We start from the raw sequence: 72,089 nt of genomic DNA, 5'->3' as shown, positions 1-72,089 counted from the left end.
CGATTGTGGCAACCACGTTACAAGGGTTAGTCAACCCAAATGCTAATCAACCACCGCCACCACCTCCAGCTCAGAATGGGACTAAACAGCATTATGAGTCCCTCCGAAGAGCAAGAGTTCCTAACTTCGATGGGAGCACCGATCCAGAGGTCGGACAGAATTGGATGAAGGAGGTGGAAAATCATCTTCGACTACTTGAGGTTCCCCAAAGGATCAGAGTAGAGGTGATTACACCCTTTCTTGTCGATCAAGCTGCCAAATGGTGGGAAGGAGTCTCACCAGCTATGATAGAGGCGGGACCTATCACTTGGCAAAGGTTCCGAGAGGCATTCCTGAGGCAGTATTTTCCGACAGCAGTTCGAGTGCAGAAGCTGTCAGAATTCGAAAGCTTGGTTCAAGAACCAAACATGACAGTGGTGGAGTATTCGTCCAAGTTCCACTCGTTGGGAACTTACTCCCCAACCATCATGGGAGACGAAGCTTTGAAGATGCATCGCTTCAAGAAGGGATTGAACAGCCGTATTCAATCTGCCCTTGCCGTTATCGAGCCCAACAGCTTTGAGGAATTGATGGGAGCCGCCATTAGGGCTGAAAATGACATTAAGAGGCGTGAAGGAGAAAACAAATTCAAACGTCCTCAGCAAGGCCAGTACCAATCGGGCCAACAATTCAAAAGGCCTAGGTTTTCAAGCAACAAATTCACCAGTGATCCAGCCAAAGGAACCACTTCTTCCCCATCAAGCAAAGAGGGAGTCAAGTGACAAAATTGTGGATTCACTCACACTGGTGAATGCCGTAAGAATTCGGGAGCTTGTTTCCGTTGTGGAAAGATGGGTCATCTCATTGCTCAATGCCCTTTTCCAGATCCGAGGAATGGTCCAGTAGGCGGAGCAACTCCAAATAAGCCTAAGGAGAACAAGCCCAATGCGCGAGTCTATGCCATCACTCAAGAAGAGGCTGACAACTCAAATGATGTCGTAGCTGGTACCATTCTAATCAATAATATACCTGCTTATGTGTTATTTGATTGTGGTGCTACGCATTCATTCATATCTAAGAGATTTGCCAAGAAGTTAGGAGCTAAGCCTGATAACTTAGAAGAACCATATAGAGTAGCAACTCCCGCTAATCGAATTTTAGAAACTCGCACTCTATATCGGGATATTGGTGTTCTCATAGATAATCAGAGTTTCAAGGCAGACTTAATACAACTAAACATGGTGGAATTCGACGCAATCCTTGGAATGGATTGGTTAGCCAAGAATCATGCTTTAGTAGACTGTCACGGAAAGACGGTAACTATCCAAGCTCCACACCAAGAGAAACTTTTATTTCATGGCAAGACCAAAGAACGAAAGACTCTTCTTTCTGCTTCTCAAACTTGGAAAGCCATGAAAAGTGGAGAAGAAGTTTACCTAGCTATGTTAAGCGAGGTAAAGAGAGAGACCACACTTACACTAGAAGAGATTTCAGTAGTACAAGAATTCCCTGATGTCTTTCCGGAAGAACTCCCCGGCAAACTTCCCGACCGCGAAGTGGAATTTGAGATTAATTTAGTGCCCAATGCTGCACCAATCTCAAAAGCACCGTATCGAATGGCTCCAGCAGAATTGAAAGAACTCAAAGAGCAACTTCAAGAGTTGTTGGACAAGAAGCAGATCCGACCAAGCGCATCTCCGTGGGGAGCTCCTGTCCTATTTGTAAAGAAGAAGGACGGAAGCATGAGGATGTGTATCGACTACCGAGAGCTGAACAAGATCACAATAAAAAACAAGTATCCGCTTCCAAGGATAGATGACTTGTTTGACCAACTCAAAGGAGCTTCAGTCTTTTCCAAGCTCGACTTAAGGTCAGGATACCACCAACTGAAGGTCAAATCAGACGATATCCCAAAGACAGCCTTCAGGACAAGGTACGGACACTATGAGTTCACAGTGATGCCGTTCGGATTAACAAACGCTCCGGCAGTATTCATGGATCTCATGAACAGAGTGTTTAAAACATTTCTTGACAAATTTGTTGTGGTATTCATCGACGACATTCTAGTATATTCGTCAAGTGAAGAAGACCACAAAGAACATCTTCGTCTCACCCTCCAGAAGCTGAGAGAAAAAGAACTATACGCCAAGTTCAAGAAATGCGAATTCTGGCTAGAGAGCGTTGCATTCTTGGGACACATAATATCAGCAGCAGGAGTATCTGTGGACCCTAAGAAAGTAGAGGCAATCACGGATTGGCCTAGACCAAAGAGTGTGACAGAAATTCGAAGCTTCTTGGGATTATCAGGCTATTATCGAAAATTTGTTGAAGGATTCTCTTCAATAGCCATACCCCTCACCAAGCTCACACAGAAGAACTCTAAATTTCAATGGAGTGAAAAATGTGAGCAAAGCTTCGAGACTTTGAAGAAGAAGCTTACATCCACACCAGTGCTAGTATTACCTATGGAAGGTAAGGACTACACCGTCTATAGTGATGCATCCAAAGAAGGTTTAGGATGTGTACTCATGCAAGAGGGAAGGGTGATCGCATACGCGTCAAGACAGTTGAAGCCGTATGAACAGAATTACCCAACACATGACCTTGAATTAGCTGCAGTGGTGTTCGCACTAAAGATTTGGAGACATTACCTTTATGGAGCCAAGTGTGAGGTGTTCACCGATCATCAGAGTCTCAAGTATTTGTTCACTCAAAAGGAACTAAATATGAGACAAAGGCGGTGGATTGAACTCATAAAGGATTACGACTTGACAATAAACTACCATCCAGGCAAGGCCAACAAGGTAGCAGATGCTTTAAGTCGAAAGAATATGAGGAAGGTAATCCTGACATCACTTTCCGCAAAACCATGTCTTCGAGAGACAATCAAGATAAGCCAAGATAAAGATTCCGCTTTGGTAAAACTGAAAGAGCAAGCCAAGGAAGGGAAATCACAAGATTTCGAGATAGACAACAAAGGAATCTTGTGGATAAAAGGACGATTGTGCGTACCAGACGTTGATAACCTTCGACAAGAAGTAATGTCTGAAGCACATAAGTCAAAATTTTCAGTACATCCTGGCAGTACCAAAATGTACAGAGATTTGAAGAGAAATTTTTGGTGGAGTGGAATGAAGAAAGACGTGGCAATGTATGTTTCCAAGTGTCACGTGTGCCAGCAAGTCAAGGCAGAACACCAAAGGCCTGGAGGACTTCTGCAACCGCTAGAAATTCCAGAATGGAAATGGGAGCATATTTCTATGGATTTCGTTGTGGGTTTACCAAAGACGAGACAAGGTCATGACGGAATATGGGTAATCGTAGATAGACTCACAAAATCTGCGCATTTCTTACCTGTCCGCATGAACTATAATTTGGATAAGCTAGCCACATTGTACATGAATGAGATCGTACGATTGCATGGAGTTCCAGCTAGCACACTGTCAGACCGAGATCCTAGATTTACGTCTCGATTTTGGAAGAGCTTTCAACAAGCTATGGGGACTAAGGTTACTCTTAGTACGGCCTATCATCCTCAGACCGATGGCCAAACAGAAAGAACAATTCAAACTCTTGAGGATATGCTGAGAGCTTGTGCTCTAGACTTCAGTGGTAATTGGAGCGAACATCTGCCCTTGATCGAATTCGCATACAATAATAGTTACCACAGTAGTATTGAGATGGCACCATACGAAGCTTTGTATGGACGAAAATGTCGATCACCACTGTATTGGGATGAGGTAGGGGAAAAACCCATTGTTGGACCCGAACTGATCCAAGAAACAGTGGAGAAAGTTGCCTTGATCAAAGAAAGATTAAAAGCTGCACAAAATCGACAGAAAAGTTGGGCTGACTTGAAGAGACGACCCGTGGAATTTGAAGTTGGAGAGAGGGCATATGTAAAAGTGTCACCCATGAAGGGTGTAATCCGATTCAATAAGGCTGGGAAACTGAATCCCAGATACGTCGGGCCATTTGAAATTCTTGATAAAGTGGGAACACTTGCTTATAGATTAGCACTTCCAACCGAAATGTCAAGAATTCACAATGTATTCCACGTTTCGCAGCTAAGGAGATATATTTCTGATCCAAGTCACATCCTGGAAGCTGGACCACTTCTGGTTGGGAGCAATCTAAATGAAGAACTGAAGTATGAAGAAATTCCGATTCGAATTGTGGATTTCAAAGACCAAGTACTGAGACGTCGAACTATTTCATATGTCAAAGTACAATGGTCCAATCACACCGAAAGAGAAGCTACTTGGGAGTTGGAAGAAAAGATGCGAGAACAATACCCTTATCTCTTTAAAGATCATGCTTAGCCAAGTTTCGAGGACGAAACTTCTTATAAGGAGGGAGGGATGTGAGAACCTGAAACTCCAGCAGTAGCAGCAGCTGGCCAATTTCAGCAGAAGCCAACAATTCCAGCAGCAACTCATATTTTCAGAAGATGGCATTTTCCAGCAGACCAGAATCCAGCAGATCAAAATCCAGCAGACCGAATCCGGCAGCAGAAGAGCGAATTCCAGCAGACAGTTACTGATTCAGTTATTGAGTTGTAACTGAAGCATTTATCACGGAATAAAGGTGGTTAATGGCAGATTATGGCCATTTAATGGGAAGCTAACATTCAGAATAATTGCCTATAAATAACACTCTCAAAGCTCTGAATTGGGTTACACAAATCTTGAGAGTATCACCTGAAATTAGAGCTAAGAGAGTGCATTTTCGAAGCTGTAAAATCCAGTAGCAAGGCAAGCAGATTTCCAGACCTCAACCGAAATTCTTTTAGCAAATTACGTAAGTGGGCTTATGTATAATTAGCTTGAAAACTGTTTGATGATTTCTGATTTAAAGCAAAATATATTCTTGAATCCTGTTATCTGATTTCGAAGCACTGAAACTTAGTGAACTAATGGTAGGAATATATATTCTGAACATTACTGATTACTGATTACTGGCCTCACCCCTTAGAGGATAGAACATATAGGGGACTGATATCAGTTTAGCCATGAAATTCACGAATGTGCTCAGTGCTTATTTGATAAACTTCTGATTTCCGACTATTGAATACCGATTACTGATTTCTGAACACTGAACACTGATTTCTGTTATGAAAATAAGAATTTCTGTATATTTTCGTATTACTGTTCTGTATAAAATGATTTCGAAAACTGGGAGTTATTCCCGCCCCCGCTTACTGAGTGACAATCATATCACTCACCCACCAAACCCATCTCAGATAAGAGTACTGAAGAAATGTTAGAAGAAGAGGAGCAGATCCAGTTCTGGGGCTGGTGATGAAGACTGTTGTTCTCAGTTTATGTTTATTTTATTTCCGCTGCATCTGTTAAGATACTGTAATATTTGGTTTTACATTTCTGCTGTAAAACATCAGTATTCGAGTTGCAACAGACAATTGATTGATTTCGTATTATGAATAAAAGACTGGTTTTTGAGATTCTGTACTTCTAAGGCTTGTTGTTTTCGAATATAATATTTGAGAGCAACGCCGGTGTCAACCAACCCCCGTCCCGGGGCGTGACAAAACATACATTCTTTTCCTAGATATATGAAATACGACGTAAGTGTGGTAATTATGATCATGTTTCTACTTAACCAACCTAATCATAACATTTGACACAGCCCGCACTAACCGAGGACATTGTGCTGCATCCATATAATTTTGGAAAAGCCTTCCTCAGAGCTAATTCTTTGGCACTAATCTCGTGTTATCACAACAAATACACGGATTATTTCATGCTAGCATTAGGGTAGTACCCTAATGCTAGATCCAAGGGCTCAAAATTGATTTGGACATGTGGGGTCCATAAATTTATGGACCCCACATGTCCAAATCAATTTTGAGCCCTTGGATCTAGCATTAGGGTACTACCCTAATGCTAGCATCTCATCAACCCAAATACACATAAAACATCGAAATATCATCCATATTGTTTTCTTTCAAATAAATTTTTTTCGATTCAAATTCGTTATTTCCCTTTAAAATTATTCTTAGAATCGAAATTTCTATTTATGGAAACTATCCTTATTCGGATTGCCTCTATTCCCTTAACCAGTGTCATATCTCATACTCGACCAAAATAAAAATATTTTAACATAAAAATTATCTCATACATTAAATGCACAGAAAATTTAATTAATTAACATCACAACACATGAATTTAAATTAATTTATTTACTAGTGAATTGTTGGACCTTACAATACCAACAATGATATTTTTCAGCGTGTTTATGTCCTCGTTCACACACACACACATACACACACACACACAAATGTTTTTTTTAAAAAAGAAAAACTATGTAAATACATATATATGTGTGGGCAAAAACTTGTGTGAGACAGTCTCACGAGTCGTATTTGTGAGACGGATCTCTTATTTGGTCACCCATGAAAAAGTATTACTTTTGATACTAAGAGTATTACTTTTTATTGTAAATATAGGTAGGGTTGACTCATCTCACATATTATGATCCGTGAGACGGTCTCACATGAGACTTATTCATATGTGTGTGTGAACGTGTTTGGGGTGGATCTGCACACCACTACATGTAACACATATATACATATGATATAGCATGGCGTGCATAGATGGTAGATTTGAGACTATGATAAAAAAAAAAAAAAAAAAGGTGTGGCTATAAATTAGAAATAAAATCTGAAAGACAAAAACACAACACACGATTAACATAAAATATTGTGAGAGAGACGACTATGCTTAAATTTAATCATTTTAAATGATGAATTAGTACTTGAGGTTTTTCACTAAAATTTTGAAAAATCTTCTCATGTTAAAGTTAGTGTATGTTTTATTCGTTATGAAAATTGTGCTTGCTGAGCTATTAGGTTCACTATATTCTGTTGGTGCAGATGGTGAAAACTGAGAAGGTAGTGACGTTTGGGCATGTGGGTGAGGTCTGGAAGGCGGTTAGAACCCTAACCTGAATGTATCTGCTTGTAAAATTTTGATTTCAGTATTTTTTTTACCATAATTAATGCATAAAAACTTTACAGTTTGCTTTTAAATTTGTCACAAATTTTGAAGAAAAAATTTCGCAATTTTATTCTACGTTTTTTATTTTATGGATGGTTTGTTAGAAATTAATACTTCTTAATTTAACCTAAATTATAAATACACTTAATTTTTTACAAATGATTTTATTCCTACTTCACCTTAATTGTTATTTGGACAAGTCAAAGTTCTGTCTTGGTCCAACTAGAGATAGCATTCCCTTCTCGATGAATCTTGAAATGAGATATACCTCAAAGGAAGTTTGAGCTTAATGCAAATGGCTAAATTATAAAAAACAGGAATTTTATCTTTCATATCTTCCACAATAGAATCTGATATGTGAGATTTCGAGTAAACATGTAATCTTCTTCTATCTGAAGAAATGATTCACCGAAATAACGAGTCACGATTGATTTCGAAACATCTGAGATCGTCAAATATTTGAGAGTTCATCTATTCAATCATTTTCCTTCTTCTTGTTGCTTGCAAATCTTCATTTACTTATGCATGAACATAATAAATCTCAAAATGTTAAATAAAATTTCATTAAATATAGCCAAAATATTTTGGACTTTGGTAATAAGGTCTTTAATTAGAAGAAAAAAAATTGATGGACAAATTTTAGGAACGCAATTTTTTTTGGCTGTATTTTTCATTGAAGATTTATTTGGTGGATATATATTGTATTTAGATAATCTGTAGCAGGGCTGCTTGTATTTTGCTCAAGATTGGGCTTGGAATTTGATTGAAAGTGCTGTTAATGGGCCGAAATTCGTCATATTTAAGTTTTTCGGATCTTGAATAAACATATATCATAATCGAATCTGAAAATACTAAATGGATACACGATTCTGCCGACAAATTATTACAATAAATCCGTGTTTTTATTATTATTATAAACTAGTGTTCTTTTGCGTGAGGTATATTATTATAGAAGTGAAATATTTATCTGATGATTTTTGTTATTTTCATATTAAAGATTTTTTATATATATTTTTTTTAATTAAAAATGACAGGCTATCCAAAAATATAAAAGGAATAGATAAATATAAGATTGGAGATTTAAAATAATGGCCTATTTTAGGAAAATAAAAAAATTTCTTCTTCAATAAAGTTAAATAATAAGGGTGTCAGAATCAAAATATTGCTAAGAGAGTAGTGAATAAACTCTTTTAAAATATTTTGAAAAACTTGAGCTGAATTTAATGGTTATCAGCCGTTCAAATTTTTTTTTGAACGACTAGATTTAACTGGACCACTAAAAGAGTTCAAGTGCGAAATGGCCCAACTAGACTAGTGATAAAATATATTCAATGCAAGAAATCAATCAACACATCGGCTATAGATGAATAAAGATAGTGTGTAACTAAAATGGACAAGATATTCTGAATGTTTGAAGATAACAACTCTTACGTCACATTTTCTTCCACTTAGGAATAAATTACTAAAAGACTTAGATTTATACAATCATTGTACAAACACACCTTGACTATGACTTATCACGATGTCTAAGTCAAAACTCTTAGCTATAACTCAACACAATAAGTTATGTCTTATTTAAGAACTCTTGGTTCATCAGATACAACAAACTTTCCACATGCAGCTTTGAACGATTAGAGTTGGCATGATAACATAAGTTGATCCTTGGTGATCTGATATCAACAAATAAGCATGTGCTAGATGAGCAGCTTGATATTTTAGAAATAATAAGTGTACTCAAGATATATTATATTGCAGATTGTGAACGTTTGAATTATGTATTCGTTCCTTCTTGTTGATATATCTTTGAAGTTCCGAATCTGCATATTTATACCCAAAGTATTCTAAAGGTCGGAAAACATTTTCAACGATCATCTGTACTATTTCCTGAAATATTGGTATTGTCAACCTCTCTTCATTGTATACAACATTAAATGCTCATTTAATTCTTTTTTTTTAAAAAAAAAAACTTCAGATCTTTTAGTTTCCAAAAATTTGATTGACTCTTGACATTTAATAAACATTTATCAATCAGAAGTTGTTAAGATAAAATTTTTAAGAAACATTCCTATCAATTAGGAGGAAGATTCTATCTTTAACTGATCGAAGTCAAATTGAGACATTGGCTTGACCACTTTATCAACAGAGACTAATGACATATCTGGAAGCTCTCCAGTTTGGTTTTCTGAATTTGGGGGAGGAGATGAAGCGAGTGGATCAACATTTGGTCCAGAGGTGGGAACTATAGATTCTGCCTAAATAGGAGGTGGAGCGGCTTGAGTCTTTTTGGAACAAAACATTTAAGTTTTGGTGTAAGCAAATAACTAAAGCAAAACGAATCTAAACAAAACTGAACTCCAAATCAAACAGAACTGACTATGTCCATAAGCTAAACTGGTTTACATAAACTGGACTAGTCAAGCAGAACTAACTCGGACATAAACTAAAATATTTCTCAACACTCTTAGGGCCAGTTTGGTTGCTGTGATAGATAAATGATGGATTGATAAATTAATGATAAATTGAATGATAATTAAAATACCAAAGTTTTTATCATTGTGTTTGGTGTAAATGATTACGAAAATGTGATAAATTATATGATATTTGGTGTGTTTGATAAATAATTGTATAGATATTGAATATCTGCTGAATTACCTAATTTGCCCTTAATTAAATCTACATTTGTACAAAAAAAATTTCTATCTTCAAGTTGGAATCCCGAAAGGGTAATAAAGTAATTTTTTTTATTTTGTCATATAAACTGTACAGATTGAGATTATTAATACTTGGGCTTGTAAGGGATGAATTGTCCCCAATCCACAGAGTTTTGTAACGGGCCCATTGTTATCTTTCTCTCTATCAAAAGCCATCCAAACATGTGATTAAACTATAATCTTACTTCAATCCTTCGTACCAAACAGGCCCTTATCAGTTTATCAATTATCATCATTTAGTCTCAAAAAAGTCAGTTTACACCAGAGAGCTAAACTGGTTTTTGAATAAGTTTTTTTGTACCTTGCTGACACGACCAGAATCAACCGCATTACATTTTGTATGGATGTCAGGAATGATGACCTGGACAAAAGGCGAGCAACAACTACATTATTTGAAACGGATCTTTTTTGAATTTTGTAATCATCATAGTTTGGAATCTATAAATAGAGATGCATATAAGTAGAGCAGGTTTTACCAAGTTACAAGAACAAAAGTTATACACTTACAACAACCAAGTTTCAAGTTTTCAAGTTCAAGCAAAACTGCTCATACACTAAGGCACAATTTACAAAATATTGTATCTGATCATTGATGATCACTAATTGCTAGGAATTCTTTGTAGTTCATTGTATATGAGAATATTTCTTATATTGTTTCTTCGTTCAGTTGAGTAGACTCGGAGTTTCAATTTTGACAGTGTTAAGTCCAAACCAAACTAGTTTTTTGCAAATTACTTGTAAGGATTAAAGTCTTCTACTATGAGCCTTCCCAAAAGAAAAAATGAGTGACGTAGGATCTTAAGTTCTCCGAAATTTAGAAACAAACTTGCGTATATTTTACTTTCAGTTTACCATTCAATTTACATAGTCAATCAATTATTAGAATTGTTCTAATATATTATTTTGGCTTCTTCCCGCATATATTTGGTTAGTCATATGACATTGACAATCAGAATACAAAGTTCAGTTTTTAACCAGATTGAATTATTTTCTAGTAAAGAAATTTTAAGGAGTCTTTATTCAACCCTTCTATTCTAAATACATCAACCGATCCTATAGATGGTATCAGAGTAAGATTTATTCTCTTCTCTGAACATTTTCTAAAATGGATTCATTCAACAATATCCCAATGTTTTCCAGATAAGAAGTTGATGTTTAGAAAATAAGGATATATGCTCATTTAGCAATACAAGAAGATGATATGTGGTACATCATTACTAATGGATCAATGACAATTATGAAAGAAAATATTGTTGTACCTATAACTGATGGAGAACCTCAGAAAAGTGAAAAGCTTAGAGATGAATGGAAAAACGATGATAAGAAGAAATCCAACCTCGATAATGTGGCTAGAAACATATTGTATAAAACTCTTTACAAGAACAAATTCAGCAAAATCAGAATGTGTAAAACTGCCATAGAAATTTGTGAAAAATTAATTCAGTTGTACGAGGGTGATGAACAAACAAAAAAAAAAACAAACTTTATGTTGCTACACATAATTTTTACAGCATCAAGATGAAGTAAGGAGAATCAATGTTTGAATTTGATGAATGAGTAAGCAACATTATCATTGAATTGAGTGCACTTGGAAAAATGTACAGTAACCGAGAAGTTATTTTGAAAGTAATGTGTGGATTACCCAAGGAGTGGGATTTAAAGACAACGAAAATAATAGAAACAAAATATTTAAACAATTTGGAACTACATGATCTGTTCGCAGATCTAAAAGCTTATGAATTTGAGTTGCAAACCAGAGAGGATGATCACTCTACATTTCATTTGATCGAGGCCTTAACTTCATTGAAACTTGACAATCAGTTTTGAGTGAGAATTCAGCCGAGCGGTTGAGCAGTGATGCCATGTCACTATTTTTGAAGAAGTTTGGAAAGTTTCTAAGGATGACTCAAGGTAATTTTCAAGGCTCTAGAAAATCTTATCAGAAGAGGGAATCAACTCATGATTTTAATGTTTTTTTCAACTGTGTGAAAATGGATATTTTATAGCTGACTATACCAAACCAAAGAAGGATGACAAGAGATCAATTGAGAAAGGAAGAAGTCCTTTGACAAAAGTCGATCAAAATATGAAAAGAAGTCCTTCAAGAAGAAGCACAAGGTCTTGGTGACAGAGGAAAGCAAGTCAAAGTGGGCTAATTCTGACAGTGATAAATCTGAACCAGAAATCTCAAGCAGTTCGAGTGAAGATAAGGAAGTGAAATGCTTAATGACCAATGATGATGAGCTGGAATATACCATCGAATATATATTTGATTTTAGTTCGACTGATTTTACAAGAAATGATCTTGTCACTCCAACATGAGATGATAAATGAGTACCAGAGACTTTATCTTTTATTCGAAGAAGCTAAAAATCTAAGCATACTGATCTGCTAGACAACAAAATTGAACGTTATTGGGAACAATATAGTGAAATGTTGAATCTAAAGGTAGAAATTGTTGTATTTAAAATTGAGAATAAAAGAATACATGATGAAAATCAGAAGTTAAAATATGGGAATATGAAGCTAACTGAACTAGTTTAATCCTGGAACAAGTATTCGGTTTCCTTAAGTGAAATGTGAGAGTTGCATTAAACCATTTGAACACAAAACTGGTATCAGTTTCAACAACAATGAAAGCATTGTTGAGACAAGTACTCAACAAAAACTGTAAATATGAAAAGGAAAGTATATTCACTTTGTTAGATCCAATTTGGTATATGAACACAAAGAATACATCCCTCAAGTTGCAAAGCCTGTTGAAAATATGAGTAAATACATAAAGTTTGGTGTTGAAAATGTGTCAGAGAGTTCCAATGCTAAGCCAAACTGGAAGCCTAAATAAACCAGTTTTACAAGCATAATTCAATTAAAGGCAAGCTTAACCGATAATTTAACAATAAGCATGTTCGAAAAATATACAAGAAAATCGATGAAGTTGGAATGGCTAAACAATATTTTGTAACTATTGCAAACCACACACATGAATATGTTAGAGCACTTCAAGTGGTCTGTCAGTTAAACTGATCCAAGTTTGGGATCCAAAAATACTAGTCCAGTCTGAGCCCAAGTAGGAATGAGGACCACAAGTTATTTTTGATTTGTGACAGGTTTAACTAATCAAGAACTCAGTACTTGGATAGTGGATGTTCAAGGAACATGACTGGATTGGAACCAAGATCACATTTTGAGATGCTTCTCAAGTTAGAAATGTGGGTAATAATAAGCTCATGGTAACATTATCATTGAAAACATACTACTTGCTGAAAATCTTAAATAAAATTTCATTAGCATAAGTCAGTTGTGTGATCATGGATATTCAGTTAAGTTCCATAAGCATTCGTGTACTGTCAAAAATACTTTTAGATGCATTATAATGAAAAGTGAGAGATGTGGAAATATATACAAAATCAGTTAGACTACTCAACCTAGTGTACTAGTGTGCTTCATTTCTTTTGACTTATTAATAAACTGGTTGTGACACAAGAGGTTAAATCATTTAAATTTGAAAGACAATGAAAATATGAGAAAAAATGATTTGATCACTGATCTGCCCAAAATTGAAATTTTTGAAGACAAATTCTATTCAGGTTTTCAGTTTGGGAAGCAATTTAGGTCATATTTTAAAAACAAAGGACGTAACTCATCAACTCGAAGCTTAGAATTTTTGTATATAGACTTGTTTGATACTAACTCAGTCATGAACTTAGGGAGAATGAAATACACTCTAGTTATTATTGATGATTTATCAATGTTTACTTGGGTAATTTTCTTAAAATCAAAAGGCCAAACTACTGATCAACTGATCAAAATTTTCAAAAGAATTTTAAAAATCAAAAGAGATTAACAAAATCAGTTTCGATAGTGATACTGAATTTAACCGAACTTTGTATATTTTTTTAGAATGACATGAAATCAGGCATGAGTTCTCTGCAGCTAGAACACCTCAATAAAATGGAGTTGATGAGAAGAAGAATAGAACTCTTAAGAAACTACTAAAATAATGCTTGCTGATTATGATATTTCTCAATATTTTTGGGCAGACGCAGTGAACACTACATGATATGCTCAGAACATATCAATGATTAACAAGAAACATGACAAGACACCATATGAGATCTGACATGGCAAGAAACTTGTGGTATCCTATTTCAAAATATTTGGCTGCAAATGTTTCATTAACAATAATGGTAAAAATCATCTGACTGCTTTTGATGCTAAGTCATATGAGGGTATATTTCTTATTTATTCTTCAGTTAGCAAATATTATAGAGTATTTAACAAATGAACTTTAAATGTTGATGAATTTGTGCAAATAGTTTTTGATGAAACCGTGTCAACTGACCAGTCAATTGATCCAACTGAACTGACCAATTGATTTGAAGATATTGATATGGAGTGTGAGAGTGAGGATGAGGTCTATATCAACGAAAGGACACCTCAATCTCCAGAGCCTGAGCTAGTTGATCTAGAAGTTGAACAAGATGGTGTTTCAGTTGACCAGTCTACTGATGCACAAAAAACAATTGACAATCAAATGGAATTCAACTAAATTGATGCCAAATATGTTCAATTTTTTTTACATATTATATATCATTTAGAATAGAGCATGATATTATGACATATATCTTGTGTCGTATCGTGTTTGTTAGCCGTTATTGTTGTTCATTTTTGTTCATCAGTTGTTTTATATCTCGAGATCATGGTATGGTTGATAGGCCTATAATGATATACCTAAAACCGTAGATACAATTGAACAATCTCGTTTGTTAGAGTAGCCCAAGGGATGAATGCTGAGATCATGATATCCAATTCTGTTTCGTTGTACCAATCTTGTTATATCGTTTATATCTGTATAGAGGCCGAGTCGTGGGTGTTTATATCAGCCCATCACGGCATACCTCACGGCATGACAGTTTAGTTTGCATGAAGATTTAGCTCTCATGTGTGGTTGCTCGAGCATTATTGTTGTTGTTATCATAATTTTTATTGGCTTCAATTACCCATTGTTATCGAGTCCTATACATGAATCGCATATCTCATTTTATTATATGTGTATGCATGATTTATATTTATAGTTATTGTTGTTTAACTGTTTCATACTGTAATTCTAACCTGGTAGTTTTTTACTGAGGGGCTGTTGCGGCTGCTATTGGGCATCATTGTAGGTCACCTAGGTAGTTTTGCAATGGAGGGTCTACCAGTGGAGCTCATGAGTGAGGTTGGATTGTGTTTATCTAGTCGTTTGGAGTCTCTCAGCTTGTCTATCTATATATTTTGAATCTTGTATGTGTATATGTCAAATTGTATTTGCCAATGAGATGTCATGTGTATCTGTGCAGTTATTTGGATCGTTATTTCTTGTTTGGAGTTAGTTTTTTGTTGTTTTGAAACATTGTCGGCTTATTTGAACTATTTTTTGTGGATTGTTGGATTGTGTTTGGCCATCACTTGTACGTGACTATTTATGAATTCAATATCTTCTTCCTCGAGTCATTTTTATTTTACAGGTATTTTAAATTTTTATTTGTCCTATTTAAAAAGAGTTCGTGCCGAAATTTTTTTTATGTCCTGAGGTCAATTTTAAAGTATTTTAAAACTATTTTTCTTGCATAATTAATCTAGTAATATTATTCGATAATAAAATTTTAATTATAATAACTGAGCCCCACAATAAAATAAACGTAACAATATATGCCAATTTTCCATTTTAAAATATATGTGGTGATTGTTTGAGAAGAAATTTAATATTTGGAACAATAAAATTTTTAGAAATTATGAAAAATTATGTTATCTTATAAATTTCACATAAAATATTATAATAATTTTATTATTAGATTAAACCAAATTATTTTATGGAAAATAATAATCGCCCCTTAATAGGAGAGCGATCAAATTATTCTGCTTGGGCTACGTAATATACTGTTTAAAATATTTGAGATTCATCTTTATAAATAACTATAACTTTTGATGAAACAATAAAAAATTGATCCTACACTTATCTTATATGATTTGTAAATAATTTATTGTTTTTCACATCCTAAGTTTGAAATATAATTTTTAAAAGGTTTGAACGAGAAAAGTCTTGGGAGAAAGAAAAAGAATCAGTTCGAAGAAGAACAAATTTAGTGAGCAAAGAGAGACAAAAGAAAACATATAAAGTGGAGAGAAAATGAATTGAATCATAATTTGGGATATGGAATAGTATATTGCCGTTAATTTAAATTTTTTTAACAAAAGTTAACTCGATGATATTTAATAAATTGTAATGACAAAATTACATTTGCATAATCTTATTATTTTTTAAATATTATAGATATTTTTTTACAAGACTAACAAATTCATTTAATTTTTTTTTATAAATTCCTAAATATATTTCAATATATAATACATTTGATAATGAAAAAATAAATATACTCTTAAATTAGTTTACATATTGCTGTGCTTAGGTCATTCAATTGGGTTTTCTCTTTTGAATTTTGTAATGACAATAATTCCATGAAAAGACAATTCACCAAAAAAGATTACATATATCAATGAAATAAATTTAAAATTCCCTACCACTATAACTAGCACTATCTCACACTATGATATATATTGCCCGTCAATTTAATATCTTATCATTTGCAAAAAAAAAAAAATCATTTTCAAAACTTATCCATTCAAAAAACATGAATAATTAACTATTCATAAATTAGTAGGTCTCTTGTGAGACGATCTCACGAATCTTTATTTATGGGACGGGTCAACCCTACCGATATTCACAATAAAAAGTAATAATCTTAGCATAAAAAATAATATATTTTCATGGATAACCCAAATGAGAGACCCGTCTCACAAAATATTACTGTGAGACCGTCTCACATAAATTTTGCCTTCCTTAAATAGGTTGGAGATACAAGACTTTTTCGTACATCTTTTATTTTTCAAAGAATTATTATTCAAGAATTAAATTTTAAATGTTGAATTGGTGAGTAGCATGTGTGCAATACTAAACGACATAAATTTAAACGAAAATGCAAAGCTATTCATTGGAGAAATGGACCAATATTTACATCTCGAGCTAGACACAACTCGACGCGTTCCCAAAAGTCCGCTCAGTTACAAGAGGTATATCCTTAACATGGACCGCGGCTCGACGGAAGAAACATGTGCTGACAATAAAATTTAGTTTTAAACGTCAATAACACCATGAGACGAAAACAACATATAACATCTAACACAAATACTTATTGTATATTACCTGATCACGATATGTGGCACGTGTTAGTCAAATTGTTAATAACAAAAATATAGAAGTAGGGAACGAAAGCAATCTCGTAGAGATACAGACAGAGCAACATCTTCAGGAGCCATCTTTATCTAATTACACTCAATATAGCAATCTATAAATGAAAAGTTTTCGAACCACTGTTGATGAGTAAGTTACATCCATGTTCTGCAGAGAAATTCATCATTTGGACAGGCTTTGTTGAGGTCTCGGTAGTCGACAATCAAAAACAATATTCCAAAATGAGCATATTATTGAAAGTATGAATATCGTGTATAAAATAACAATGATAAAACAGTAAATCAAACCGAGTCTTGTACGAAGTAACTTAGCACGAAGTGACAATAATAAAAAAGATTTTTCCCCTCCGACTGTGCTTCGAGGATCTCGACGGACAACTGTTTCTCAAGATACAACGACAAAACCTTGCAGCAACTTAGCACGGAGTAACTACAGCAGCAAACCGAAAACATACCTTCACTTCTATCACCGAAATTTAACGGAGGCCAAATGGAAAGCTAACAATATGAAGTACAAGAGAATGCTTGAAAGAGATCTTGAGTGTTTGTAAAAACCATTTTTATATGCATATGTAATGAGGAAATGAACACTATTTATAAGCCCCAAAATGCACATCAAAAGTCATACAAAATTAATTAATTCATTTAATCTTCCCATTAACTCAAGAATGAAGAGCCAAAAGTCTTCAATTAACTCAAAAATGTGGAAAGTTAAAAGACACTTCAACAAAAATGAGCCACAACTAACTCAAGAATGTGGAGAGCCAAAAAACACTCTCACATTCATGAGGCATAATTTTTATTCAATTTTTAAATTTACTTGAAATTTCCAACAATATGTAATGAACCAAATCGAACAAGTACCTTAGCTTGGAGGCCCATAAATGTCCATAAGTCAATCTACAACGATCACTTATTCTCTTATACTCGTATAAATATTTATAATTTCAATGGCATCATCTTCAAACCGTGGTGGTGGTGAATTTGATGAAGTCGGACCAGACACGAGGATGAAGAAACCATGGAACTCCCCAACAAAGATGTAGAGACATCATCATCCACCCGAGCAAGCAATACAATGGCAACGAGCGCGACGACATCCCGCGAAAAGTTTGAGATCACTTCTATATTGAACAATAAGGCACAAACAACTCTTTTGACATATGTAAATTTTGTGAAACAAGATTTTCTTACAACAAGGGTGGTGGTTCCGGTGGTACTAGCAATTTGAAAAAAAATTGTTCAAGGTATATAAACTTGACCCTGATACGCTATAACCATTAAGTAGAGAACTTACCCAACAACAAATTTTTTCTTCAAGCATTAAATCTTTCACAATTGCAAAAGAAATTTCTCAAATAGTCATCGGATAATTTGTTACTAAATGTTGTCAACCTTTTTTAATAGCTGAACAAAAAGGTTTTGTTGAATTTACTAGTACTATTCAACCTGATTTTCATAATATCTCTAGGCACACACTTGAGAAATATTGCTTTGATACATAAAGAATATAAAGAAACACAAAAATCACATCCTTCAAATATTTCTTGTAGAGTTAGTTTGACAACTGATATTTGATCTAATTTGAAATATGAATCTTATCTTGTTGTCACATATAATTGGATTGATGGACCTTGGACTATGCAAAAAAGAATTTTAGAACTAGATCATTTAGCGTCGCCACACAATGCATACACTATAGCTATATATGTTTTAAATGTTAATTTTATGGCATATAAAATAAAATAACGTCGATCACATTAGATAATACGAGGACCAATACTCTTGCAATTAAATATCTCTCAAACAAATTTTATATGGTAATTTGTTTCATGTTAGATGTTCATGTCATATTATCAATTTATGTGTTAAATATGCATGTGATAAGCATATCTCTATTGTAATAGAAAATTCAAAGTATGTGGGAAATTATTACGTGAAAGAAAAATGAACATGATTGGAAAACAGTGGTCAAATCAAACAGGATTAAATTAAAAAATTAGCTTCATACTTTGTTATATTTTCAAATTTAGTTATTTCATAATACAATAATATTGCGGTAGAGTCTTTAATGTTGACTAACAATGATTGAAATATTTTGAGTAAATGTGTTTTTTTAAAAAAAAAAATTAAAGAAGCAACCGAGAGTTTTTTTGGCATACTATCCTACTTCAACCATGTTTCTACATTTACTTTTCAATATGTTTTATAAATTTCTTGAATATTGTAATGATTCTGTTATGCATTATTTTGTTTCAAAGATAGATTTTTTTAAAATATTAGAAAAATATCCCAATTGTACATGGTTTAGTGGTAATTGCAAGAGATGTCCGGACCAAAATAAGTCTATAAAGCATAGAAACAGTCCGAGGTTCGGATTGGTTCCAAGGTTTTACCTTGGGACCGGAACCCGTTCTGACCAACTATCGCACCACCCGATCCGGAACCGGACAGAACCGAATTGGAACCAGAACAGATGAACCAATAAGCATGCCTAGACCCAATTGTTGGAGATTGAAGAATGACAACTTCTAGTTGATTTTTCGTAGGGAAATACAAGAAGTGTTATTTTTGCTTAAAATCCAAGATAGTTGGAGACAAACTTTAATAGCTACATGTAAAATTTCAATAAACACCCTATAGATGAATTTAGAATTATATGACACTCAATTCAAGTTTTGATTGTCAAAACAAAAAATTATTCAAAAAATTTAAACTTTCGGGGTACAAAAAACGATAAACCAACTATCAAGTCTTAGTCGAGTATCTTTCATTTTTTTACAATTTTAATCATTTAGATTATTAATATGACACTGCACAAATGAACACATGAAAACATCACATAAAATTGAACAAAAATATAAAGATAGCAAAACAATAATGAAATATAACAAAATAAAAACAAAAAATAAAATAAAAATTTTTTAGAGGGGCATGATATAGTTGTATATATGTGAAATAAAGTTAATTTCTTGAATTAAAATATAACGTATACTACATGTGTCACTATATACATCACCTTTATGTTTTATAAGTAAAAACAATTTTAAAATGAATGGCCATAAACCAGTGCCTTCCACTTCATGATGATTGTTCATCTTCTTTTATTTCTTTCTTCTTCTTTTTTAACTTGATAAATCCATTGATAAGATGTTAAATTTCTGATGATATTTCAGATTTAAGATCTCTCTCACTTGTAGAAAAATCTCACCCAACATGATCAATTTTATTATGTGTAGATTAATTAATCTCAAATAAATAGGTAGGGATACATTTGAATTCCCACCACAGCACTATCAGCTTTATTCAAAGAAAAAAATTATGATGTCCTTTTCAATCTTAATAGTGAAAGATACAAAACCTAATGCCCTTAAGTCATACGGAACAATTTGTATCACACAGTTCAGTGCTCCACTTATTATATATAATTTCTAATTTTATCATATTGCATGGTTAGTGTGATCACATTCATGATTTGATTAAATGGGTATTGGAAATATCTTGAATAAAAATAAAATCTAGACAGTATAAGTATCAAATATATATATATATATAGTTAATTTCTGTAGATTTATTTTATCTACATTTTTTGCCTATTTATTTTATAATATATATATATATATATATATATATATATATATATATATATATATATATATATATATATTATAAAATAAATAGGCAAAAAATGTAGATAAAATAAATCTACAGAAATTAACTAAGGAGAACACAATTCAGAGTTATTTAGTTAGGTCTTATGAATAGAATACTTTTACTTATCTTACCACTGATTTCTTATCAGTCTCAAGTTCTATATGGGCTAAGAGGCTGTAATAGCAAATAGAGTGGGTCTCATGTGAGACCGTCTCACGGATCTTAATCTGTGAGACGGATCAACCCTACTCATATTCACAATAAAAAGTAATATTCTTAGCATAAAAAGTAATACTTTTTCATGGATGACCCAAATAAGAGATCTGTATAACGAATATGACCCGTGAGACCGTCTCACACAAGTTTTTGCCTAGCAAATATGAACTACTTATCTATGAACATATTTTTTTTTAAAATAATATTTTAAAATAATAATGTTTATGGTGGTGTTTTGCAGTACTACAAAACGCCACCAAATGTGGCGGACCCTGTTTGCAGGGTTCAGCGTCCGCTGCAAGTCGCAACAGCTTTTTCAGCTTCTGCTTATACAGGACGCTGAATTTTGGGATATAACTTTTCTTATTATAAAAATTGGGAACATAGTAAAATAATCAAGCAGAAAAGAATAACTAGTATTTATCTATACAAAAATAAGTATTTGTTTATATGAGAAGTGAAGATTGATTTTTTATTTTGTAAATATATTAAATATTTTTTTAAAATTTTTGCTCATTAAAATTTTCGATTAAATTTTATGTGCGTTATTTTATTTCTTATTATAATATTTTGTATTAACTTATTGTTTTGACAACTTATTCAGAATAACAGAAAATCGAGGTCCAGAAGATTTCAGTATTATCTAATTACAAGTAACATATATGTTATCAACAATTTCTTCAGAAACTGTCGATGATATAGTAAGAGTTAAGATATCGGACAACCTGTTTTGGATGTTATATGTTGGAAATTATATACATAATCGTGTCCTTGATTACTTACATCATATGGAATTTTATGGGGTTTTACAATGCGGTTTTCAAGTGTTTGACAATAATTTGATTACTGCTCTTGTTGAATGATAACGACGCGATACACACACTTTTCATTTTAGATGTCGTGAAGCGACTGTGACGTTAAAATATGTTTCGATAATTTGGGGTCTAACAATTTATGGTGACCAGATGACCGGAATAGATGTTTCATATACAGTTGGCCAATGACAACATATATGTCTTGACTTGTTAGGATTTGCGCCATCATCATCACATTTTAAAGGTGATCATTTTCTATGACTGCATTACACGACCACTGCATTTTTACCCTTATTAATGATAATAGTTCGGAAGTAGATGCTGTGAAATATTCCCGGTGTGTAGTGTTGATGATTATTGGAGGAATATTGTTCCCGAATTATCAAAGACGGTCGGCTAGACTCATGTTTTTGCAACTGCTGCATGATATTGACCGTGTGAAATCTTATAGTCGGGGGAGTGTGGTTTTAGCATTCACTGAAGATTAATGCTCAGTTTATTGAAGGCAATTGAAACCATCCGAACTGAACTTACGAAGACAACTGACTAATAATTGGAAACTCATCAGTTGACATTTCAGTTGTGAGCTTATCAGCTGATCATTCAGCTGTACATGTCATCAGTTGAAAAGGACATTCAACCGACAACAGTACAAAGCAGACTGTAACTCGTAGTGGAACGCCGCATTTCAGAGTTTACAGTGTGTTAATGTCAGAAGAATATTGACGTGGAAATCAACGGATATAAAGATTCAAATATTATTTATTGTTACCATTGAAGAGAAGCCTATAAATAGGTGAGAAGAACAGTTGAGAAAACAACTCTTGAATCAACACGATCTATCTATTCTCTCAAGCTTGTTGTCACCCTGCTGAATTTATTACTCACGTTTGATAATCAAAAAGCTCACGCTTATCAGAATTATTCGTAGAATTTGAGGCTACTATTCGAGCATATAAGCATGAACTGTTTCATTGTTTACTTGATCTTTAACTAAGTCAGTTGTGCTAAGTTCAGTCGAAGAAATGTGATATTTAGTAAACTAAGAGTTTCAGTCTTGGCAGTGCTAAGTCCAAACTGAAGTGGTTCTGTACAATTTTGTATCGATCAAAATCTTTTAGTGCATATCATATCCTTGTGATAAAAGGGGTGACGTAGGAGTTATTCAATCTCCGAACATCCATAAATCTTCGTGTTATTCCTTCGGTTATTTATTCTATCTTTCAGTCAATTTATTTCCGTAACTATTATCAGTTAAACAGATTCTCATCGACTGACAAGATTCCTAGTTTCATTTCAGTTTGTCACAAAACTGACACTTCATTTGAAAAGGTTATAAAATTCGTAAGTATTTATTCAACCCCCCTTCTAAACACCTTTCAACCAATCAACTGATCCTAACAAATAATTTTAGAAACTATGAAAGTTTTGAGGACGAGGAAGATAATAAAACTGAGCAATGTCCGCTGTCAGAGGCAGTGGACGCTGTCTAAGGTGACACATAGGCAGCATCTGGTGTTGTGTCCAGCAGACGCTGCAAAAAATAATGCAGCGTCCGCTCTTACCTTTGGCGCTTTGTAGGACTAATGTTAAACATTTCTACTCAAATTATTTTTAAAATATATTTTTAAAAATTAATAATAAAAAAACCCTATTTTACCTCCTTGCAAACGAGTCGTGTCGATAGGACTTATTTAGTCTCATCATTTCGGGTCATGAACCCTCCATTAGATTCCTGAAAGTATTTTGTTTAACATGATGATAAAAATTGTGTATATCAGATAAGTGTTGTATCAGATGTTGTAACACTTCATGACAATGTGTAGCGGAACAATATAACACACAAATAATTAATATAACAATGAGATATTTATGCACAAGTGAACACACTTGTACCATGCCTTGGGGAACTAATCACTATAAAAAATCGACTTACAAAATAAATAATAATGAAGAAAAAAAAAAAATATCTTCTTTAGCAAGTCAATGAAGTAAATTGCATCTTAAAATATCAATAAAAAAAAGTAATGCAAATCCATATGACTGAAATTTGGAGTAAGAAAACAAATCTTCAATCATTACTTAGTATAGTTGTTGTCTTCAAATATATTCAACATGTCATGGTAACACAATGAAATAGCGATGCTTTGTCTTTCCAAGTTCCCTTTGTTCTCTCGTATCTCGCTCGCAACGCTTCTTTCTCGTATCGCTTCTCTCATGTCTCGCTTCTCACATCTGTAGCAATTATTCTTCAATATATATAGACTTGTTTTGATCTTGATAGGATTCCTTGAATAGATTCCTACAAGATAAGGAAAGTAGTCTTTCATTAAAAAATAAATTATTTTAAATATTAAATCTAGAGTTTAAAAAACTCAATATTCTAGAAAGACAAAATTGTTATGCAAAATTTTGTATATAAAAAAATTAGGAGATAAATTGTGTCCTGCAAGATAATGCACGTTTCCATTCAGCTCCAAAATCCCAGCTCCATGCTTCTTCTTGCGGAATACATCTACCACATAAGTGAAGATAAAGCTTAATGGTGATACCTCTGTTATAGAATTTACTGTATCAAGAAATAATTTTTTATTTCTAATCACGAGTTTGTGTAAGGATGAAATCAAATCTGAATATATCTTCTAACTGAGTACCTCCATATATATAAATCTAACTCATCGTAATTTTTCTTTTGTAACTTTTTCATTTTTCCTTGTTTTTAATTACTCTTACTCTTAATCTAGTTTGGATAGTATTTCCATATTTAGAACAATTTGGGTGATTCTTTGCGTACTTTCACATCCGCTAGATAAGCTCGCATCCTGAGTTCTACTCCTGATCAAGTACTCATAGTTTGTCTATTGTGTGAGGATTGATGAGCTTGGCTACTCTCTTGTGATTCTTGAACACTTGATCATCTTTAAGCTTCACTCCAACTGATTAAAATTTCTCGTCATTGCATCATTTGTTAGAGTAGGTGCATATCATACATATGGAGACGATCATAAAACACATTTAAAAGTTATTTTATATTCTAAACATATTCTTAGTCAATTCAGCTGTCTGTATTAAAGATATAGATCGCTTGTGTTTTGAGACGTCTATGATGTCGATCACCACTCCACTATTTCTTGCGTGGTTCTCATCAAAGACCAAGGAAAATTAAGTTGTCTCATGTGCGTGCATTTGGCCAATTTAAACAAATGATCGATCCTCAATGGAACATTTTCCATTGGCTGAGCACATACCCGTGTAATGCCACTTACATTGGGAAGAATTAAAGGTATAGACTAGGAATAGTTAATATATAATCTTTTTTTTTTATTTATTTATAGTCTAAAACTTGTTTTTAATGGTGTTTTTTGAGAGGGAATGCGGCCTTGTCGGCCAGCAAAATAGTTGGGTTAGATTCTAGATGATTTTTGATTTCATTTGGTATTCTTGTACGAACATATTGGTCTTATAAATGAATGGTAGCGACCTTTAGGTTTGCTTTGTTATGGATTCTCTTTTGACTTGTGTTTCCATTATTATTTTTTCTTCTCGATCTGTGAGGACAATTCTATCCTACTCCGAGAGATTTACTCCTTGTCACTAAATAATATATACATATATAGCATTTAAAAATAGCTACAATAATTTTATTAGCTTTTATAAATGGGTAGAATATAGAATTTCTTATAATAGTTAAATTTTAAAATATTGATTTTTTACATTTTATATGATTCTACCACAAAAATAAGAATAATAGAAATGAAAATCTCAGACCTCAAACGTAAAAGTTTTACTATAAAATAAAAATTTCACGTAATTTTTAAATATAAAATATTAAGTTTTAAAATTTGAGAATAATAATAATATAATGATATAACACATGTTATATACATGAAACGAAATTAGTTTAATGATTAATTTGGTTGATTTTGGTTAAAATAGTGTGAAATGTAATAATAATAATTAAAAAAAACAAGTGTAAGAGAAAAAAAAAAAAACAAAGAGGAGTATTTCACCTGGAGTAGGATAGAATTGACCATCTGGGACGTGCATGAGATTATGGGATATAACATTTTCAAGAGAAAGTCCGCAAAATTTTTGTAAAAAACAGCCAATCACTAGCTTTCCATAATATAGTTTACAGCCAACATATACATAATTTTTTACACTATATCCTATCCCTGGGTGGCACTTCACCAGACACATCGATATTGAAAATGAAAAGCACTGTCACTCATATTACTACAATATGATATAGAAAATCACCATAACTAAAACAGTCATCCCCTTAATAACTTCACCATCACAACAAAGAAATATTGGGGAATATATCCAATTAACAATGATATCTCAAGTTTAAACGTCTCCTACTTTTTAACTTTAAAATTCTATTAATATTTTTTTTGAAACATAAAATTCGAAATTCATACTTGAAAATAACTTAATATTTCCGTCATCCAAAATAATTTAACATTTGAAATCTCAAGTTCATAAAAATCCCTAACTCGTCAATTAACAACACTCAACTTCAACCTTTAGCATGATCAAACTAACCTCAAAACAAAGCATAAAAATCTCTAGTTAACTCATTAACAAAATCCTTTGAAACTTTGACTATCAAGCTGAAAATAAAGTCATTTGAAAGTGTACTACTGTACTTGATCCACTCAAGCGTCAACGCCTTCCTCAATATCATCATCACCTGCACATTCAAACCTAATGAGTCTAATGACTCAGCACGTTCTAAACATGAGTAGCAAATAATATATATATATATATATATATATATATATATATATATATATATATATATATATATATATATATATAAGCACACGCAATAAAAATCATACTTTTATTCAAATAAGCTATCATAAATTTGTAAGCATAATTTAATCATAAATCGTCAAATCATAAAGCTTTAAATCATTTATCATTGGGTGAAGTTTGATCCTTGAAAGTGACTAGCTTTATCCTCTGGTCGATTGATCAGTCTTAACTCACCATTGCACATGGGTACGGGTACTAGACACCGACGTAAAATGGAAATACGATCGTTGGACTACCTCTGGGGCATTTTCCCGTAAACAGACTCCCTTTGGGGTCTTCTCACTCATGATATTCCAAAAAATCATATATCATATCTTTTATATCACAGTCAATTCACATCCTTCAAAATATTTTTCTCTTTATTTTTAATCATCGTGTATTGTCCACATTTGAAAAATAGCATTTAACAGTAAAAATTTCATAGCTTTACTATAAATCATAAAATCTCATATTTTCATAATAAACGTTTTAAGAGTCGATTTTTATTTTCATAGATCTTGGAATCACACTATGTAGGATTTGAACTTACGACATCGGCACGAAAAAATCACTCTTGGAGTATCATTCAGTACGGGCCGCGATAGCAGTACCAAACCATGGCCAACTCAATTTTTGGATTTTCTATAGTTTGTCATAATCAAACATTATCTAGTAGACATCCTAGTTGGTCACAACATCTTGTTAGAATTCTAGATAAGTTTCTAGAAAACACATGTAGATTTTTTGAGTTTAGATATTAGATATGATAAATATGTTAATTCATATCAAAGATTTATAATACAATTAAGATTGGAAAACGTAGACAAAATCTCTCTCATACATGTTTAGACCACCTTGTGTTTTTCCAAAAACACTTGGTTGGAACCACCTCTCGGCCATGACACCGTCATACCGCCGTCGTACTCCCACCACGTCATCGCCATCATAGTTCACATTTATTTCTCAACGCATAAATCTTGTAGTTTCTCAAGTGATATCTAAAAAAAGAACAAAGCTATGAATCATGGATTTAATATCGACGATTGAAGATAGGTGAATTCAAGTTGATTGTTTGTAGGAAGATACAAAAAGAAATATATTCACTTAAAATTTGGAATAGTTGAAGTCAAGTGATTTGTTCACTAAAGATAACATATAATAAACCTCCTATTGTTGGATTAAAATCATACTAGTATCCAAGTATGATTTTGAATATCAAAAGAAAATTTTCAACTTTCGTTGTGCTTCAGATCCGAGAAAACGATGCACAAATATCAACATAGTTTAAATGGCTCATATGAAGATAATAAAACATATAATACATATATTAAAATTTACCTAAGCAAAATTAAAAACTTTTTCCTCTAATTTTGAAATATTGGATGCCTTATGGTTTAATTTTTGTTACATATATTTTAATGTATGTAAAAATGAGTTTTATATACATCACATGATCCACATGAGAGAGAATTGTTATCAAATAAATAATATTCGATAAGTTTAGCGGCTTCCGAAAAATAAAACCAAAACAAAAAGTCCGAGTTATTGAATAAAAATCAAACTTCAACAAGTTATACAACAAAAATCCATAACATGATATCAAAATCCCATTTTTCTCAAAATTGATGTAATCAACAAAAAGTTCAACTCACTGCTAGAAAATGATCAAATTTAAGCTACCACATATATATGATCCAACTTAAATAAAGACAATAACCTCAAATTAGATAACAAAATCGAGCTCGAATCGGTGGATCGTTATCGGGTTACAAAGAATTTTTTCTTTTTTTAAAAAAAAATCCTTTGGAAAATAATATATTTAGCAAGGCCATTTGTACATAGTTAATCTTTTAAATTGGAGAAGTCGCATCCCTTCATCGATTGAAAATGCAGGGAATGTATGGAATATGATAAATCATAAATGGACGGTCAGTTATGAAAGTTACCCCAACTTATCTAAAGCACAAGCCACTTCGTAATGGGCTTGCATCGTCCATGCATATATTGCGAATTTTTACCTTTTTTTAAGAATTTTTTTTTCGAATTTTATATAAAATTTTCCATAATTATATAAAGTTTGATCAAATAATACTAAAAATTATTCTCAATTTATAATAGTTGTTTGATTTAAAATGAATGTTTTGTTTAAATTTTTCTATATAAAATATAAGGTGACTTGAGAAGGTTTTTAGTAGGTAAGAACAGTAATTATATAATTAAATATTTTGGTATCCTCTAGGTAGTTAAAGGCAAAAACTTGTGTGAGACGGTTTCACGTGTCATATTTGTGAGACAGATCTCTTATTTGGGTCATCCATTGAAAAGTATTACTTTTTATGCTAAGAGTATTACTTTTTATTGTGAATATGGGTAGGGTTGACCCGTCTCACAGATTAAGATCCGTGAGACGGTCTTACATGAGACCCACTCGTAGTTAAAATGATGACCACATTTTTTATAATACTGGTAAAAGATGTACACATGTTGCATGTGTTCTTATAATTTTTTTTAATTTGATCAAATAATACTAAACAATTAACTTAAAATTATTTTCAATTTAAAAAAATTGTTCGATTTAAAAATAAAGTTTTATTTTGATTTTTTTATATACAATATAGAGTGACATGAAAAAGTTAACACAGTTACTCTAAGTATCACACTTAACATCACACTTAATAATACTGTGTGTATGTGTATATATATTAGTGGAGTAGACAACTCACATTAGGATCCAAGAGTAAGTGAGAAAAAAGTGGCGAGAATTGGTAAAAAAAAATGGTGAAAGAAGATGCAAAAAAGGGTCCCTGGACTGAACAAGAAGATGTCCAGCTTGTGTTTTACGTGAAGTTGTTTGGGGATCGTCGATGGGATTTCATAGCTAATGTTTCAGGTTTGAAGGTGGCGGGAGACAGATCAATACATAGGTAAATTTTTGGGCATGGAATTTCGAATTCCAAGGAGCCCAGATGAAAAAAATATGTAGAGAGATCAAATACCCTAAAATTTCATTTGATTCTCAGGTCTGAAAAGAACTGGGAAAAGTTGCAGGTTGCGTTGGGTTAATTATCTGAATCCTGGGCTGAAAAGGGGGAAGATGACAGCCAATGAAGAGAAACTCGTTGTTGAGCTTCATAAGAAATGGGGAAACAGGTTTCTAATGATTTTATGTTTTTGAATTGATTAGAGTTTCTTTCTGCTATTTTAATGACCTTGATTTTCTGGTTTATGTATGAGATTTTTCTTGATTTATTACTTGTTTTTATGGGTTGTTAATTTGTGATAATCTTGTGTATGTGTGTCTGAGATTGGTTGCTGTTGGTATACTTTCTGAACATTTCATGGTGTACCAATTCTGGTTTAAGTTCTGGGTTCATATTTGATTTGTTTCTGTTGTGAATTTATTGTTTAAATATGAGTTGTGTCTTCTTATCATTTCGTCATGTTAGCTGTTTTCTTATGCTATTGGTTCATCTTCTATTTGTTTTTTAATGGATTGTTAAATTTTCTGAACATGTTATCTTGTTACTATATTTCCGGTTGTAATTCTTGTTCTTCTACTTGATGTTGATGGAAATCTTGCTTAGATTTCGGGTTAAGTTTAAGGTTCTTCTATTTGTTATTAGTAGAAGTTCTTGTGTAGAGAGAATCTAACATCATTTCTGATATCCTCTTTACACTTTGTCATGTTACCAGCATTTTGGGTTAAGTATAAGGTTCTATTTGTTACTGATAGAAATCTTGTGTATGTATAGTCCAACTCTGTTTCTAACATTTGCTAAACGTAGTCATGTTGCAGGCTTTTCGTGTTAAGTTTAAGGTTCTTCCATTTTTTGCTAATAGAAATTTCTGGTGTAGGTGGAGTCTTGCATTCTTTCTGGTATTCTCTAAAAGTTGTCATATTACTGACTTTAGAGTCAAATTTTCGATTCTTCTATCCATTCTATAATCTCCGTGTGATGTGTGTGTCTAATAATTATAGGTGGTCGAGAATTGCTCGAAAATTGCCCGGTCGCACCGACAATGAAATTAAGAACTATTGGAGGACTCACATGAGAAAAGAGGCTCAAGAAAAGAGGAAAAAGGGAATATCTTCGTCTTCATCATCTTCCAACTCTTCCTCATCCTCCTCCGGATCCAAGAGCCCCACCGTCGAATCTACGCCAGGTACTGAGACTAAGGAATGCAGCTTTTACGACATGGGAGGGCTTGATTTTCTTGTTGACATGGGCAAAAAGAAGGCTGTCTTAGAGTTAGAAGATGGCTCCAACACTATGGATGAAATATTCAATTATCTTGATTTTAATGAAGGAAATTGCAATCTTACATACCAAACAGTGGCCTCTCCGATATGGGATTATTGCCCAAATGACACTTTGTGGACTATGGATGAAAACGAAAGCAAGATGTTCATGCAGCCAATGGGCGATCTCTTTCATTCTTTCCCTTTTTGCAACAATATGATAGGCTAACAAGAGTTTAGTTATTGAAGATATTTGTTTATAGAGATTAGGTATAAAAAGGAACTAAACGGAGTTCTACTTCTGTATAGCTCTAGAACTCGTATAGCTTGTTGTTTGAGGGGGTTCGTCACTAGTTTAATTTCAGCAAATCATCTGTAACCAGTCAGTCGTGTACTGTAATTTTGTATTAATATCACGGAGAGTGCTTTCTTTGTCCATTTCTATATGTGGTTTTGATCGTCTGGGTCTCTCATATTTTTACGAAGATGTCGTATCAGACCAAAGGGATCATCCAAGGTCGTTGTTTGTCCACGCCGTAGACAAAAGCCATGGCGCATACATCGTGTAAAAGGAATCCTCGTACTTGGGCGTAGGGGTGTTCATTGGTCGGTTTGGATCGGTTTTCGGTTTTTATTTCGATTTTTTCGGTTTTCAGTTTACAAACATATAATTCAATATCCGAACTATTTTTCTTTGGTTCGATTCGGTTTTCTGCCAAAATAGTTCAGTTATTTCAGTCGGTTATTTCAGTTTTGATACAATTATTTAAATTAATAAGAAAAATATATTGTAAAATGTAACATCTTTTTTTTACATTATTTCTTAGTAAAATATTTAAATACAAATTCTAAATGAATTACATAAACAACAAAACTAAATATTATTCAAAATAATTCATCATTTACTAATATAAAAAATATATAATAAAAATGAAAAGGATCTAATTAATTTGAAAGAATTGAACGAGGTGCCGTATGAGGTAAAAATCTCATGTACGAATTATTCATTTAATGAAATTTTGGTTTTTTTGGTCGGTTCGGTTTTCACATGTGTAATCCGAAATCGAACCAATAAATTTCGGTTTTAATATTTATATGCGAATTATAAAATTTGGTTTTCGGTTCGATTTAGTGTTTGGTTTTTTCGGTTTGAATTTTCGGTTTTTTGGGTTTTATCCGAAGTTTGAATACCCCTACTTAAGCGTGGTGGTATAGGGTAAGATGTTTCGTTTCTGTTGGTTTAGTTTATTTTGTCCCCCATTTACAATTTAAATAAATTATATTATCTAGATTATTATCATTATTATTATTATTATTATTATTATTAAGTGTGAGGACATGATAATAACTACCTAGGGAGAGACACAAACTTTTTTTTTCCTAATTTTATCCTTATATGATACTAATAGTACACTTTTGTTTTTTGTTTTTAAATTTCAACACACACTTTTATTTTTATTTTTTATTATTTCAACAATTCAAATATCAATTTAGTCTCTCCATAATTTGTCAAATTTCACTTTAGTCAATCGATAATGATAAAAAAATATTATACACACAAGTATCGCGTGTGCAGAGTAACTAGTTGTTACTTAAAGAATCTGTCACCTAAAGGATACCATTTTTGTTTCCCAAACTATCTTCACACCAACATTTTTTTCAAAATTGTAGCAACTTGTTTTCAATATTATTCATTTCAAATTGCATTATGGCATCCACTAAGTTCAATCAATCAATTATTAAATTAAACAAAAAATTAAGTATTTAATAAAATAACACAAATCATATATAAATTATGATTATAATTTTACACACACAACTTGTGTGCATAATTTACTAGTATTAATAAAGCAAGAAAGTTGATTAGAAGAATTTTTTTATATTCCAAAACCGTCCATTCAAATATTGATCACTTATCAGTACAGATCATGAGTATGTTATATATTATTATTTTTTATTTTGGAAAAGAGTTTTTGAAACATATAAAATAATTCCAATGTCACACAAAAATAATATTTTTACAATCTATCTTTAGTGAAGCTAGCTTTCCACTGTATAGAATTATAAGTATATTAATTAATCCGAGATAAGGAGAGGCCAATTCGTTCGCTGTTTCGTAGTGGTCCACTTAGTCATCCACTCTAATAAATACAAGTGGAATGAACTGAGGGTCGCTTAATGTCTAAGTTAGTGGAATAAATAAATATTCAATTATTAGTCATGAGGTTTTGTCACGTCCCGAGCCCGAGATCGCAACTGTGTGATTGCACAATAGACCCTTATAACAACTACTTCGTATTCATCATCTCTTTACGAAAATGATTAACCCAAGTTGCTGTAGAAGGCCATTGTAAGCCATTATAAACTCATTTTAAATCTTTTATTTTTTAGATGTGGGACAAAAGTATCACAATCACCCCTCCTTCAGAACGCGACGTCCTCGTCGCGGCCTGACCCCTCGATCCACCAGCGCCGAGAATCTAGAGGTGGCTCCTACAGGTTCAAGAGGTGGCTCCCATCATGTAGCACTTTGCCCCGCAGGACGTCGCGGCCTGACCCCTCGATCCACCTGCGCCGAGAATCTAGAGGTGGCTCCTACAGGTTCAAGAGGTGGCTCCCATCATGTAGCACTTTGCCCCGCAGGTTCAAGAGGTGTCTCTCATGCACGTAGCACTTTGCCCCGCATATCACTTATTTCTCGGTGTTCCATGCCGGTGACAGGCTCTGATACCATTCTGTCACGCCCCGAGCCCGGGCCCGTGTGACTGCACAATGGGCCCCTATAGCAACAACTTCGTATTCGTCATCGTTTTACGAAAATAATTAACTCAAGTTGCTATAGAAGTCCATTGTAAGTAATTATAAACTCATTTTAAATATTTCATTTTTAAGATGTGGGATAAGGGTAACACTGAATGACAGTGATAGCGGGTTCCATCCGCATAAAAAAATGGAAGAATGAGGGTCAAATTCAATCACGATTGGAGATGAAAACTAAGAGATAATTAGTTTCAAATATATATGTACAAGTTATGACAACAAATCGGGTTTAAGACGGGGTAAGCCAATCTCTTAAAGAAAAAATGTCCCAAAATCTTCGGTTCCAATCCGAGTCAGCCCACAAATCCACTAAATATCATTCATATTTTCAATTCTGATAATTACACCAAAAAAGTCAAAATATTAATAATTTCATCAAAGTTACGTCCACAATCATAATATTTTAATAACAGTCGGTAACAAAAAGATAATTATAATAATACTGGTCACAACGTAGCAATTTATAATATTTTTAATTGAAAACTAAATCAATATTAATATAAAATAAAAATAAATTGTTGTTAATGTTGGTGTACCGTTTTCTCACACACAAGACAAAACGAAAGTTTTAAAATTTTAATTCCGACGCTCGAAAATATCCTTGGATGTCGTATGCTTACTTAACATCCATAGGGTATTTAGTTTTTATACATGCGCGTATATAATGTTAGATATCAAACCATCTGGGGTCAATGGAGATTATCCTTTTTGTATATCCCTACGAATAGATCTTCTTCTTCTTGATCGTCAAATCTAATCGTCAAGAGAGTGAAGTTTGGAAACCAGGGCTTAGCTCCACTGGTTTCACCCGAGAGTGAACTTAAATTGTTTCTTTTTGAGCTTGTTTCTAATTTACTCACCCCTGGTGATTCGACTTGTTTTCACTCTGTTTCCAGCTCATTTTCATAGTATGATGCCCATTTCTTGATGCATCTTTCGGCATTGTTCTTATTTAAGAGCTGGATTATTATCTATTGTAAAATTCCTATATTGAACCACGTAAAGTGCATATATATAATCAGAGTAGCAGGATCCCTGAGTCATACGAGACTTGACCTTTATTTCTATATTAGAATTCTTGAGGCATAAATGATCTTCGTATCAATCTCGGATTACCAAATAGAATACACACTATCTCGATTCCCGAGTCGTTCAGTGAGTCGTAGGCTATTTTAATTAATTCGGGAATCGCATGTGTACGTTTGAGCTTTTGTGCTAAGCTTGGTTATTTAAATTTTAAGGTTATGGTAGCAAGTCCAAGGTGTTCCAACGAAGTACACAAAGTTCGAAAATATGTATCATGTGTAAAATAATTATTTTTGAGCTATGTGATTTGTCTTGTGACCAAATTATGTTACGAGTTTAGAAGCCGGAGAATGTGTCTGGGGACCTCTCCAACCTCTTCAGAGGATTATGATATGTTAGGAAGCGGGTATCCAGTACAATGGCTGTGATGATCCTCATCGGCCCAGTACTGTGGTTTAGTTTGATCAAACGATTTACGAGTATTGGCCACTTGCATTGAACAGAATTCTACGCAAAATTATTTATGTTTATGATTATGCATAACAAGTATGAAAACAATATGATTTTTATGAAATTTTTTATACAAGAAAGTCGAGTTATACATATTACGCTTATAATATTTTATGTACAAACTATGTTAACATTGCATAGATTTTTATTATGTATACATGTTAAGTCATTAGACTCACTATAGATGTTGTAGTTGAGGAGACGGGATGTGGTGAGCAGGCTCGGGTCAGTGACAGTACAAACCCGAGGACCTTGTAGTTTATGTTATATTATATTATACACGTTTTTAAACTATTTACTCTGACTTTTGATTTATTAGGATTGGTGGTAAGCAAAATAAATTTATAATATTGTTAGACTATTTTTAAATTAAATTGATATATTTTTTTTGCATTTTAGGATTAATTGGATGTTGGTGATTTATTTTAAATGATATAGTTTTAATATTAATTTTATATTAGTATGAATGGTGACCGTTAATTTATTTTAAGAGCTATATTTTTAATAAATTACTTAATAAGAAATTTTATGTTGGTGATTTATTTTAGATGATAAAAAATGACTAGTGGAAAAACAATAAAAAAGAGTCATATATTTTAGGTCGACTAGACTAGCTATGATGTTATTTATGTTAATTAAGCGATGCAAGATCGAGCGGGATCACAATGATACAACAACCGACGACATCAATAGTTAATTCACTTTATTAATTTCATTTCATCGACAAAAACAATTTTTTTTATGAATCAATTATTGGCAAAGAATCATGGATTCGGAAAAAACCATATTCAGTGCATAAACAAAACACAACACCAATTAGTACAAAAAAATAAGAATTTAATAAATATTATTCTCTTTATTGATATATATTGATGTGTATGTATAGATTATGGGACAAATTTGGGAAATCTTATCCTTGGTTAATGTAGGAGGTTGGTACATTAAATCCAAGATACTGCCATTAAATAGCAAATGAATTTCCGAGTTAGTGTTACTCAAAATATGCGACACATCACCTAAATTTCGAAGCAAAGAACAACATTATTTTCGAGAAGCATTTCAGTAGCGAGGACAAACCATCGTAGACTTCGACCAAAACCTTAAAGTATAGTTTGATTTAAAGTAGATCAACACATATTGAATATATTTAAAGTTTGATTTTTGAATTCAGTATATTTGAAACACTTAAATTTATTAACAAATGGTGGTGATATATGTTCTATTGATTCCTACATCACCTCTCAGGGGATTAAAATATTGGAGAGTGATATCAGTTAGGCATGAAATTCGTAATATGTTTAGTGCATAAAATGATACATTTTATTCCGAATATATAATTTTATGTTCTGAACACACACACACACACGATATTTTGTTTAAAAATCATTTTTAAAGGCCGGGGAGGATTCATTCATTTACTGAGTGATGACTATATAACTCACTACTCACGATTCTCATATAAGAACAAAGCATAGATCAAGGAAAATGAACAAAATCAGTTTTGGAGCTCGTGAATAAGATTATACTATATCTCTTGTTTAAATTTTAATTTGTTTATCCTTTGCATTTGATAAGTATTTCATTAATTATGATGTACGTCTTGTTTTAAATTTCTTCCACCGTAAAAGAATATTTGAAATTGTAGCAGACGTCGCTCAAACAATACATTGGAAAAAAAACAAGCCTCAGAAGTTCGGATTTCAGAAACCAGTACATTCATTCATAATATTGAAATACATTGTCTGCTACAATTTTTTTATTAATTAAATTATGAATTATTAATTGTACTGTTTGAATAAAATTATATATATATATATATATATATATATATATATATATATAATTTTATTCAAACAGTACAATTATATATATATATATAATTTTATTCAAACAGTACAATTAATAATTCATAATTTAATTAATAAAAAAAGTGAAACCACATCTTATCATAGGGGCAAATAGGTTGGATTGTGAACAAGATTTGAGGGTTACAGATTTGGGTTTTTTTCCTTCTAATTTTTTAGTAGTTAGGAAAAGTATATTATTATTATTATCATTATTATCATTATTATTATCATTATTATTATTATTATTATCGAGATGAGTTTGAAGATGAGGATAATCTCCCCATACCCGCTCTCGATTTACTTCAGGGATTTGAAAAAATTTCGAACCCGAACATATACCCATAAGCATATCCCCAAACCTGTCATGTTTCCGGGTTTTCACCACGAGACCCTGAACCCGTGAAGAAAATTGACATCCCTAATTAGACGTAATATGCTTACACATAATTGTAAGAGTTGGTACTTTGTGAGATGGTCTCTTAGATTTATATATGTGAGAGAGGTACGTCCGATCCTTGTCTGTAGTGAAAATAATACTTTTGACATACAAACCAGTATTTTTTCATGGGTCGCATTGGGTTGGAGACACGTATCACAAAATTGACTAATGAAATGATTTCATAGGAATTTTGCGTAATTATGACGACGTGGTCCTTTGATTCTCTCCCACAACGGAAACACACATAATTTATACTTATGTTCTACAAAATGTGAAACATGTCAAAATATAGAGGTCTAGTTTCAAATTTTTTAAGTTTAAGCGAGATCGTTAAAAGTTTGAATGTATTTTTTTAAATTTTAATTAATTTAAGTCAAATAAATTACCATAAATTTAAGATTAAATGAATAACATTTCAATTTCTAATTTCTAAACAACATAAAATTATTAAAATTGTAGTAATTAATAGTTTCCTACAATCTACAAAATAATATCAATAAGCTCTTATCAATTGGTATAAAAATATATTCATTAAAAAAATAAATAATTCTTGTGTTCACTTAGTGGGGTGTATTCAATTCAGAGTTTTGATGACTTTTAATGACTTTTTTAAATGAAAGAATTTTATGGATTTGATAAATTTTTATTGACTTTTATGGAATCTCACAGATTTATGAACAGATTTATGTGGATTTATGTAGACTTTTTTGCAAGATTTTTATAGACTTTTGTAGATTTTTTTTTATAGAATTTTATAAATTTTGTACTTAACTATAAGATGTGATTTTTTATTAATTTCTTTAAACCAATAATTAATTGACATATATAACATATTCAATTTGAAATTATTTTAAATATTTATATTAATAAATAAATTTACTTATTTAAAAAATAAATCGTTTAATCCTTACATGTATATATATGTGGGTTTATATGCATGTTTGTAAATTTTTTAAAATACATCAATTGATTAACATGTAATCTTATTTTTAAATTGATAATATAAATGTAAAAATAATATTATTTATTATTGTGTGAATATAATTTTGTATAAAAATATCAAAACTTACATATTAATTAAAAATACGAAAATGAATTTAAAAAATCATTGTTGTTACGAAACTATTCAAATATTAAGAATTAAACAACATTTTTTTGATCGTCTTTTATTATTATTGAATATTACATTAATTTGTATAAATCATAAATTAAAAATCACAAAATCAATTCTATAATTCAAAATTCCCCCGTGTTATTAAAATAAAAAATTATTAAATGAACAATCAGCCAAAAAATGAAAAATTTGAAAAAGAAAGATGAAAATATATATAGAGATACACTTCGAAAATTTGAGAGAGTAATAGAAATAGATGAGAGGAGAGAAGATTTAATCAAACTAAGTGTAAAAATGACAACTTAATCGAGCTTTTTATAACATCGACTTGTACACAATTACTCATATAGTAGCTACTAAAAACAAACTCACACAGTAGGGATAATACCCATTTTCGTCCTTTTCGTTAACCGCTTTTCCCATTTCAGTCCCTCACGATTTTTGACTGCTTAATTAATCCTTCGTGTTTTCAAAATATTCCCGAATTGGTCCCTACCGTTACCCTCACGTCAAGGTTAACGTTGACTTGTGAAAAACGGTAGACATTAGCGACGGTTTTTCAAAGGCCGTCGCTAATTACCGTCGCTGCTATTTCCATAAAATAAATTTTAAGTTTTGTTTAAAAAAAAATTATTAAAAGTAATTTTTTATTTTATGGAAATATTAAACCGTCGCTAATTAGCGACGGTGTTTTAAAACCTGTCGCTAATTAGCGACGACTATTTAATACCGTCGTTAATTAGCGACGACTTTTTACAAACCGTCGCTAATTAGCGACGGTTTAATATTTCCATAAAATAAAAAATTACTTTTAATAATTTTTTTTTAAAAAAACTTAGAATCAGACTATGCTAATAATATTAATGATCTTAACAAACACTTAAAAATTTACAAAAAATTAAAGCGAAAAAGTTTACCCTAAGTCGAAACTAAAATCGTGTAAGAAAAAAAAATTTTAAGTGTTGTGAAGTGGGGTGTATGAAAATAGAAAGAGAGTATATTTATAGACAGTTTGCTTTATGTTTTTGGTAAAATAGTGACGGTGATTGCAAAACCGTCTATACTTCAAGGTTAATAATATTACCGTCGCAATTAGCGACGGTGTTACCAAAGCCCGTCGCAAACTGTCTATAAAAATACTCTCTTTCCATTTATCTACACCACTTCACAACACTTAAAATTTTTCTCTCTTACACGATTTTAGTTTCGACTTAGGGTAAACTTTTCGCTTTAATTTTTTGTAAATTTTTAAGTGTTAGTTAAGATCATTAATATTGTTAGTATAGTCTGATTCTAAGTTTTTTTTTAAATTATTAAAATTAATTTTTTTATTCTATGAAAATATTAAACCGTCACTAATTAGCGACGAAGTTTTGAAAACCCGTCGTTAATGTCAAGTCCACGTTAACTTTAACATCAGGATAACGGTAGGGACCAATTTGGGAATATTTTGAAAACATGAAGGATTAATTAAGCAGTCAAAAATCATGAAGGACTGAAATGGGAAAAGCGGTTAACGAAAATGACGAAAATGGGTATTATCCCCACACAGTAAATACGAGAGCATGGTGCGTTTGTTCGGGTGCTGAAACCAACCCGACCTGACCAGCTACTTTCGGGTTAGAGCGGATCCGATTTGGTCCAAATCCGTGGGTCCAAAATCCATAAATATGGTTTGACTTTGGTTACCCCCCTCTACTCTATGGTCGGTTCGATGCAAGCAGCCATTACCACAAAATTTCTTCAGGCAAAATCGTTACCCTTGTTCTTCTCAAGCTCCCTTTTCGGACCTTCCATAGGTGCGCTGGATTTTAACGGATTATACTGTTACTGGGTTTTGTTTTATTTGTTTCTCCTTCTCGTGTCTAAATTTTGAATAAATGTTTATTTGAGTATATGTGTATTTGAAGGTGTGCGAACGTTGAAAACTTTGACCTCATTACAACGCAGGGGGGGCAATGGAGAGTTCCGTGTAAAAGGGATGGCTTGGAGTTTGGAGAAATGTGATGGCAATGGTATGGAGATTGGTGAATTGGGTGTGTTGCGTCCGGCGACGGAAGATTATGCGGAAGAGGCCATTAAAGCTGTGAAGGCTGGGAAAGTGATTGCTGTTCCGACTGATACCATTTATGGTTTTGCTTGTGATGCTTGGTATGTTCTTTACTCTGAAATCTTCTTGTATTTACAGAGTAGAGGTTTGTGTAGTCAGCCCCAGGGAGCAAGCATCAAAGATTATGTGTAATATACCACATATTTTGATTATGATACGTGCAGTGCTTGAGATAATGTGGACAAGAACGTTGATACAATTTGACCATGAATCAAGTTTTTGCCTCTATGTGATTGTGATGATATTCATTGCTCTTGAAATTTGGTTGTAGATTAAGAAGGCGATTGTCCATGTTTGTTTCTGCCCATTAAGATGGCATTCTGTCTATAAAGTAGGTCTTAAATGTGGTGATATCAAGGCTTATTGTTGTGTATCGGCCTAGTGCAGCTCCATGGATGCAGTGCATCGGATTTATGAAATTAAAGGTCGTAAGTACACAAGTCCTTTGGCAATTTGTGTTGGTGATGTTATGGACATACAACACTTTGCTGTCACCGATCATTTGCCTCATGGGTTGCTTAACTCTCTTCTTCCTGGACCTGTAACACTGGTGTTAAGACGAGGTTTGTAAAGCTCATTAGCTTCTTGTTTTAATTATTGTAATGAATTGACCTAATGGTCATGATATTGTTTCACTCTTTTCGGCAACAGCGAGTTAGCCAGTTAGATTTTGAAATTGGAAATGCTGTTGACATTAAATCACTTACATTCTCGATTTGGTTGCTTTCCCTATATCACCTATAACATTCTTTATGGTGAATAGATCATATTCGCTGTGTTTATAGTTGGTGCAGTGTAAACTAGAAGCTTTATGTTGACATATTGCAGGGGAGTCGAGCATCCTTGAGAAATCATTAAACCCTGGTTTGGAAAGCATAGGTGTTCGAGTCCCTGACTACAACTTCATCAGATTAATTGCCCGTGGTTCCAGAAGTGCATTGGCCTTGACAAGTGCGAACCTTAGTGGGCAGCCTAGCAGTCTAGATATTAAGGACTTCGAGAATCTCTGGAAGCACTGTGCATACATCTACGATGGTGGTGTTATTCCATCTGATCGTGCTGGATCAACAATTGTAGATCTCACGGAGCCTGGAAAGTACAAGATTCTAAGGCCTGGAAGGTAAACATCAAAATTTATATGAATCTTTTTTCTTAAACAGAAGAAGAGATCTCACCAGACATTATTACAACTAAGATAATTTTTAATCAAATATGTAAAGCAGCTTGTTAAAAAAAAGAAATTCTACATTAATCTAGGTGATCCAAATATGTATAAACTAACTCATTAGAGTTTCCAACTCTTCTTATCATTTACTCATCCATGAGGTAATATTAGTTCTGGGAATAAAAATAACTCGGAAGCCCCTTCTAAAGGAACTATAAGAGACTTCCACTTCCTTTTCCACATGATTTATGCAATTTTTGTTCTCATGCTATCTGCCTAATGGATGTGTATGCCATAAGATTTTGCTTTTTCTTGGACAAAAATTCTGTCGTTTGGCCTTTATTTGCTTTCGGGAACCTATAAAAGTTTGTATGACTTACTAGGATTAGAAAGAAAACCTGTTTTGGTATTTGTTTGGTACTCAAGTCTGCAAATGTCTCAATGATGATAAAATGTAGTTAATGAACTAATGTTGAGCTTCCTGTTGAATGTACCAATACAGTAGAAAGTTCAATTTTTAATCAAACATTAAATTCTGTAAATCTATCAGACTTTTGTTTTATCATTGAAGGTTCATCACATCCTAATCAAGAAAATATATTTCCTTTCATTTATTTTTTCGGTCGAGTCACCCCTACATGAAGAACTGTATTTTGCATCGACGCTGACAAAGATATGTCGAAAACTGAGATTACAGTATAGTTTTTGCCACTCGCTCTTCCGAATATATTTATTCTAAGGTTTTGTTCGTGTGTTTTTCAAAGCTCGAGCACTTTTGTGTTTTGTCTTGGCAGTGCAGAGGAAGTGACCATTAGAATACTTGAAAGGCACGATCTAGTAGCAAATGCCAACGCCACGTGACAACTCCTGATTTATTACACGACCAGTTTTGTATTCAGCTAAGCTCGTGGATGCATTTCTTGAATTTTGTACCATAGATGCTGTTTTTTCCCTCTCACATTGTTAGCTTGTTGTAGGCCTGAACTGGCCTTTCCAAATAACTAAGGAAAGAACCTTCTTTCTTCATTTAACCGCAGATTTTGGATTCCGGTTGTTGTATTTGCTTGTTTATTGTTCAAATATAAAACAGCTGTTGGTCTATTTTTATCCATCCGAGCTTCTAAAACTAGTGCCGTTGTAGTTCTTAAAGTGAAACTAAACGAAGATTAAGCGTAAAATTAGATTAAATACAATGATTTGGTCATCAAATGAACTTTAACACATATCCTTTAGTTTTGACATTGATATTAAAATAATTTATTATTTTCGTTGATAAAATGATATATTAAAAATTTTGTATTGACTCCAAACAATCCGCAATTTATTCCACAAAAAAGTTATGGCTTTATATTTTTTTCCTCCAAATAATTTTGATCAAGAGTTTGTTTTGAAAGCATAGGAGATTTTTTTTTAAATGAACTATAATAACATTAATTCGAGAAGTCCCGAAATACAATGTTTACGAGTCATATGGGTAGATCGTTATTAACACAATTAATGGAGCTATTAATATTTATGCGAAATAACTTCACAATTATTTTATGTATAGAATAAAGCCCAATGTGTTAGTTAATAAAATTGTTAATAAAATATATTAATAATATTATTTCGGGTCGGGTCGGTCGAGAACCTCATGCGGGAGAGGTTTTATTTCCGATCCTTTTCCCGATATTAATCGTAATGAGAAAAATCCCGACAATTCGGGTCGAAAAAGTGTCGAATCGAGATTTTTCTGAGACGAGAATGAGATGAGCTTCGGTATGGTCGAGATTTTGAGACTTTTTTCCGACCTTAAAATCAAAAGATCATTTAAAAGCACAATAACCTCAAATCTATATTTGATTCATAAAAAGAAATTTGTGTCACCGCTTCAGACATTGACGAACGACAATCTCTTTCAACATGGTTCTCAGTGCCTCCTAAGTGATTCGCATCCCTGGTGGTGGCTGGGTCATGGGAGGCGATCGTCCACCACCATTAGTATCGTGAGAGGGCTGAAGTTGAATATTCATTTTCAACCATGAGGTAATGGTTTCCCATGGAAGGCGACAAACGGATGTAGCCAAAAAAATGCAATTGATCAAATTACGTAGACTGGAGTAGGAAGATCCGATTTTCTCATAAACATGTCAAAATAACTAGTAAACCACAAACTTTACGGGTTGTCTCCTACGTAACGACCAAACATCACAAGTGTCAGAGGCCGCTTCACGTATACACTCCGACGTTCAAGTCAATAAACAACTCAATATTACTATTTGAAAGTTGGATAAATCAAATTTGAAAAATGATTGTGTATGTACTTGGATAGTGATTGTGCTACTCTATTTTTAAATTTTCAGGAGTGATTACCAGAGTTAGGCATTTGACCAGAATTTCGGCTTTAATCATTTTGACCCGGTAAATAATTAATTTACGTGTTCTGATTAATTATATTTAGAATAAGAATAATTAAATTGAGCTTATAACCCATCAATATTAATATAGTTTTTTTTTAAAAAAAAATTAAATAATACGACAAATTTTATTCATAAAATCGATTTGCAACCGGTAAGCCCGCAATGCTTTGAAGAACAAAAAGTTAATATTAGATCCACAGGCCCAAATGTGGGATATAGCCCGATAACCCATCCCACCTATTTTTGTTTCCCGTTCAAAGGGTTTATTTCATCCTACTTTGTGAGGCACTGTCTCCATTAAGTGATCAAAGGCCCAGATTTAAACACACATACAACCCATAAAATGATCAAAGGCCCAGATTTAATCACCATATAAAATCAATGGCTGAGATCCTGTGAGGGTACTAGCCCCACAGGTAGCATCTACTCTACCCGTTCAAAGCTCCTTGAACCCCAGTTCGCCTCTAGTGGAGCGCCCAGCTTCAGCAAACCAAGAACAAAAACAAGAACCCAGCGGAAGAAAAGGGTTAATCAAAAAGAGAATCTTGAGAAATTCACTAGAATATCAGTTGAATAGGCAGCGAAATGAAAATAGAAGAAGTACAATCCACCTCCAAGACGCAGAGAATAGCCACTCATACTCACATTAAAGGCCTTGGACTTGAGGTTTGTTTAGAATTCTTTACCGAGATTTTTTTAATTTTATTTTTGTTTTTTTTTTTGCTGTTTCAGTTGTGCCGTTTTTAGTTGCTGTTTTTGAAGATTGTATCTGTGGTTGTGAGTTTACTTTTTTTTTTAAAAAAAAAAAATTATTACCCCTTTAGAAGTCGAAGGTAAGATCCAAAGGAAACTGGGTTTGATGGTTGGGTGTAAAGTTAAATGAATAGAGAAACAAGAAATAATGAAAGAAAGAATTTTTCTTCAGCCCAAATGTTGCACGTAATTGAGTTTCACGGGGAAGATTGATGTTTTGTTTTATTCATTGTAGCACTGGTTTTTATGGCGAAAGCTTACAGAGTAATAAGACATTTGATATGGTATGGTGAAGTAGTGCTTTTTTCTTTATACTTATGGAATTACTTTTGTTCCGTGCTCTTATTGGATGTAGCCTAATGGAAAAGCACTACCTTTGGCTGCTGGCTTTGTTGGTCAAGCATCTGCGAGGGAAGCTGCTGGCCTTGTTGTTGATATGATACGCCAAAAGAAAATGGCTGGGCGTGCATTATTATTTGCTGGTCCTCCTGGTACTGGAAAGACAGCTCTTGCTTTATGGATTTCACAGGAACTTGGTAGCAAGGTATTTTTGTCCGCATTTAGTCTGTAATTTTGGTTGTTTGACCTGCATTGTTTTAGTGGCTTGTTCATGTTGATGTTCATCAAATAAGTTTTTGTGGTTATATTTTTCCTTTTAATAAAATATGCAGGTTCCATTTTGCCCAATGGTGGGTTCAGAAGTGTACTCATCTGAAGTAAAGAAGACAGAGGTTCTAATGGAGAATTTCCGAAGAGCTATTGGCCTCCGGATTAAAGAAAACAAAGAGGTCTACGAAGGAGAGGCAAGCTATCTGATTAATATTCTCTTTATCGGTTCTTATGTAATTAATTATGTATTTTCTTTATTCCAGTGTTGATGTTTTATTTGCTGCATGGATGACAGGTGACAGAACTATCTCCAGAAGAAACTGAAAGTACAACAGGTGGATATGGTAAAAGTATAAGCCATGTTATTATTGGGTTGAAAACCTGTGAAAGGAACCAAACAATTGAAGCTGGATCCTACAATATATGATGCCTTGATTAAGGAAAAGGTGAGTTCCTAAAAAACCTGACTCTTGCGGTTAAATCTTTTATGAAGATTCGTCTGATACTTTCATCTCTATCTACTAGATAAAGGTTTTAGATGTCATTTCCTTGTACGACACCAATGTCCCTCATGGTCATGTAAAAGGATTTTAGATGAAAATGTTCTCATCTCAAATAACACTCCTGCCATGATTCATTAACTTACGGAAATTGTTGCTTTCAATGTTCGCATTTTCTCGCTTCAGTGATAATGCTGAAATTACAGGTGGCGGTTGGTGATGTTATATACATTGAAGCAAATAGTGGAGCAGTTAAAAGGGTTGGCAGGAGTGATGTTTTTGCCACAGAATTTGATCTCGAGGCTGAAGAATATGTTCCACTTCCTAAAGGAGAGGTTCACAAGAAAAAAGAGATAGTCCAGGTGTGTATCTATTCTGTGCAATATCATGTATTGATCGATGAGAAATGGGCATTGTTAACTTTACTATAGTTTTGGTTCATATTAAAATTCTGGGAGATCAATTATGATCATGGCATTGACTTTCATCTCTGTAGACTACTGGAGAAGAAAATGTCTAATATGTGTAACATGATGTGCTGCTTTGTTACCCTATGATATAAAATGCACAATAATATTATAGCAACTGATTGAAAAGAATGTCTAGTTTGCCTTTCCCCCTTTTCATGAAACAGTTATAGGTAATCCTTAATTTTCTGATGTCAATCATGCAATATCTTCTATGTCAATTTCAATATATGGCACTGCATCTGGGGGCATTTAGTATAGGTTTGATGTTATTGACCACATTCATTTTGTTTATTAATTTCGCACATCTCAAGTTGGGGGCTTGGTTTAGAGGTTGGATTTCTCGCAAAGTATTGACTGATGACATGGATTGGGAAAGAAAATGTAGTTTAGGAATTAACATTCTGCTATTAACAAGAGACATAATTTTTTAGGCTAGAGGTGAGGTCGGACTAAGGGAAAATCAGGTGATTACCTGAGGTTGTTGCTCATGGAGGGAAAACAACCTTATTGGGGGCATCATTGCATGTTGTTTTGGAGGTTTACATTGTTTAGCTCTAGAAAAATTGTAAGATCTAAATGCCCTTGCAAAATCTAAATCAACCATGATTGTCAAAGGGCATGATCGTAAAATTTCATCTATATCACACTTATCTGTTACGTGGACAGATTACATACGATAATGATGAAGATCAGATTATAGAGGCGTAATATAACGTGTATTGGATGATAGAAATCATATATTTTACAGAGAGAATCTTTGTATTTCCCCTAGCAACAGCTAGTCTGCAAGAATTACAAAATATGCTGAATAACTAACGCTTCGATTCCCCACTCTCTTATTCCCATTGCACCGCTTGTTTTCTTAATTGGACCTTAGGCCTTCTAGGTGTATACATATCTGATTGTGGGCTTTGATTTATCATCTAGGCCCGTAACAATATCCTCCCCCTCAACATTAGCCTTGTCCTCGAGGCTAAACTCTGGAAATTGGGTTGAGAACTCAATGGCGTCTTCCCATGTTGCCTCTTCCACTGCCTTGCCCTTCCATTGAATGAGATTTTGCATCATTTCTCTCCTCCTATGCCTTATATCGCCCATAGTTGTCAAAGACGAGAACCTCTTGCCTTAAGGCGAGAGGCACCACTAGGCGTGAACGTTGCGCCTAGGTGAAAAAAGCTATCTCAGGCGCACCTCAAGTGCCCTTACGAGGGCTCGTCTTAGCATAAATTCACTAAGGCGAGCCCTTGGAAGGGCACTTGAGGCGCGCCTAAGATAGCTTTTTTTAAAAATTAAAAAACAAAAAAGTTGTATTTTGAAAATACAACTTATCTGTTTTTTTTATTTAGTAATTTAAAAGACAAAAGACCCAACCCCGAACCCAAACCCAAACCCTAACAGCCCAAGTCCACAACGTAAAAAACAGAAGGGAGCGGCATGAGCAGAAGTGCAGAACTGCAGAAGAGAAAGCGCAACATCAACGTGCAGAACGAATAAAAGAAGGGCAGAAGGCTGCAATAAAGAGTGAAGCACAGTAGTAACGTGCAGAAGAGAAAGTGCAGGAGCAACGTGCTGAACGTACCCATTTCTGAAGACAAAATCTGGCAGGTTTGATTTCTACTTCATCTTGAACAGCTATAGCTGATTTTAGTTGTCATGCGACTTGTCTCGTGCGATATTATGAATATCTTTTTGGATAGATATACTTCACTAAATTAAGGGCCACAATAATGGAAAACTTTAATCTTTATTTTTTAGTCAATATAAATAGTATTGTGTAAGTCAAAATGTGATTTCATAATATCGCACGAGACAAGTCCCGTGAGAATTAAAATTTGCTGTAGTTGTTCAAGATGAAGTAGAAATCAAACCTAGTGGATTTTGTCTTCAGAAATAGTACGTTCTGCCCGTTGCTGTTGCGCTTTTTCTTCTGCACGTTGCTGCTGTGTTTCTCTCTTAACTGCAGCCTTCTGCCTTTCTCTTATTCGTTCTGCATGCTTTCTCTTCTACATTTCTGCTCCTGCCGCTCCCTTCTGTTTTTACGTTGTGAACTTGGGCTGTTGGGGTTTGGGGTTGGGGTTGGGCCTTTATCTTTTAAATTACTAATTGAAAAAAAAGGTTTGAAAATGCAACTTCTCTGTTTTTGAATTTTTAGAAGGAAAAAAAAGCTATCTCAGGAGCGCTCGAGTGCTTGGGCTCGCCTTAGTGAATCTATGCGCCTGAGGCCGAAAAAGATATCTCAGGAGCGCTCGAGTGCCTTAGCTCGCCTTAGTGAATCTATGCGCCTGGGACGGCCTCAGGCGCAACGTTCACGCCTGGTGGCTCGCCTTTGACAACTATGTTCTGAACGAGTTGCTGCCACTGTTATTCTATCTCTTCCGATGGGTATCCGGTCGGATCAAATGTTACACTAGTTCCTGGAATTGAGAAACATGGACAGATAAAATGTGATGATGATCAGATTATAGAGGCATAATATAATGTGTATTAGATGATAGAAAGCAAGTATTTTCCTGAGAGAATCCATGTAATTCACCTGGCAACAGGTAGTCTGCAACAATAACAACATATGCTGGATAACTAACTCTCCGTTCCCCCACTCTCTCTTATTCCCTGTGCCCCGTGTGTTTTCCTTGTGCCTAGGCCTTCTAGTGTATACATATCTGAATTTGGGCTTTGATTTATCATCTAAGCCCGCAACATTATCATATCCTCATGTGGGTGGAGAGATATCTCTAATGCAACCCACATATAGGGGTCATCACAGGCCAGTTGATGAAAATGAGATGACTAAAAAAATGAGACAAACATAGGATGAATAAAAAGCTATACCTCATTCCACCATTATCAAGTGCACTACACGGTACCTAAAATTGTCATGCCTTTTATATTAGGTAAGAAACATGACATGTGTAGGAAAACTATGGGAGACTGATTTTTTTTGGAATTATACGATTTTGATGTGTATGTGGATAGTTGTGGATATGAGTTCCTGCATGTTTGATATATCTGTGAACTTTCTTAGTGTCCAATCCTCCAATCTTATATATGGTTGTTATTTCTTTACTTAACAGAAGTCATCCTCTAGAGTTTCGTTTGCACGCTCTTCAATTGTACGTCTGTTTTGAGAAGAATTTGTATTGCTTCGAGTTAATCATAAAGGCCTTCAGATAATGTAAGAATACCAGAAATTATTATCTGGCAGTGTGTTTAAACTCTCTTGACAAGCTTTCCTACTTGGTATTTGTTTTTCTGTTTTGTCCAAGTTACATACTTCGAACTGATGGAGGGATATAAAGATTTAAACAAGTTATTATGCATCCTTTTTACATTGATTTTATTCCTTGTCAGGATGTTACGTTGCATGATCTAGATGCCTGCAAATGCACGGCCTCAAGGAGGACAAGATATATTGTCCCTAATGGGTCAAATGATGAAGCCCAGGAAAACTGAAATCACTGACAAACTAAGGCAGGAAATAAATAAGGTATGTTATGTTTCAGATTTCTAATGTTTGTTTCTTGTCAAAAAAACATGTACTACGGAACATATTCAAATTTTTTGAACTGTTCAATTTTCTCTTCATGCTAAGATTATTCAGTATATTGAGTACTGATAAGGTATGAAATTCAGGTTGTTAACCGGTACATAGATGAAGGTGTGGCAGAACTTGTTCCTGGTGTTTTATTCATCGATGAGGTTATTTCTCTCGCACATTTATGTACATGCTACCTTTAATATACGCTTAAACATTTACTCCCATTCTGAAAATGACTCAGGTGCATATGCTGGATATGGAATGTTTTTCGTATTTGAACCGTGCTTTAGAAAGTTCACTATCACCAATAGTGATTTTTGCTACAAATAGAGGAATTTGTAATGTCAGGTAAAGAAATAGTCTGTTGTGTCGGGGACCATGCTCATTTATGAACAGCTGATGTTAAGATTAATCTGAAAACCGTGGTTTTTTACAGAGGCACTGACATGGCTAGTCCTCATGGCATTCCAATTGACTTATTAGACCGCTTGGTTATTATAAGAACAGAAACCTACGGTCCAGCTGAAATGATACAGGTAAGATTCCCGCTTTTATCTTACATAGCACAAACCTTTGTAAATGTCAGCAAAACCTCAGAGCATCGTACATACACGATAAATCTTGACGAATTCTTAATGTATGGGTTAGATACTAGCCATCCGAGCGCAGGTGGAGGAACTGAAAATAGATGAGGAAAGTCTGGCTTATCTTGGAGAAATTGGGCAAAAAGCATCCCTGAGGTCTGCATCACTTTTTTGTTTTCCTTAATTTTTTTGTTGTAGACATTTTATTTATGGTCGCAAAAATCTGATTCAATGTTTTTCTTCCTCAGACACGCCGTGCAACTTCTAACGCCATCCAGCATAATCGCTAAAATGAACGGTCGCGATAATATTTGCAAGGTAATCATGTTCACTCTTGTTCTCGGCACAACGGGTTAATTTTGTAGAGAACGTGCTCAGTTTCTTTGCGTGCTTTTTAGGCTGATCTTGAAGAGGTGAACAGTCTTTATCTGGACGCAAAATCGTCGGCGAAGCTTCTTCAAGAGCATCAGGATAGATACATATCGTAGTGATTTGGTGTTGGATCTGGGTTCTTGCTCAACTGAAATACACCATTATTTTATTCTCTTTCATGAAAAAATATCACTTTTTCTCTATAACGGAAATGGAAATTGCATCGAAAGCTTATTTTAGCTAATTCGTATTTATATTTTGGAATTTATTAAAATATAGGATAAGTTATTTTTAGTTGTAATTATGATTAATAATTAGTAAAATTAATATAATTAACTAGATTGACGGAGACGACCAACTTCAAGAAGGGAAAAAAGACAAATAAAATAAATCACTTTCGAATTCCACCTGAATATGAGTGTCATCCTTCTCCAAGATTAGTTGTTCAGGATACCTGGATTACCCAAAACCGTAAATGGTATTGATAAAATTTAATTATTATTATTTTTATACGGATTACTCAATACCGACCCACTTTTGTCATATATGATTGGAAGCCCAAGTAAGTTCCATCTTTTAAATTGCATAATAAATTTATGAGCAGTTGTTACGAGAAACGATGTCACGTATTTATATCTGTTAGACATATCAATTTCTATCTATACATCTAGAATGGAAAACAATATTTTTGGTTCAAAAATTTTAATTTTTCATGGATCGGATGGAATAAAAACAATTATAAGAGTTATTGTGCAATTCAACAGTGTGGTTTTATGATGTTTTTAAAAAATTTCAAACTGATTTATCAATGTGGTCAGCTAATTTTTTTTTTTTTTTAAATATGGTTTTAAATGTAGAATTAGATTTGCTATTTTGAGCAATTTCGTTTTGTACAAGGTTTTTTTAAGTGATAATATAGATTGCAAAAATTAGAGCATATATTCAAATTGATTTGAAAACAATAAAAATAAAAATAACATAAGAGCGTTTTTAAAATATACAATGTAGCTTAAATCATAAAAAAATAAAACTAGATAAAATAATAATCAAATAATCGAAATTAATTTAATAAATTCTAGTATGTTCAAGTACCACAAAAAAACACACACAACAAAACCACATTCGCACTCTGCTCTCATTTTTTACTTCCAAAATTCAAACAAAACATTAGTAGTAAAAGAAATAAATAAATACCGCAAACATATTATTTTCCTCCTACAAAGGTTGGTTTTCAACATTTTTTACGAACATTAGTGTGTTTACTTCTCTTATGCTAATGCGGTTTAATTTTTTATAATGACATGTTGCTAAGAATTTTTCGTGAGGTTCTAGTTTTTGTACCAACCAAGTTTTAGGGGCGAGCATTTGTTATGAGTAAAGAAAAGTCAAATCCTGTCTCTTCAATGATTACATGTATGTTTTTGGTTTCTGGTATTACAACTATCACTTTTATTGACTCTGGAGCCGCACAATCTTTTATCTCCGAGTCATTTTTGAGGAAACCGGGCATTACACTAGAAAGAAGAGGGATCCAATTTGAGTTAGCATTGCCTTCGGTTCAAGAAATACAGACATACCAATTAGTTCGAGCATGTGCAATACCAATATAGGATCAAGAATTATTGGCTGATTTATAGTACTTATCATGAGTTAATTTGTTATGATGTGTGTGGATTGACATTTGAAGTAAAGTCTACGATAGACTATGGGAGGAAGAGTTGTAGATCCTTTGTACATTGTTGGCCAAGTGGTAGTCTTGTAGTTATCATACCGTTTACTGGCTGTAGTAGCCCCGTTGTTATTGAGCCTTGTTCATGCATTGTATATCTCACTTTATCTATGTTTATGCATGATTTATGATTATTATTGTTTTTGTTTAACTACTTCATACTATAATCCTAACCCTAGTTGCTTACTGGAGGTTGTTGTGGCTGCTATTAGACATCATGATATGTTACTCAGGTAGTTTTGCAGCACTAGGCAGATGATCTGTTAGTGGAGCTCGTGAGTGAGGTTGGATAATGTTTATCCAGTCAGTTTGGATTCTCCCAAAAAGTTTATCTATATATTTGAGTTTTCTTCTGAGTTTATGTCAGATTTTATAACCAGAGAGATACACCGTGTATCAGTAAATTATTTGGATCCGTCGATAATTGCTTGAATTTAGCCATGTCGTTTTGAGTCTTGCCGACTTTATTTGAATTGTTCTGTTCTGATCGGCAATTGTTTGTGTTTGTTTTTAATTCAGTTGAGTAATATTTTATTTTTTTTATTTATATGTATTTTAAATTTTTTGTATATCCCATTTATGAGGAGGTCATGTCAAATTTTTTATAGGTCAAATATCCTTTTTAAAAGTATTTTTAAATCTTTTTCAACTGCAGATTTAAATTAATAAGTATTTTTTGATAATTATAATTATAATAATCGAGTCTCACATGTTTACGAATATCTTAAAGTCACACTGCACTAATGATAGTGTAGGATATATTTTCTTTTTAAAATTGATTTTCAATCGTTTTTAGGCGCTTGAAAGTTTTTATTGAACGGTTAGAAATATGAACCACTTGAAAAATGATGAAAATCATTCATGATTTCTAATGATATCTTCAACCACTTGACTGTCTCATGTTAACAAGAAATAGTTCGAAAAGTAAGTGCACACAAAAAGTAAAGACGCGTGATTTTAATGGATGTTAGGAGATAAAAACACTTATGTCACCTCTACTTTCTCTTTAGGAAAGATTCTACTAAAAAAATTTTGGCTTTAAAAAAGTTATTGCAACATCTCACACCAATCAAAACTTATCATACTATCTGTTTTGAAACTCTTAGTAATCACTTTATACTTCTGGATTTTAAGAACCCTCGGTTAACCAGACAATACAATTAACCAAATAACCAAAAGGTTACTGATAAAAGAAAACTGTATATTTTGATTAGCACGAAGTTGATCTTTGAATGATCAGATATCTTTCTTCTGAGTGCGTGCTTGATGAGCGATGAAATATATGAACTTTAAGAGCGCGGAGATCTTTGAGTATGCAAGCTTCAGTAGTGTGTCAATTGCGTTGCGTGGTTGAAAATCTTAAAAATAATTGAACTATCTTCTGCATTCTTCTACTCTTTTTTTGTAAGATATCATTCCAACGATCGGATAAGATGAATAACATAAACATGTAATAGTCTTATTCGTGATTTCAGGCTCGGGACCATTTTGAAACATGCGTATGGACTAATGACACTCACTGGAATCGGACCCTAAATTTCCCGTGAGTATCATTATACAAGGAAGATTGCAGTTGTTTCTTGAAACAGTTATGTGCTGTTTTGATTTTGTCAATCATCAAAATTTTAGGATAATAAAAATTTCTTAACAGATAACTATATTAAACTGCAATGAGGATCTTTATATTATTATTATCACTTTTTAGTAATATATATTGTAGTACGACGAGAGGTGGGGGAGTATTTTTTATTTAACAATACAAAACAAAATTGGATTAATTGGGATTCAGTTTCTAAATAAATTCAAACATAAGTTATTATTTAGTTTTCGTGTCAGAAAATCTTAATCTATGATCTTATATGTTTTTTCACTTCAACGAAGTAAACTTAAGAATCCAAATATTATATTACATATACCCAATTCAAATTGATTGATACTCAATTCAATTCAGTATCAAAATTATATACATTTATATATTATTTTGATCAACAATACATACAGAGGTTGATGTACACATGGGCTATACTGGGCTGTAGCCCAACTCGTTTTTTTTTTTTACACTTAAGTTAAAACTTCAATGGCCCAGCCCAGCCACATCTTCTCCTAATTTTCACGCCATATTCACAAAATTTGGGATTCTTTTTTGTTGGCCAGTCACCTAGTTGCTCATTTGCTTGTTCTTCCTAAATCCTAAATCCTGAGATTCGGTTCATCTTCCTAAGATACAGGTTAGCATATCATATTTTTCTTAATGATTTCTTGCCTTCTGTAGCTTATTTTTGTAATGTAATTCATAAATTACTTTTCCAAAAAATTTAATAATTTTCTTCTTATTTTATTTTTTAAAAAACCCCTCAACTTAGTCATTCCATAAAATATTTTAAAATCTCGTAGGGCACAACTTCGTTAACAATATAATGTAATTTATTTTTAATAATATATAACTTATCATATTGAGTTCAAGCCCCACAAACTCTTATTTCTGGATCCGTCCATTTCCTTATTATCTTAAAAAAAGTGTGAACATTTCATACCTAAAAATATAATGATATACATAACTTGATTCAGTTGATACTTAAAATTTGTACTTTTTCAACTATTTTTTTCTATACAGACTAAAAAATACCATGAATTTGAAATGATAAAAACATAATAGATTAAAGAACTCAAACAATGTTTTCAGAAAGACTGATTCTCAAAATCCACTAAGATGGCAGACACCACATGTAAAGTGTTTTCAAACTTTAGATAAAATAAACTGATTATTGATTACCACATTTTATTTTTAATAACTTATATAAACTTTGAAATCATATTAATTTAAATATTTCATAAAAATCGAGAGAGAATTACACAATTTAACAGCTTATCACATTCAAAAAGCCAGTGGCCTATTAGGAAATAAACACAATTAAACAACACCACATAAGAAATACTGAACAAAATGACAAAATTCAAACTTTTTTGAAGCGAACCCCTTAGTAATCCGGGAGAGGATCCTCTACTGTGGAGAGAGAAACATTATACGGTGCTGTGCGTGTGTATTGTCAAAACTTCTTTTTTAAACTTTTGTTTCTCTTATTTTGGTTTGCTCAATTAATTAATTAGGACAAGATAAATAAAAATAATTATCATATATTAATTTTTAAATATTCAATTAATTCATGCAAAATATATTACTGTTAAAATTTTAAAAAACTTACAGAAAAATTAAATTAAACCAAAATCTCCAAATATAATAAATCAGTGATAAATTAATGATTAGTTTTACTTAAAAAATAAATTTAAACAAAAAAATTTAACTAAAGGTTAAATTTTTAAATAATTATTTATATTAAATTTTTGTTAAATTTATTTTGTATGAAATATTATATATAGTTTAATTTTATTAAGTTTAATGATTTTAAAATTAAATTGTATTATATTAATAATAATACTTTTACTAGTTGTAACAATATTTTTTGTAACATTTATCTGAATTAAATGATCTTAACAATTTTGGTTTAACAATAAACGGATATAAACAATACAAATGCATCATTAATTTTCATGTATTTCACTTTTTCGAGACAGTATAAAAATGAGATAATTATTAATTTAACTTAATAAAATTAAACCATATATAAATATTATTTTATACAAAATAAATTGAATTATTTAAAAAATTAATACTTTATTTAAATTTTTTGTTCATATTTAATTTTTTAAGTCAAATTATTCATTAATTTGTCATTGAATTATTCTACCGAAATATTTGATATAATTAAATTTTTATGTTTTTTTTATTTTTAATAGGATCGATACACTTTACGTCAATTAATTCATTATTTAAAAAATAATATATAATTATTATTTTCATTGTTTTAATTAATTAATTAATTAAACAAACCAAAATGAGGGAAATAAGAAAATAATAATAATAATTTGATAGCATGGTGTTGTTTTAAATGCACATTACACTGTGCTGTTTCTCTCTCCACAGCAGGGGATCCTCACCCCACCTTTCTTTGGATCCACTGCAGTGGCATAAACTGTGTAGACTAGGCCGAAAGTCATCACGATTTCGAATACGAGAGCGTTCCATACCGATACTCCCGACGATAGGGCGAACGCCGATGTTTCCTGCCATAGCCATCGAATATATATTTTAACATAGTTAAAATTACACTTTATATTAATTTAGTGACTTTTAATAATTTAAAAACTTATATTAAAAAATCTTATTAATTTTTATGTATGTTTTCTGAGTTTAATTTTTTTTTCCCCCTGAAACAAGTTAAATTGGTTTAATTAGTTTATAAGATAATTAATTACCAGTCCACCAGTAGAGAACTTTAGAAGCAAGCATGCGACAACAGCTCCAAGCAACTGTGCGATCCAATACAAAATGCTCCTGAAAAGTGTTATGTGACCACCCACTAAGGCACCGAAGGTGACGGCGGGATTTACATGGCCGCCGGAGATGTTGGCACCCACGGAAACTGCCACGAAGAGCGCGAATGCGTGGGCTATGGCCGCCGCGATCAGGCCGTCAGGCGTACTTCCTCCGCCGGTAGTTAGCTTAGCTGTGGCAGACAAGATGGGCATGGAAAATTTAGTCGATGGGATATTACTCTATTGTAGTTTTTCATCGAGTTCATGTCAAGATTTTTGGCGATGTTTAATATTATTAGAATAGTTAATGATTTATTGTGATAAAAAAATAAGATAAATAATTTAATAAAATTACATGTACAATATATATCATTAATAATCAATCAAATGTCAGGGATTACCAAACGCCATGCCCGAGCCTTCACCGGCGAAAACGAAAATGAGCATCGAAATAAACTCAGCCACGGCGGCCTTGATGGCATCAGGTTTGCTGGCCTCCGCCGGTGTTCCGATCGATATTCTAGTAATCGGCATTGTAACTATTTTTTAAAATTTTTGGGTGACGGAATTTCGATCACTCAATAAGCTTTTGCTTCTTGTTTTTGCTTTCCGTCACACCCCACCCCTGCTTATATAATGGTAGATAAGTATTGTTCGTATAGGAGCTAAAAATTTGGTCAAATAATGTCCTCAATAATCATACCGACATGTTGAATATCTAATCGGTGGAAAAAGAAATGTATGTTGAATATTAAATTAATAAACAAATTATATATGATATTAAAATTAAACAAATGTTTGAAAATTAATATCAGAACTTTTATTTTTATATTTTATAAAAAGAATTAATTTAGAATTTGTTGTTTTGGCTCCAACATGAGTTGAAAGAGCTCATACCGACACTTGGACGAAACAAGAACTAAAAATATATCACCGTTCCGACAAAGCTATACATCTTTATCACAAAATAATAAAGTATACAAAAAATTCAATATATTTCAGAAAAGTTGATATGTTTTCAACAATAAAATGAAGAGTGTGATTTTTCTTCTGTGTACTAGAGGTGTTCAAACTTCGGATAAAATCGAAAAAATCGAAAATTTAAACCGAAAAAACCGAACATCGAATCGAACTGAAAGTCGAATTTTGTAATTCAGATATAAATGTTAAAACCGAAGTTTATTTGGTTCGGGTTTGGATTATATATGTCAAAACCGAAAAAACCGAAATTTCATTAAATTAATAATTTTTTTATATTTTTATTTATATTATATATTTTGATATGATATTTAGTTAATGAAAAATTATTTTGAACAATTTTTAGTTGATTGTTGTTTGTTAATTTAATTTAGACCTTATATTTAAATATTTTACTAAGAAAATATATAGAAAGTTAACATATTATATTGTACTATATATTTATATTATTAATTTAAATAATTATATCAAAACCGAAATAATCAACCGAAATAATCGAACCGTTTTTGTAGAAAATCGAACCGAAGAAAAATGGTTCGGATTCAGATTATATATTTCTAAAATCAAAAAAATCGAAATAAAAAACTGAAAACCGAATCGAACCGAGCGATAAACACCCCTGCTGTGTACTGAACTTTTTGTTGAATTATTATTTTACTTGTAATAATAATCATCAAAAGAGGCGCCTCCAATTTCTTAAATTTTTGACACGTGGCATTTCTATTTGCCTGACCAATAATATTCGCTGATTTTGGATTTTGGCAGCCGACCAAAATGATTGCTAAAAAAGTATACAACATCACCGACCATTTTTAGATAGTTAATTATAAGCTCCGGTAGTATTATTATTAGTATTGGCGATACCTTATAAGAACCCAGGTTATCAATGATCCGAGATATTAAATGAGTAATCAAATCAGAGTAATTTTATTTTGCAGGAGGAGTTCTTTAGAAATCGAGCAGGAAAATGCCCGGGGCAATTTCTCATCGGGTTTCATAGAAGTTTCCGATAGGCTTTCCACCTAGGCTACCTCGAAAATAACACCCCAATCAAGTGCGCCAGTATGGGTTCTCTTATGTTTGACAATCATTACTGTCAGAACTACAAGGTTTTGACGTGTCAGAGAAATTATCAGAGGTAGGGTATGGACAACTACCTTACCCTAATTAGCAGGTGAGAACTGAAAACAAGGTAACCATAGGATTTTCTCCTATAAATAGCATGCATATTTTACATTTTAGGGATCAGAATCTTTTGATTCTAAGCTCTTGGCATTCACGTATATTCACACATATACACAACCATTTTTTCCTTCATCATTTACATGCTGACTTAAGCATCGTAGTGGTCACGCCGGACACACTTTCGGCGCTCATTCGCGAGTTCATTTCCTTGTTTGCAGGTTATGTTTGAAGTCATGTCCCTTGCTCATCTTTCCAAACAAAACTTTCACCCGATTCGATGGATTGTCCCGACTCCGCTTACCCAATTCACTCAGGTCGCATCAATTATTATTATTATTATTATTATTATTATTATTATTATTATTATTATTATATAGTTAATAATACCAAATCCCGTAGCTAATATGCTTCGGATAATAATAATAATAATAATAATAATAATAATAATAATAATAATAATAATAATAATAATAATCCAGAGTCTGTTACCCTTTCTTTGTCTTGCATCACAAGAGGTGGGATACACACAAATTTTGATTATTACCAAAGGAAATTAGTATCCTTTGCCATGGATGTTTGAAATAGTTTATAAGAGGTTGTAACTCGTAATAATATTAGATATGTCAATTATTGTCCTCTAATTTCCTAAAGTTAATACGGTTTGTTATACATTAAGTGGTACTAGAGTGCATTGGTTGGTTATGTTTTGCAAAATTTCGATTTTAGTATATATTGACGTGTGACATTTTTGGTTATATATGATTATTTGAATTAATTAAGTCGCGATTGAATGTAAGGATTTCAAATGTATTTTTGTTGTTTAGAGAGATAAGATCATAGGCTTCAAATTCACATATTGCATGTTTATATGATATTTCATGTTAGTTATGATGAATTTTAAGTTCATCCAATAATTGCGTCATTTGAAATCCATTTTACTTTGTTTAATTAATGTGTAAATAAGTAATGTATGAATTTAAGATTTGATGTTTCATTATTTATAATAAAGTGTAATAGAAATCCATGGGATTTCAAATTCATCTTCCCAAATGCACCCTTATAATATTGTAATCATGTTCTTTGATCGAATTAAGTCTTTTCGCCCCAAAATCATGTACTTAAATAACCAATATTACTGTTAAATTTTTGTAAGTACATTGTTAAAAAAAATTCTTGATATATGCATGTTGGTGTATCATTTTCCCGTATTCAAAATGCAGTGGAAGTTTAATTTTTTTTAAATATTTTTACATTCAAAATTGCTTGAGTGTTGTATGGTTCCAAATCCCAACAATATAGTGTTTAATAATTGATTAAATTTAGACGCTTGGCTCCCTCTATTCCAAGATTAACTGAGTTGTATCTCACTACGAACAATAAACTGAAATCAATTGCCTTTTTCAAACTAATAATCAAGTTCATGATTGATTATTGTGTTTTTCCCCTTAGATCGCACTAGAGAAACTAGAAATGATATGCATTGAGAGTGAATCGGATGACTGGCAGCGACGGAAAGGTTTCATGGCCACAGTGCAGTGGAGCAACGATGGTAGTGTGGCGAGAGAGGTGGTATCGGCCGACTGGTTTATCAAACATAAGGTGGCCGAATTTGATTTTTCTTGAGGAGAGATAATGATTCTATATTTTTATCAAATCTTGATATTGTTGTGTTGTATAAACTCTTGATTACATGTATTTATTATATCTCATAAATCAATCATTAATCCTTCTGGGAGTTTTAGCTTTGTCAAATGTCTAATTGTTATATAATCAACTATCGATAAGATATGATAAGATAAGATCTTATCTATTTGTCATGTCTATATATGCTTGTAGAATTTTCGAGAATTTTCTTTAAGTGATTTGACTAAGTAGAAAATCTACTAGAAAGTGTTGGATTATGATACTCCAATCCAATGAGTCAAAACTATTACTGGTGTTTTGGTTGCCTAACTATGAGTCCTACTAGTTAGAGCTTCACTAGGATACTGGAAGCCTAATAATGAAACAATATATGATTGTGATTTCATCATAATTGAGATTGATGATCAGACATTACCTATGTAACGAGGTTACACATCTCGTTATAATGATATAAAGTCAAACTTTTCGAAAAACAACTAAGACAAAGTCAATTGTCCAATAGTCAACTTTCTACTAACTCAATTTTGGTAGCTGCTAATTTTGGAACTCTTTCACAAAATTTAGGAAGTTACACTCTTCTCACAATTTTAGCAGTCAAGTAACTCTCACAACTTTCAAATATAAAATCCATTTGTGAACACACCTTTATAAGCCAAATATTCGATCTTTATCATACATAATCATCAAATTCAACTTCTTGAATTTGAATATCTCAAAGAGAACACATAAATCAATACTTGTATGACCTTTAATGGTTTTAAAATACAACTAGTTGTGGGTTTACAATTCATTTGGTTTAAACTTGTTAGCCACATTCTCTGTATCAACCTCGATATTAAAAACATCAGAACTCATTTCTGATTGAACCAATCAAATCATTGTAAGAGCGCCTAGTAGCATCGTTCCATGATTCCATAGGTATAGCTTATAGTTACTACAAGAACTAGTAGATTATGGTTAGCTTATAGTACGGTCCCTTCATCGTATATATCCTGATTGAATCTACAATCATTGGTATATAGAAAGTTGCATATGAATTCGATAGCGATGTGATATATTTTTGAGTGATTACAATGGCATCGCATGTGCAACTAAGGAACCATGTTACCCTATAGGAATTTATAATACTTTGGCCATATATTCTTTACACTATTAATTGATCAGATCATATGATATATCTATACCCGTAGGTGATAGGTGAATCCAAAATTATAATACATTAGTTCTACGAATGTAGATACAACGCCCATCCTCATTACCTGATGACCCTCGTAAAGTTGGTAAACATAGTCAATTTGCAATACTAGTACGTAAAGCCTCTATGTTGTCCCTGATTTTAAGGGCTAATGATGTACAAATCATAATCAAATATTAATTCAATAAATAAATGATAGCCACTTGGAAAGTTCGAGGTAAGGTTGTTCAATTACCCATCATATGAGCACTCATCATGTATGATGGTACATCTCCATGTACCTACTAATGAAACATGATATATAACATCACATATGCTAGTCTCGAGTTCAAACGATCTTCATCCTTATTTTTTGCTGATAAATCGACTAAGAACATGTTTAGAATATACAATAACTTTTAAATGTGTTTCATGATTGCCATCATATGTAAGATCTTATTGTGTCATAGTATATTCAAGATCTTTATCTATGCAGCTTGCATGTGTATACAGATAAAGTAAATGTCACAATGTATAAATGTAAAGTATCATTAAAATAAAGATCTTTTGTAGATAAGAATCAATAAAACTCAAACCACAAGTTGGCTTGTACACTTAGTCTAATGTTAAGATAAAATTTGAGTCTAAGTTTTGGTGATCACAGACTAAACTGATACTGACTTAAGCTAAATTATTAAATAAATATCACTGAATTGAAAAGACTACAATGAATGAACATCATTTATTTTGATCGACTATGATGACACAAGATGAGACGGACAAACACAAATATACAAACTGAGTTGTCCAACTTAACTGGTCTGATAAGCTTATACAATAGCTTGAGTGGAACCAAGATGTTCGTATTTATTATGTGAGCAGAAAGATCAGTTCTTAGACTGATCTGACAACATTCTTTGAAGGCAACAAAATATGTCTGAGTTTATTCCAAGTGTTATCAGGAAAGACAAAATAAAAAATACTATTTTTGAAAACACGACAAGGACATGTGGCACTCTCTTCTTAATTGTCGACTACCTAGTACATCTGTGAGAACCATCTTTATTTATTAACGTTGGGTACCAATAACTATAAAAATGATGCATCAAGAGTGAAGAATACCAATATTACATTGACTTTCATCGAGTATTCTCAAATGGCACAACATCTCTTACAAGATTTATCTTAAGCTGTTCTTGAACAAACAGAAAGTTTTTATTAGATCGATCAAAGATCATGTTGTGCACATTGTATTCTCACTTATCATTTGTATAAAAGAGTTTTAACTGTATTGTGAGCATATATTTAATTTTCAGAATCTTGTTATTATAATAATAATAACGCACATACTCATTATTAATTTTATTTTAAAAGCTCGCCATGTTTGATCGTATGTTTTCCGGATTCATGCAACTTTGTTATTATAATAATAATAACGCACATACTCATTATTTATAACATATCATGCATATATTATAAATAGAAAACAGTACAAAGATGATCAATTGCCCCAATACTAATGGCCCGTGTGAGCTAAACACGGGCCTAGGTCCAATCCTAGGGTAAATGCAAGGGATGCAATACAACTAAATTATTACATTAGCATCCAATATTACATGTCTTCGATCTTCATAATCACCAAGCCACCATCTTCCAATCTTGATCTTCCACTATTCTAATATTTACAATTAAATATCCATGGCACATAGGGATACATCTCATGGGGTGGGAACGAGCCATAAACCAAGCCCACTTTAAATTGATAATTATTACAATCATACAACACAAATATCCTAGCATACACCTAGCAAATTGGGCTTGAGCTTTTGATCATCCTTCATGCATAATATCACATATCATACACCATCAATTAATTATCACTATAATTAATTGATCCAATATTATATATCTTGATCCAATCACTAACCGCCACAATTATAAATTAAATTAACAAAGTATACAAACTCCTTTGTCTACTTTCAAATTAATTTATTTATAATCGAATTTCTTGTAAATCACAATTTACTATAAATAATTAAAGTCCTACTTCAATTATTTATTTTATGAGAAAATATGTGCAACAATTGTAAATTTAAACTTAAGGGCCCAAAACTCATTTTTCACAAAAATACTTAGGCCCATTTAAATTTCACAAAATATGTTGACCATCTAATGGCCCAACAACACAAGGCCCATGACACTTGGGTTAACCAAAACACCTTTTGGTAACCCTAGCCGTCATTGCCGTCGCCGGATTCCGGCATCAAAAAAAATTTTTTTTTATTTTAAAACTGGAATTTTCCGGGCAGCCTATATGCTGCCCGAAATTCTCGGGCAGCCCAAGACTTCACGGGCAGCAGCAAGCTGCCCGAAACATTTTTTTTTTTGTTGTAAAATTTCGGCCCTTGTAATTTTTATGCACAAAAATTCTCAAGCGGTTAGAAATCGATCTCAACATAATATTATGCAAATATTACACAAAAACCATAACCATAGCTCGGATACCACTTGAAAGCGGACCGGTTACGGTGGCCGGAAGCGCAACGGAAGTAAAAAAACTTAAAATAAGCATAGAATTTTCGGCCACCTTGGTTTTCATGGAATATTTGCAAAATAATCACGTACATAGGATGTTCAAGTGATTTACCTATCAACCTTAAAAGGTTGATGATGGCTCCAACTTAGTTGACTAGCAACTAAGCTCTTCTTTGGCAAGACAAGTCTACAAGCTTCCTTCCCCTTCAAGAATTAGGCCCACCACTTAACAAGGTAAATCCCCTCAAGTTTTGCACTAGAAAAACTTGAGGATTTTTCAAAGAGAAATTTTGTTCTCCAACAAATTGAAGAACAAAAACAAGAAGAAAAATTTTGAGAGAAAAGACCTTCAAGTTTCGGCCAAGGTGAGGTGAGAATGAGAGTGTGAAGTCTAGTCTTGGGTGTTGGAAAAGTTGGGAGAAAAGGTGCATGCCTTTTGAATTTTTTAATAAAAAAATAACCAAGACTCTTCACCTCCCAAGCATGCAAACCCTAGCATGTCTCACATATATTATATGGTTTTTAACACATTAAAAACCATAGACTAAATTTTAATTATCTCAAACACATTTGAGATTAATTAAATACTACTTGAATTTATTCAAGTCCCACTAGTTAAATAATTATTTTAATTGAGCTCTTGAAGACTCAATATTATTTAATTAATTCAACACTTGAATTAATTTAATTATTTAGACTCTACTAGGTCCACTAGTGTTTAATTAATTCAACACTTGAATTAATTTAATTTAGTCCACAATAATGTTTATGAAAATCACAATTTTCAACTACATTATTTACTTGGCCAAATTTTAATCTTAGGAACACTTCCATAAATTAAAATTTATGTTTCTCTCTTAGAAGTCATACTTCTATTTTTCTTTACGCTTATAAACACATTTATAAGCCGTTCAACACATTGAACTATTTTACTTCTTATCGGGATTTACAAAGCAAGTACTTGTGTGGCCCTCAATGGTTCATTGATACGACTAGCCGTGGGTTCACATCTCCATGTGATTCGGACTAAACATGTCCTTATTCGAGCATACCCCTATTGCTCCATTCTTACTTGTCAACTCCTTGATAGTAAGAACGTCAGAACTCAAGTCTGATAATACCCAACCAATCACGTTAAACGCCTAGCAGCATCGCTTACGTGATTCCCTAGGTATCACATGATAGTGCCTGCAAGAACCATTCAATTATGGTTAGCGTACAGTACGGTCCCTTCAACTCATATATCCCGACCGATTCGACAACTATTGGTTTATCGAGAGTTGTCAATGAATCGATACTATGTGTCATGTTGTGGTTGCATCGATGGTGTAATCTATGAAACCCCTTTCATAATTACCACCATACTCTGATCAGAGATTTCAACCCACACATACATGAAAAACACATAGGATATCCATACCCGTAGGTAAGCGGTGAATCCCCGGCTACAATGCATCGACTCCTATGTGTTTCGCCGTAACACCCAACCTTGCCACCTGATGACCCCATAAGAGTCGGTAAACAAGTCAAAGTGAAACGCTAGCACATAGAGTCTCAATGTTGTCCCGGGTCATAAGGACTAATGGTCTACAACCATAAACTAGAACTTTTCCACTCGATAAGTGAGAACCACTTGGAAAGTCCTTTATAGAGGGTTGTTCAGTGCACTCTACAAGGAGCACCTATCTGCATGCTCGGACATCACAATGTCCCCTACCAATGAAACATGGTACTCACATCGCAAATACTATTTTCTAACTCGAGCGGCCTATATCCTTCTTAGTGGCGGCTGAATCGACTAGGAACCGTTTAGAATATACAGTATTACAAATATGAGTTTCATGATACTCATCATATGAGCATCTCATATTCTTTCTACTATTTGTATATTCAAGGACTTTATCTATGCAACTCGCGTGGGTATAAAGATAAAGATGCGCCAAATTAATAAATTCAAATATTATTAAAATAAAGATCGTTTAATACAAAGAGTTTCATCGTGAACAGTCGGCCAACACTTGGCTCGACGTGCACCTACTCTAACAATCTCCCACTTGCACTAGAGCCAACTACCCATATACTTAAGACCCATTGATTCGCGATGCTTCTCGAATGATGGTCCTGGTAAAGGCTTAGTTAGTGGATCAGCAACATTATCTGCGGAGCAGACTTTGTCGATCGACACTTCTCCTCGTTCCACGATCTCTCTGAGGATGTGGTACTTTCTCAATACGTGTTTGGACTTCTGATGAGACCTTGGCTCCTTCGCCTGAGCTATGGCTCCCGTGTTGTCGCACATCACCGGGATAGGAGCAACTCCATTTGGAATGACGCCCAACTCTTGGACGAAATTCCTAATCCAAACAGCCTCCTTTGCTGCAGCTGATGCAACAATATATTCTGCTTCAGTGGTGGAATCCGCAGTACTGTCTTGCTTGGAACTCTTCCAAGAGACAGCACCACCATTGAGCATGAATATGAATCCGGAGGTTGACTTCGAGTCATCAACATTGCTTCTGAAGCTAGAGTCGGTATAGCCTTCCAATTTTAGTTCTCCACCCCCATACACCAAAAACAACTTATTGGTCCTTCTCAAATACTTGAGGATGTCTTTCACAGCTTTCCAGTGTGGAAGACCAGGGTTGGATTGATATCTACTCACTACACTTAGTGCAAATGCCACGTCAGGACGTGTAGATATCATCCCATACATGATACTACCAATAGCCGAAGCATACGGAATTCGTGTCATCGCCGCTATCTCTGCATCAGTCTTGGGAGACATAGACTTGGATAGGGACACGCCATGACACATTGGTAGATGTCCTCTCTTGGACTCATCCATCGAGAACCGCTTCACGATTGTATCAATGTATGTGGACTGGGTGAGACCAAGCAATCTTCTTGATCTATCTCTATAGATCTGTATTCCCAATACAAAAGATGCTTCACCCAAGTCCTGCATTGAGAACTTACTTGCTAACCATATCTTTGTTGATTGCAACATTCCTACATCATTCCCAATGAGTAGAATGTCATCAACATAAAGAACAAGGAATGTCACAGCACTCCCACTGACCTTCTTATACACACAGGGTTCCTCAGGATTCTTAGTAAAACCAAACTCTTTGATTGTACTATCGAATCTGAGGTTCCAGCTCCTCGATGCCTGCTTAAGACCATAAATAGATCTTTGAAGTTTGCATACCATATGCTCACTTCCGATGGATGTAAACCCTTCAGGTTGAGACATGTAAATTTCTTCCTTAATATCCCCATTAAGGAAGGCTGTCTTCACATCCATCTGCCATATCTCATAGTCATACCATGCAGCTATGGCTAGCAATATCCTAATGGACTTGAACATCGCAACTGGAGAAAAGGTTTCCTCATAGTCAACACCTTGTCTTTGAGTATACCCTTTTGCTACCAATCACGCTTTGAAGGTCAATACCTTCCCATCCGCCCCAAGTTTCCTCTTGTAAATCCATTTACATCCTATGGGAACAGTTCCCTCAGGTGGATCCACAAGATTCCACACTTGGTTCGAATGCATGGAATTCATCTCAGATTCCATTGCTTCAAGCCACTTGGATGAATCAGCATCCGATAACGCTTCCTTGAAGGTCCTTGGATCACATCCAAGATTAGGCTCATCATGGCCCTCTTCAAGAAGCAGACCATACCTCATAGGTGGTCTCGAGATCCTCTCGGATCTCCTAGGAGCTTGTATCTCCTCACTTAGCTCGTTGGGTGTGGGTTCTACAACTGTGGGTGCCTCTCGAACCTCTTCGAGTTCTATCATCTCGCCTTTTCTATCCAATAGAAATTCCTTTTCCAAAAAGGTTGCGTTCCTAGAAACAAACACCTTTGTTTCTTGGGGATGATAGAAACAATATCCAACGGAATTCCTTGGATATCCCACAAAGTAGCATAAAATGGATCGACTATCCAATTTATCTCCCACTGTCTGCTTCACGTAAGCAGGGCACCCCCATATTCTAAGATAAGAATACTTGGGAGGCTTACCCATCCATATCTCATATGGAGTCTTGTCAACTGCCTTTGTATGGACATTGTTCAACAACAGTGCCGCTGTTTCAAGCGCATATCCCCAAAAGGATGGCGGCAACTCCGTGAACCCCATCATAGACCGAACCATGTCCATCAAAGTCCGGTTACGACGCTCCGAAACACCATTCAACTGTGGTGTAGCGGGCGGAGTCCACTGCGAGAGAATCCCATTCTCTCTAAGATACTCTTGGAACTCGGCACTCAAGTACTCACCACCTCGATCCGATCGAAGTGTCTTGATGCTTCGTCCCAATTGTTTCTCTACTTCACTTCTGAATTCTTTGAACCTTTCAAAGGCTTCAGACTTGTATTTCATCAAATACACATACCCATACCTCGAAAAGTCATCGGTAAAGGTGATGAAGTAGGAATGTCCATGCTTAGTGGTGATGCTAAGCGGACCGCACACATCGGTATGGATCAAATCCAATAACCCTTTGGCTCGCTCCGCATGGCCCTTAAAGGGAATTTTGGTCATCTTTCCTTTTAGACATGATTCACAAGTTGTGAGAGCATTAATATCGGACATATCAAACATGCCAACTCCCACTAGCTTGTTCATCCTTCTTAGGGAAATATGACCTAATCGAGCATGTCATAATTGTGCTGAATTAAGAGTATCTTGTTTGCGCTTATTTGTTGTTGTTATCGTTTGGACATTGTTAAGTGGAATATCTTTTAATTTTAAGGTGTAGAGATTGTTTTCAAGTTCACCGGTACCAACTAAACATTCATTCTTGTAAATATTGCAAACACCTTTGCCAAATAAACAAGAAAATCCATTAATATCAAGCATAGGAATGGAAATAATGTTTTTAATCAAGTCTGGTACAAATAAAACATCTCTCAAAACCAACTTAAAATCATTGTTTAAACATAAATAAACATCTCCCACAGCTTTGGCAGCAACCCTTGCTCCATTGCCCATCCTCAAGAAGGTCTCACCTTCTCTGAGCTTCCTACTTCTTCCCATCACCTGCAAATCATTACAGAGATGTGAGCCACAGCCGGTATCTAATACCCAAGAAGTAGAGTTAATAGAGATATTTACTTCAATGTAGAACATACCTTTGCCAGAACCCTTCTGAGCAAGATATTCCCTGCAGTTACGCCTCCAATGTCCAGGCTTCTTGCAGTGGTGACAGATGTCAACTGTCTTCTCAGCCTTGGCTGGCGCGGCTGCCACTACGGGACTCGGAGTCTGCCTCTTCAAGGGCTCGCTCTTCTTGGGGCGCTTGAAAGAACGCTTCTTTCCCTTCCCAGGTGGACCGGTCTTCGTGCCAGATGAAGAGCCCACATAAAGAACCGGCTTCTCCTTCTTGATGGTGGACTCAAAGGTCACAAGCATGTTCACCAACTCTTCAAGGCTGGGCTCGAGCTTGTTCATATTGAAGTTCACGACAAAAGGATCGAAAGAGCTAGGCAGCGACAGCAGCAGCACATCCGTGGTCAACTCCGATGGCAAGATCAAATCCATGCCAACAAACTTGTCCACGAGCCCAATCAACTTTAGGCCATGTTCATGGACCGAAGTCCCATCTCGCATGCGTAAAGTGATGAGCTCCTTTACTGTGGCAAGCCTCAAAGGCCGAGTTTGCTCACCGAAGAGCTCCTTGAGGTGCATATGAATGTCAGCAGCATTCTTTGCATCCTCGAATCGCCTTTGCAGCTCATCGTTCATCGAAGCCTGCATGTAACACCTCGCCTTCAAGTCATGGTCGCACCAATCCTTGTAGGTCTGCAATTCCTCAGGAGTGCAGCTGGTCGGAGCCTCAGCAGGGGGCGACTCAGTCAGTGTGTATGCAATTTTCTCCGAGTTTAGGACAATCTTTAGATTTCTTAGCCAAGTGATATAGTTAGGTCCGGTTAGAACGTGTTTTTCGAGAATAACGGAAAACGGGTTGCGAATTGATGACATTGTCAAAGATTTGTACTGAAAAGTAAAACAGATAAATGTTAATGACTATTTTAAAATATTTAATAAGATATAAAGTTTGGACTTTTACTTTATAAATTATCGCTCCCACTGTTTTTGACATTTTCACTACCCTCTAGTGAAAACGGGAAACACTTTCCTCAGTAGGTACGTAAGGTCCAATTAGCGAATTGTGATCCCGAATAATATCGGCCATCACAATTCCTAAAAGGTAGTTTCCAATTGCATCGCCATGCAACCCTCTACGTATACTTTTGTCTCACGTTTGATTAGGACCCAATAATATGACGTCGTTCATCTTTACGTGTCAAGCCTAACCCATCGATATTGAACTTTAATGGACGGTCGCCATGAGTTCCCTAAATAATATATGCCGAAATCATGGGAGTTCCACATAGTTCACATCACCATGTCAATGGATGTCACAGCTTTCCGGCACCCAGGGCCCCCTCAATAATATGAGCCGAGCCCCGAGTACGGGTAGCGTTCATCATGCATCCATTGTCGATGCAAGACAAGGGAATTATAAACAAATTTATAATTCCCCTTTTCGGACTTGATATTAATTTTGAATCTTATTCAAAATGAGGGTTTTTTAATTTTGAAAGGTCTCATCATTAATTTTATTTTAAAAGCTCGCCATGTTTGATCGTATGTTTTCCGGATTCATGCAACTTTGTTATTATAATAATAATAACGCACATGCTCATTATTTATAACATATCATGCATATATTATAAATAGAAAACAGTACAAGGATGATCAATTGTCCCAATACTAATGGCCCGTGTGAGCTAAACACGGGCCTAGGTCCAATCCTAGGGTAAATGCAAGGGATGCAATGCAACTAAATTATTACATTAGCATCCAATATTACATGTCTTCGATCTTCATAATCACCAAGGCCACCATCTTCCAATCTTGATCTTTCACTATTCTAATATTTACAATTAAATATCCATGGCACATAGGGATACATCTCATGGGGTGGGAACGAGCCATAAACCAAGCCCACTTTAAATTGATAATTATTACAATCATACAACACAAATATCCTAGCATACACCTAGCAAATTGGGCTTGAGCTTTTGATCATCCTTCATGCATAATATCACATATCATACACCATCAATTAATTATCACTATAATTAATTGATCCAATATTATATATCTTGATCCAATCACTAACCGCCACAATTATAAATTAAATTAACAAAGTATACAAACTCCTTTGTCTACTTTCAAATTAATTTATTTATAATCGAATTTCTTGTAAATCACAATTTACTATAAATAATTAAAGTCATACTTCAATTATTTATTTTATGAGAAAATATGTGCAACAATTGTAAATTTAAACTTAAGGGCCCAAAACTCATTTTTCACAAAAATACTTAGGCCCATTTAAATTTCACAAAATATGTTGACCATCTAATGGCCCAACAACACAAGGCCCATGACACTTGGGTTAACCAAAACACCT

At 33.6% G+C, this 72,089-nt stretch overlaps 4 protein-coding genes across 7 annotated transcripts; 3 read left to right on the top strand and 1 right to left on the bottom strand.

Moving 5' to 3' along the window:
• Positions 1 to 29,191: 29,191 nt before the first annotated feature.
• Positions 29,192 to 31,162, top strand: LOC140834047 (transcription factor MYB59-like). 2 transcript variants are annotated; one of them, XM_073198646.1, is made up of 3 exons: positions 29,192 to 29,374; positions 29,505 to 29,634; positions 30,464 to 31,162. In XM_073198646.1, exons 1-3 carry the CDS (start codon positions 29,260 to 29,262, stop codon positions 30,951 to 30,953), a joined length of 735 nt encoding a protein of 244 aa, XP_073054747.1. In that variant the 5' UTR covers positions 29,192 to 29,259; the 3' UTR covers positions 30,954 to 31,162. The 2 variants fall into 2 exon arrangements, with proteins under 2 accessions (XP_073054747.1, XP_073054746.1); XM_073198645.1 differs by having other exon boundaries at positions 29,196 to 29,408; positions 29,533 to 29,634.
• An 8,980-nt stretch (positions 31,163 to 40,142) lies between these two features.
• On the top strand, positions 40,143 to 42,856 carry LOC140834046 (uncharacterized). 3 transcript variants are annotated; one of them, XM_073198643.1, is made up of 5 exons: positions 40,143 to 40,279; positions 40,391 to 40,631; positions 40,978 to 41,153; positions 41,419 to 41,710; positions 42,555 to 42,856. In XM_073198643.1, exons 1-5 carry the CDS (start codon positions 40,183 to 40,185, stop codon positions 42,568 to 42,570), a joined length of 822 nt encoding a protein of 273 aa, XP_073054744.1. In that variant the 5' UTR covers positions 40,143 to 40,182; the 3' UTR covers positions 42,571 to 42,856. The 3 variants fall into 3 exon arrangements, with proteins under 3 accessions (XP_073054744.1, XP_073054743.1, XP_073054745.1); XM_073198642.1 differs by having other exon boundaries at positions 42,550 to 42,856; XM_073198644.1 differs by having other exon boundaries at positions 40,166 to 40,279; positions 40,431 to 40,631; positions 42,550 to 42,856.
• Positions 42,857 to 44,596: 1,740 nt separating this feature from the next.
• LOC140834044 (ruvB-like protein 1) lies at positions 44,597 to 51,258 on the top strand. Its single transcript, XM_073198639.1, is given in 14 exon segments — positions 44,597 to 44,820; positions 45,263 to 45,451; positions 45,579 to 45,710; positions 45,812 to 45,898; positions 45,900 to 45,962; positions 46,223 to 46,378; positions 49,835 to 49,861; positions 49,863 to 49,970; positions 50,117 to 50,182; positions 50,263 to 50,369; positions 50,458 to 50,557; positions 50,670 to 50,761; positions 50,854 to 50,923; positions 51,004 to 51,258. Coding segments are annotated over 14 exon segments (1,368 nt in total). The 5' UTR covers positions 44,597 to 44,739; the 3' UTR covers positions 51,094 to 51,258.
• Positions 51,259 to 56,645: 5,387 nt separating this feature from the next.
• On the bottom strand, positions 56,646 to 57,692 carry LOC140834045 (aquaporin TIP1-3-like). The gene is made up of 3 exons (XM_073198641.1): positions 57,482 to 57,692; positions 57,021 to 57,271; positions 56,646 to 56,828 (listed from the first exon to the last, which is right to left on the bottom strand). The coding sequence occupies exons 1-3, from the start codon at positions 57,612 to 57,614 to the stop codon at positions 56,661 to 56,663; spliced, it is 552 nt and encodes a 183-aa protein (XP_073054742.1). The 5' UTR covers positions 57,615 to 57,692; the 3' UTR covers positions 56,646 to 56,660.
• Between the last annotated feature and the right edge of the window lie 14,397 nt (positions 57,693 to 72,089).

The sequence above is a fragment of the Primulina eburnea genome, chromosome 6 (genome assembly GCF_022965805.1).
Source record: "Primulina eburnea isolate SZY01 chromosome 6, ASM2296580v1, whole genome shotgun sequence".
NCBI lineage: Eukaryota > Viridiplantae > Streptophyta > Magnoliopsida > Lamiales > Gesneriaceae > Primulina > Primulina eburnea.
This window is presented reverse-complemented; position numbering and strand designations above follow the sequence as displayed.

Bases quoted from the DNA above. Each gene is read 5' to 3' on its own strand.
- LOC140834046 (XM_073198642.1), top strand. From the start codon at position 40,183: ATGGTCGGTTCGATGCAAGCAGCCATTACCACAAAATTTCTTCAGGCA. The intron at 40,280-40,390 runs GTGCGCTGGATT...GTGTATTTGAAG, and splicing joins CCTTTTCGGACCTTCCATAG to GTGTGCGAACGTTGAAAACT. The intron at 41,711-42,549 runs GTAAACATCAAA...TTGTCTTGGCAG, and splicing joins AAGATTCTAAGGCCTGGAAG to TGCAGAGGAAGTGACCATTA.
- LOC140834047 (XM_073198645.1), top strand. From the start codon at position 29,260: ATGGTGAAAGAAGATGCAAAAAAGGGTCCCTGGACTGAACAAGAAGAT. The intron at 29,409-29,532 runs GTAAATTTTTGG...GAAAAGTTGCAG, and splicing joins GGAGACAGATCAATACATAG to GTTGCGTTGGGTTAATTATC. The intron at 29,635-30,463 runs GTTTCTAATGAT...TAATAATTATAG, and splicing joins CATAAGAAATGGGGAAACAG to GTGGTCGAGAATTGCTCGAA.
- LOC140834045 (XM_073198641.1), bottom strand. From the start codon at position 57,614: ATGCCGATTACTAGAATATCGATCGGAACACCGGCGGAGGCCAGCAAA. The intron at 57,272-57,481 runs GTAATCCCTGAC...TGTCTGCCACAG, and splicing joins AGGCTCGGGCATGGCGTTTG to CTAAGCTAACTACCGGCGGA. The intron at 56,829-57,020 runs GTAATTAATTAT...TGGCTATGGCAG, and splicing joins AGTTCTCTACTGGTGGACTG to GAAACATCGGCGTTCGCCCT.